Source organism: Arachis hypogaea, chromosome 5, assembly GCF_003086295.3.
Source record: "Arachis hypogaea cultivar Tifrunner chromosome 5, arahy.Tifrunner.gnm2.J5K5, whole genome shotgun sequence".
Lineage (NCBI taxonomy): Eukaryota > Viridiplantae > Streptophyta > Magnoliopsida > Fabales > Fabaceae > Arachis > Arachis hypogaea.
Window position 1 is genome coordinate 107856856 of NC_092040.1, and position 72089 is coordinate 107928944.

General features: G+C 33.0%; 4 protein-coding genes and 1 long non-coding RNA gene across 7 annotated transcripts; 3 read left to right on the forward strand and 2 right to left on the reverse strand.

Moving 5' to 3' along the window:
* Positions 1-5566: 5566 nt before the first annotated feature.
* Positions 5567-9415, forward strand: LOC112802587 (TORTIFOLIA1-like protein 3). Its single transcript, XM_025845853.3, has 4 exons — positions 5567-6578; positions 6752-6860; positions 7090-7667; positions 8555-9415. The coding sequence occupies exons 1-4, from the start codon at positions 5781-5783 to the stop codon at positions 8963-8965; spliced, it is 1896 nt and encodes a 631-aa protein (XP_025701638.1). The 5' UTR covers positions 5567-5780; the 3' UTR covers positions 8966-9415.
* Positions 9416-24440: 15025 nt separating this feature from the next.
* On the reverse strand, positions 24441-25734 carry LOC140184758 (uncharacterized). The gene is made up of 2 exons (XR_011882391.1): positions 24986-25734; positions 24441-24869 (listed from the first exon to the last, which is right to left on the reverse strand). It is a non-coding gene; the product is annotated as an uncharacterized lncRNA (long non-coding RNA).
* A 22-nt stretch (positions 25735-25756) lies between these two features.
* LOC112802588 (polynucleotide 5'-hydroxyl-kinase NOL9) lies at positions 25757-32795 on the forward strand. 2 transcript variants are annotated; one of them, XM_025845854.3, is made up of 9 exons: positions 25757-26349; positions 27698-28007; positions 28345-28378; positions 28629-28798; positions 28938-29121; positions 29252-29432; positions 29727-29826; positions 30581-30708; positions 32512-32795. In XM_025845854.3, the coding sequence occupies exons 2-9, from the start codon at positions 27725-27727 to the stop codon at positions 32563-32565; spliced, it is 1134 nt and encodes a 377-aa protein (XP_025701639.1). In that variant the 5' UTR covers positions 25757-26349; positions 27698-27724; the 3' UTR covers positions 32566-32795. The 2 variants fall into 2 exon arrangements, with proteins under 2 accessions (XP_025701639.1, XP_025701640.1); XM_025845855.3 differs by having other exon boundaries at positions 25927-26349; positions 27689-28007.
* A 2418-nt stretch (positions 32796-35213) lies between these two features.
* Positions 35214-44039, reverse strand: LOC112802589 (protein FLOWERING LOCUS D). Of its 2 annotated transcripts, XR_003202448.3 has the most exons (7): positions 41947-44039; positions 40609-41370; positions 40439-40484; positions 40233-40357; positions 38417-38474; positions 35875-36013; positions 35214-35639 (listed from the first exon to the last, which is right to left on the reverse strand). XR_003202448.3 is itself a non-coding variant. In XM_025845856.3 (6 exons), exons 1-5 carry the CDS (start codon positions 43730-43732, stop codon positions 38443-38445), a joined length of 2751 nt encoding a protein of 916 aa, XP_025701641.1. In that variant the 5' UTR covers positions 43733-44039; the 3' UTR covers positions 35214-35639; positions 38417-38442. The 2 variants fall into 2 exon arrangements, 1 of the variants encoding a protein (XP_025701641.1); XM_025845856.3 differs by lacking the exon at positions 35875-36013.
* A 7090-nt stretch (positions 44040-51129) lies between these two features.
* Positions 51130-52935, forward strand: LOC112803968 (uncharacterized). The gene is made up of 2 exons (XM_025847412.3): positions 51130-51935; positions 52701-52935. The coding sequence occupies exons 1-2, from the start codon at positions 51204-51206 to the stop codon at positions 52854-52856; spliced, it is 888 nt and encodes a 295-aa protein (XP_025703197.1). The 5' UTR covers positions 51130-51203; the 3' UTR covers positions 52857-52935.
* The last annotated feature ends 19154 nt before the right edge of the window (positions 52936-72089 follow it).

A 72089-nucleotide genomic window follows, 5' to 3' on the forward strand; every position in this document is an offset into this window, starting at 1 on the left:
TTAAAAATATTAAAAAATATTATAACGCTGTCTTATCTTCAAAAATTTAATATCAAGATTAGCTTAAAACTCATTCTTATAATTTTTTAAATTAACTAGGGATAGCTTTTGAAAGGTTGTACGACTTTAGATCAAAATTGTGCTTAATTTCTTTTTTTTTTAATTAATTGACTAAAGAATTTATAATTAAATAAAATAAAAAAATTAAATTGTCAAGGAATTGGAGTTTAATTATATTTATATATGTTTTATCGTGAAAATATCTTACATGAATCAAAGTAAATAAACATAAACATTTCTTTTCTGAAAATTAAACATCTCCGAAACCTTAACATCTCCCTTCATTATTTATTTCTCTAATCATTTATAAGTATCCATTCACTCTATACATTATTATTGTTATTATTTCAAGATCTCATCCACTACAAAAGTTTGTTGATCTAATTAGAGGTTTAATTAAAAGTTACTTACTCAATTTTTTAATTCTCATGGGAATAATATCTACTCACCGTGATATTATTTAGAACGATTTGATACATTTGTTAATTTAGTCCATCAAATTTTCGGCATATCACACCATAGCAGCAAAATAAAAGTAGATGTAGGCAATATGGTAGCAACACTGGAGAGGCTAAACCAAACATACTTTTCTAGTAAGTCTCTAGTTTTAGTTTTTAAATTAGTCCTTGAAGTTACACTCATGACTTTATTTAGCCCTCAAAATTTTAATTTGGTTGCCAATTTTATATCTGTGACTCACGTTAGTCCCTGATCTTTTTTCCATTAATAAAACGTAATGACGTACTGAGATAGACTGATAACTGCTACAATAAACTTCTTAATGACTATCTAACGTGGCAATTAAATTTTTTTACCACTATTTACTCCTTAAAAAACCTTTAAACCCTTTAAGTGAAATTAGTATTAGGGTTTAAATGCTTTAAGGAAACAAATTAAGGTAAAAAGTTTCAATTTTTACTTTAGATAGCCATTAGGAAGTCTAGCAAGATAGCCGTTAGTCTATCTTAGCACGTCATTAACGATTTTGTGATAAAAACAAGTATATGTTAAGAGATGGGTTGGGTTCACATCATTTGTTAGAATATTATTAGGATCAATTAGTATTATTTAGTACATCTGAATATTTATTATAGGAGATTACGTCCTTATTATTACGATTCTCTTAGTACCTATAAATATCCTTTCATATTGTATCATTCTAAACAATTTGAGTAGACAATTTGAGTAGACAACTTGAATACTCACAAACCTTTTTCCTATTGTTCCCTCTCCCCTTTCTAACATGGTATCAGAACCATGGTATCCTCCTTGAAGAGAATAGGTTGTTTTCCTTGCGATGAAATCATCGTAGTTTTTGTATTTTTTTTTCTATGCCATTCTTCTTTTTCTTTTGTCATTCTTTTGATACTTTATCACCTCATCGACTAGCCTATTCTCTCCGTCTTGTGTCTTTTCGAGTCGAATGATCAAACACCAATATCATCTGCTGTTTTCCTATTCTCATGAAGAAATCATATAGTTTTTGCTCTCTTTCCGGCAGTTCCGTGTGCGTTCTCTCGTGGCAGTTCCGTGTGCGTTCTCTCGCAGCAATTTCGTGTGCGTTCACTCGTAGCAGTTTCATTTGTGTTCTCTCGTGGCAGTTCCGTCCGCATTTTTTCATGGCAGTTTCATTTGCGGCAGTTCTGTCTGCGTTTCTTTCTGGCAGTTCCGTCTGCACTTTCTTTCGATTGCGGCAGTTCCATCTGCGCTTCCTTCAGACAAGCGACAGTTGCATCTGCACTTCCTTCAGACAAGCGGCAATTCCATCTGCGCTTCCTTCAGACTCGTGGCAATTCCGTCTGTGCTTTCTTCAAACAAGCGGCAGTTCCGTCTGCACCCGTTTTATCAGTTTATGCAGTTTTTTTCTCTTTATTTCGTTGTTTTAAATAAGTTTCAAACTCAAGTTGTCACTTGAGTTTGAGGGGGGATGTTAGAATATTATTAGGATCAATTAGTATTATTTAGTACATCTGAATATTTATTATAGGAGATTACGTCCTTATTATTACGATTCTCTTAGTACCTATAAATATCATTTCATATTGTATCATTCTAAACAACTTGAGTAGACAATTTGAATACACTCAATAATATACAAATCCTTTTTCCTATTTAGTCTCTTGTTTCTAACATCATTAATGCCAGTCTATCTTAGCCGGCAGGAATATGCTCCTATGATTGGGTTCTATGATGGGTTGGTCAAGCAAATTGGTGAGGAATAAGCAGCAAGGTTAGAGACGATGCCATCGCCTGAGGAAATACGACAGGCAATCTGGAACTGTGAATCCAGTAAGGCACCGGGTTGTGATGGATATAACATGAATTTCATAAAGAAATATTGAGGTGAGATTGGCCAGGAGTTTACAGAAGCGGTGATGGATTTTTTCCAAAATGCGAGGTCACCAACTGACGCTAATATAATAGCTAGCTCCAAAATTTGTGGGAGCTAAGGAAATAAAAGACCTTCGGCCGATTAGTATGGTTGGTTGTGTGTATAAGGTGATATCAAAAGTTTTGATGAGAAGAATGCGGGTAGTGATGCCAAGTTTAGTGGGAGAAACTCCGTCTGCGTTTGTACAAGGCTACAAAATACATGATGGTGCGCTTATTGCTTGTGAAACGGTCTAATGGCTGAAGTTGTGCAAGAAAAAAGTAGCAATTATTAAGTTAGACTTTCAGAAAGCGTCTGACAGGGTGAGATGGAGCTTTGTGGATATCGTGTTACAGAAGATGGGCTTTGGTTTTAGATGGAGGACATGGGTAAAGGAATGTGTAACTACAGCGTCTATGTCGGTGTTAATTAATGGGTCACCATCCAAGCTGTTTAGAATGGAGAGAGGTCTTAGACAAGGAGACCCTCTCTCACCCCTTTTTGTTTGTTATTGTCGTTGACGTCTTGTATAGGATGGTGGATAAGGTAGTGAGGAATGGATGCATCTCTCCATTGCTGGTTGGAAGGGACAACATAGAGTTGTCACATCTCCAGTTCGCAGATGATACAATTTTATTTTGCCCTCAGAAAACGAAGACAGTCATGAATTATAAGAGGCTTCTGCGTTGTTTTGAGTATTAACTTTGATAAGTCAAATTTGATTTCGGTTAACTGTAAGCAGGATTGGGTGACGGATATGTGTGGTTTGTTGATGTGCGAAAGTTACTTTACTTGTCAGGTACTTAGGTATTGCTCTAAGGACGAACCCTCAGTTGGCGAAGACTTGGAAACCAATCATAGATAAGGTGGAAGATAAGCTTAGCTTATGGAAAGCGAAGTCCCTCAACAAGGCTGGCAAGCTAGTTCTCATAAAATCTGTTCTTAATAACTTGCCAGTTTACTACCTTAGCTTGTATAAGATACCAAAGTCGGTAGCAGAAAAACTTATTAGGCTATAGAGGAAGTTCTTGTGGAGTAAAAAAGATGGAAACAGTGGTATACCACTAGTGAAATGGGAGATGGTGCAAGCTCCGAAAAAACTAGGGAGCTTAGGGGTGGGGGATGCGTTGATCAGAAATGCGTCGCTTCTGTTCAAGTGGTGGTGGCGCTTTTCGAAGAAGGTTGTATGTTCTTGTTATCAGTTGAACCCGAATGTAATGTTATCAAAACAGCCATTACCAACAAGAGGTGGTCCGTGAAAAGATATCTGCCAACTTAATATTCAGAATCAACAGGTGAGAGATGAGATCATCAGTGGTCTGTCTATAGAGGTGGAAAATGGTAGACTTGTTCGGTTCTGGGAGGATGATTGGTTACAAGGAGGCAGTTTGAAAGTAAGTTTTCCGAGGCTCTTCTCTGTTTCAAACTAACAAGGATTTGTTATAGGAGACTGTGGTTTCTGGGATGGGTTAGAGTGGGTATGGAACTTCCAGTGGAAGAGAGATTTATTCCAATAGGAGTTAGAGCTTCTCAATTAACTCCATGAACGGTTAAGACTAGTTAGATTATCGACTAGTCAAGAGGATACAGTTATATATGGAAATTTGACAGGACAGGTGTTTTTTCCACTAATAATTTTGTGTAGATATTGCAGAAAGAGACTATTTTGGAGGACATCACAAATTACAGCTTCACTAGCACTATATGGAAAGGGTTGCTTCCTCCAAGAGTAGAACTTTTTGCATGGTTTGTTTTAGTAGGAAGGGTTAACATGAAAGAAAGATTTAGTAGGCTAAGGATTATTCATTAGAATGATAATATTTGCGTGTTGTGCAAAAAGGATGTAGAATTCATGCGTCACCTTTTTTTTTGCTGTGAGTTTACGTAACAGGTGTAGTGCGCTTGGTTGAGGTATGCTAATAGAGCTTGGGTTATTTCGGAGACTGTTAAAGAGTTTTTTGAGGGTTGGTTTGGAGTATCTAGTCGTAGTTCTGAGCATAAGAAGTGGCTGGTAGGTTTCTTCGCGATTATTTAGAATATTTGGCTGGAAAGAAATAGCAGAACTTTCCAGAAATCAGAGACGGGTGTTGTTGGAATTATAAATAGGTCGTTTTTGACCTACAAAGAATGGTGTGGAGTTAATCCGTTTAGTTATTGATGGCTACGCCGGAGATGATAATAGATTATACCTTTTTATGTGATCATTGACTTGTGCTTTGAGTTGTGTTTTGTACATTTTTATGCTTCACATTATTGTATTGAGCTTTTTTTGTTAAAAAAAAATAAGTATAGAAGCTAATGTGAATTTTGATTGCTAAGTTAAGGGAATAAATTGAGTAAATCAAAATTTTAGGACCTAGTTTGAGGCGTAATTTCTAATATGAGAAAGTCTTTGGGACCAACAATTTTATTAAAATATAATCAACACTTAACTAGCAAAAAGAAAATAAGCAATCCTATACCATTAGATGTAATCTCACACCGTTAAAAATACTAATAATAGCTAATTGATGGCTACAAATTACAAAACTTGCTTGCTCTAACATCCATTTTCTAAAATTGTTTCTTTCAAAAAAATATTTTCTATAAGGATGTTTTAAAATACATTTTTTAATAGTATAAATTTATTGTCTTTTAATTTTTATATTTTTTTATTTTATTATTAAATTATTATTATTGTTAAAGACACATGATACAATTTTTTATTAATAAATACATAAAAACCTTGAATTTTGTTATTTTTATATAAGTTTTGTTCATTAATTCAACTATTATTTTAACAATTATGTTATATATAAAAAAATTAATTATTTATATAAAATTTTTATTAAATAAAATTTATATTAATTAAAAAATTATATTTATATTTTAATATATAATATTTAATTTAAGTATAAATTTATTTATAGAATAATATTACAGATTAATTTTTTTTTAATATCTAACTAAATTAATCTAATATAATAAAAATTAATTATTACTAATATTATTTTAAGTCATATTATTTATTTTAGTTGAATTTAATTAAAAAAAATTAAAATGTATAATATTATTTTTTTATGTACATTAATATTTAAAAAATAAAATAATTCTTAACGGTCAATATTGTGAATCAAAATCTCGCTTTGTTGTTACAAGAGTAAACGACATGTCCTTCTCTTTCCATGGCATTTCCCACCAATAACTTATAACCGCTACCTCATAATCATCATCATCAATCATCTCCCTCTGACCCTCCATCCAACAAGAAAAGAACCCAAACCACTCACCGGCAAGCAAATGTCGCCGGAAACCCCAACTACGCCGCCACAGCATCACTAAATCCCCACACCCGCCACCACTAGACACAATGCACCGCTCTAAACCAACCTCCAACCCCAACACCACACTGAAGCACAGGGTGCTGACATGCCTCACCAAGCTCTCCGACCGCGACACCCACTCCCTTGCCGTTACCGAGCTCCACGCCATCGTCCGTACGCTCGACCAACGCACCCTCCCTCTCTTCCTCTCCTGCATTCTTCACACAACCGACCCCACCGACACCACTCCACTCCGCAAGCAGTGCCTCCGACTCCTCACCACTCTCTCCGAATCCCACGGAAACGCCCTCTCCCCTTACCTCCCCAAGATTTTAACCAACCTCGTCCGCCGTTTCCGCGACCCGGACTCCTCCGTCCGAACTGCCTGTACGGATTCCGTTAGGTCCCTCTCCGTCCACGTCAGATGCCAATCGTTTTCCGTTTTCTTGAGACCGTTGTCGGAGGCGCTCTTCACCGAGCAGGAGCCCAACGCGCAGGCAGCTGCAGCGGCGTGTTTGTCGTCGGCAGTCGAGGCTTCGCCTGATCCGGACTCTGCCAGGCTCGCGAAGCTACTTCCGAGGCTCCAGAAGCTTCTCAAGTTGGACGGGTTTAAGGCAAAGGCCGCGGTGTTACAGCTTATCCGGAGCATTGTCGGTGCCGGGGGCGCTTCCGGCGCGGTGAGTGGGTTGGTGCCTTGCTTGTTGGAGGCGATCGGCAGTACGAACTGGGCAGCCAGGAAAGCCGCGGCGGAGGTGCTGGAGAAGCTGGCGGAGGTGGAGAGGAACTCTCTGTCTGAGTTTAAGGCGGGGTGCTTGAAAGTCATTGAGAATCGCCGGTTCGACAAGGTATCTTGTGTTTTGAAATTTTCTTTTTGTTACATGACGGCAAAGCAGAAACCTCATGAATGGTACCCAAACTCTTCGCCGCTAGATTTGAATTCTTGTTTTAACTGTTATGTTTGTTGTGCATTTGCAAATCATTTTATTTTATTATTGTTATTATTATTTTGCATTTTTAGGTGAAGTTAGTTAGGGAAGCTATGAATCGGACAATAGAGGCGTGGAAACAGGTTCCTGATGTCTCGGATGAATTCTCTCCCCCTCCTCACTCGCAGTATTCTTCAAAAGGTATTAGTTGATTTTTTCTTTTTCTTTTTCTTTTTACGTTTAAATTGTCGTTGGTTTTTTGCTTGATTGGTTCTGCTACCAGAATGAATCTGTGTTGGATCCTTTTTGCATGAATAGAAATTTATGCATTGCATTGGAATGTGAAGTTTGGGAAATGAAAGGTTGGAGGATACATTCAATTTTATGTTGCTTGAAGTTTCTTCTCATATTTATTTGGATTTGGTTTCAGAGAATGTGAGCAGTGAGTGTTATCCTCAGGTGTCTCAGAATTCGTGTAGTCCTGGTTCAGTGATGACTAGGTTCAGGAGGATATCAGCGTCTGTTAGTAGATCAACTCCTCCAGATCGATCTTCTGCTATAAATGCTAAGAAGACAAGCACTTTAAGTAGCACCAAAAGAATGAGTTCAAGTGTTTCGCGTAAACTGAACAATAAGAATTGGGACGTTCAAGTTGTTGTCTCAAGTGATCCCTTCAATTCCAGGGTTGATCAGGGTGATCTTCAGCAAAGGGATGAAGTTGTGTTGGAAAGAAGCAGAAAGGATGAAAAGGGTAGATTTTTTAAGTCAGAAATTAGACGGGGTCTGTTTGAGAACAATTCGGATGACAAGAAGATGCATAAATATAGTGGGTCTAAAGCTGGATCTCGTGTGGTTCCATTTTCTGAAGATAGTCAAGATTCGGAACCTGGTGGTAATGTGACTAAAGATCTCCATAAGAGTGACAAACAGAATGAGGATTTATCGTTGATCCGTAGCCAGTTACTTCAAATTGAGAAGCAACAGTCAAGCTTACTTGATCTTCTTCAGGTTTATTCCCATTTCCCAATGCTTAGAAAGTCTCTCCGAATTCTTTTTTAACTGTTTTTGTTTGCTCAATTTACGGTTGTAAATTTCTGGGAGGGAGAATTGCTTATGTTGATCTACCGCTATTTTAAGTTAATGGAGAATAAAGTGAATGAGGATATTAAATTAAAATTTAAAAATGTAAATGAGCTGTGACTGATATACTTGTCTGCTCATAAATTGTAGCAAAGTTACTTAGACTTATGACTGAATCAAAATACCAGCATCTTACTCAGGTTTACATTGGTCTCTGCCAGAGTAAATTTCAGCAACTTCCTTATATTTGTGTGCAAATCAAGATTGGGACAACATGCTGCGATCTATACTTGTTGTGATATGGGGAAAATTTAATTTTTGTGAAGCTTTTAAAATTTTGATAAGTTGTTGCATTTATATATAGATAAATCAACATATAAGTGTTAATGTTGCAAGTATGAGGAGTCTATGAAATTAGTCTCACATTGGAGAAAACAAAGAAGAGTGAAGAGTTTATAAGATGATAGACTCATTAATTTATTATTTTAAAGTTTTGAGTTAGATATGATGTCTTTTCATATTATATTTTTGTTTCTCTCCAAAATCTTTCAGGTAGTTGAGAGCTCTCTACGGTGGCCAAACAACAAGACCACTGCATAATTAGTTATTTTTTTTTTCAAACAAGATTTTAGGCTTGAATCTTGGGTAATGGCTGACTCGATTGGAACCAAATTAACGAGAGTCTTGTGCACTACAGATATTGGTTATTTAGTGTAAAGAAAAATATTTCTTATGTGCATGCTGGATGTCTACTAAAGCACTAATCCCTTTTATTTAAGCACATATTTGACGACATCTTGGGTATCATGATACAGAATTTCATTGGGAGATCCGAGAGTGGAATGCGTTCTCTGGAGACTCGTGTGCAAGGCCTCGAGTTTGCGTTGGATGAGATCTCTTATGATTTGGCCGTATCAAGTGGAAGAATGTCTAAACCTGGTGCTCCTAAGTATGCATGTTGCTTGCTACCAGGTTCTGAAATTTTAAGCGCTAAGTTCTGGAAGAGAACACAGAGCCGGTATTCGTCCTCCCAATTATCTAGATCTGACGGCACCCAATTGCTTGCCGCCGTCCCCCACCGAGATGACATGAATGCTGAAACTGAGTTGAGAAGCCATAGACTCAGGCTTCATAGCGATGGAGGAAGCTTCATAACCAATCCTCTAGCAGAGATTAATACTAATTCCAAGAAGATATCTGGTTTTGCAAGAGCAGAGCCAAATTAACAAAACAGGCTTACTGTCTACATATACGAGTCTATCAGAAATTCATAAGAAAAGTTGTTGCTTTATTTTATACAATGTTCAACATATTGGAGTGTTATATTTTCATTTTGCCATTAAGGGTCTTACTTAAAAATACTCTATATTATTTGGTCTTGTGCACTTGTCAGTTGTCACTCGAAGAAGCTGGCTATCACATTCTTCTTCATCACAGTGCAGAGCTTCATTTGTTGTGTTACGATATTTGTTGGACACTACGGTAGACTATGGATAGAAGTGAATTAAGCCTTAAATATTAAATATTACTACATTCAATTAGAGGGAGGGCGTTGTATATAAGAGTGACACTGGAGTCTACATTGAATGATTTTAAGTACTACATTGTTTTCTTTTTTTTCTTTTTTCTTTTTTTTTTGACATTATTTAAATACTATATTTTTAGTATTTTACCAAGTTATGCTGTAGCCTATAAGCTTTCATCATTGTTTGGATTGCTTGATTTGCTTCTATTCTACTCCTTCTATCCTCTTTTCATGTCTTCCTTTTTCAAAAGCTGTATTTTTACTTTCAGCAAGAAAGCCTAAGGTTGAGGCTTTATATAAAAAAAAGTACGGTTATCAGGATTCCAGCTCAAACGTAATGATTAACTAAAATGTGAAAGGAAGTAACTTAGCATAATGTTCTAGTTTGGATGTTTTATTTTTTAATTTTTTTTTTGTTTACATAATTAAAATTAAAAAAAAAAAATATATATATATATATATATATAGCATTCTAATTGTCCTAAGCAAGACTTCCTTACACTTGTATCCTCTATTAAAATTTAAACTTCTGTAAATCATAGTAGGTTGGATTATATGTTTTGACTAAAATCTGGTAACTTAAAAATTTATAAACAAATAGAAATTTCTAAAATTTGTACATAATTGTGGCGCTATTAGATTTTATGATGTTGCCAGTAGGCTACAACTATTAATGAATAGATAGATAATTACATAATAATAAAATGAGGTAGTATCCATTTTGGCCAGTAAAATTTATTTCATGAGTTAATTTAGTTCATGACATTTCAAAATGATCAACTAAGTCCACTTTTAAAAATAGGACTTCCATTGTTCTTTGGGCAAATTTTCTTCTCACAATTATTATCGAAGTAACACTATGGTAAAGAAGAAAATTTTGGTGAAAAATAAAAATTATTTTTTGTTAAATAAAAAGTTTACAAAAAAAATTACCGTGTGCAATGTATATTCTCTTTTTAAATGTAACTAGCAGCTCAATAAACACTAGATACCGTTTTTGTTTAGCAACTTCTTTATTGTTTTTAAGAAATTAATTTTTACAATTTATTTTACTTATAAATTTAATGATATAATTTAAAAGATAAGAATAAAAAATATTTAATAATAAATATAAAAATTTTATAAGTTTTTTAACTTTTAGAATGTATAAAATTTATAAATTTAAATTAAATAAGATATTAAAAAAATTTGTGTAACAAAATTAACGTAAATATTTACAAAGTTATAAATTAACTATTTATAAATATTATTAAATTTATTTATTTATTTATTTAATAACATTTAATTTGAAGTAGAGATAAAAATTTATATTTAAAATACTTTTTATCTTTATGCATTAGTTTAATAGATAAAAAATATCTAAGTCACAATTTAATAGAATACTATAAGACAGAAGGCTGATATTACTTTTCACATTAGATTGTTACTATATAAGTTTAGGTTTGTTTTATTGTGCATATTAATTAAATTATACTTTATTATTTCATTTTGTATGTTTTGAAATTATAAGATTATACGGTAACGATGACATTAGTTTTTATAATCTTCTTATAATTTATTTGTCATTTGAATATTCTCTATAAAAAAATAGTTAGTTAAAGTGAAACATTAAAATTTATTATTCTAATTTATTTTTTAATCTTCACTTTATATGATTCAAATTTAATAGTTGATAATAATGATTCTTTGTGATTAATTTAAACCACTCTCTCTTTCTCTCTGATATTAAATAAACTTAATTTTATTATTAAATTAATTTTTAAATTTAAATATTTTAACTTTTTCATAATAATATTTTTTAACTATCTAATACATAAAAGATCATATCTTTTTATTTATCCTAAAAATTAAAGTTAAATAATATTATTTCTTCTATAATAAGTATTTTTAAATTAGCTAATATATAAAAGATCACATTTGTTTATTTATCCTAAAAGTTAAAAAATAAATTTAAATGATATTCTTTTAACAAAATTAAAATAAAACACAATAAACATAAGGTTTAATTACTCTGTTGGTCCCTATAGTTTTGCGAATTTTTCAATTAGGTCCCTATACTTTTTTTTTAATTGGGTCCGTGCATCTATTTTTTTTCAATTAGGTCCCTACTGTGACCAAACAGTTAAATTTAACGGAATATTCTATTCCTAATTTAAAGATTCTGTAACTTTATGTGAAATTCCTAATTCTCTTTCACTCACATTTATCTGAAATACCATTTTACCCTCCCACACTTAGCAACTGTTCGTTCTCTCTCTTCTCCCAAACTTAGAGAAGAAACCCGTTCACATTCACTGCTTGCCAACTCGCTCTGCTGCCAAGTTCAACTCCACCGGAATATTGCTGGAGGGTTTCGTGTCTCCGGCAGTACTGCCGTCGTCGTAGGCGTTGCTTCTACCTCCAGGTAAGACAACGCTCAACCTTTGAGTCATTGAAGGGTTTTTGTTTTTTTCTCCTGAAAAAATTTGTCATATTGTTTATAAGAGCTTCCTTTTTCTTTCTGAAACTGTTTGAAGAGGGATTTATGGCATTATTTTTTTGGTATGCAGTTATGGGTGATTCGGATTTCAGTATCGAAATCCATCATGGTGGCAAATTTGTTGAAGTGGACAACGAGTAGAGTATTTAGGAGGAATGGTTGTGGAGGATTTATATTTTGAGGTTGATAAATGGTCATTGCAAGAGATTGTCAGTCAGCTAAAGCAACAAGGGTATAAGGGTTTCGCCAGGGTCTGGTACAAGGAACATGGAATGGATTTGAAGTCAGGTCTTAGAGAGATGGTCGGATGGGGATGCGATGAGAATGGCTAAGTCATTGGTGTCAAGTTCCTGCAAACATTGCGAGGTATATGTTGTCGATGGAGTCAGAGAAAGTAACGGGATTGAAATCACTTCAACTGATGCTGATTATGTGCCAGAGGGAGGTAAAGACAGTGCTGATGATGATGGGTTGCTAGAGGTTGAAGTGGATGCTGAGTCAGAGCCTTCTACTGAAGAAGAGGTATTTGATGACAGTGCTGATGATGGTGACCATGAGGATCACTTTGGGTTTGAGGTGGAGGATAATGATCCACCATCAAATGTATTTGGGGGATTTACTGGCCCACTAAATAATGAGGAAACTACAGCAGCTGGAACAGCTGAAGGTGATGAAGGTTTAAGGGAGGGTGATGAGCAGGTTGGGGGCATATCTGATAGATATGAGACTGATGACATAGACAGTTATGAAGGGGACTCGGATGATATGATAAAAAAAAAGAGGTTCCCTAAATACAATGAGGCAGAGATGAACAGAGAATATGAATTTCAGGTGGTGCTGGAATTTAAATCACTTAGTCAATTCAAAGAGGCTGTTAAGGAGCATGCCCTATTGAATGGTAGGGACATTAGGTTTCGAAAAAATGATAAGGTGAGGTGTAGAGTTGTTTGCAAAGAAAGAAAGGGAAAGTGCAAGTGGGTTTGTTTTGCGAGTAAGGTCGGGGGTTCTGACTGTTTCCGGATCAAGACTTTGAATGGAAAGCATACATGTGGAAGGATTTATAGTGGAAGACTTGCATCAAGTAGTTGGATCTCAAAGAAGATTGCAAACAACATCAGTATAGGGGAGAAGATGAAGCTTGCGACATTTATTCAGACTATCCAAGACAAATACATGGCCAATATCAGTGTTGGTAAGGCTTACTGGGCAAGGAGGAAGGCAAGAGAAGAGGTACATGGGCGGGCAATCCAACAGTATGCTAAACTAAGGGATTACTGTACAGAGATACTTAGGGCAAATCCAGGATCTAGTCTTAGCATATTGGTTGATAGGCCTTCTATTACGCACCAGCCCCGATTTATGAGAATGTACATGTGCCTTGATGCAGTCAAGAAAGGCTTCTTGGCGGGGTGTAGACCTATTATTGGCGTGGATGGATGTCACTTGAAGGGCGACCATGGACAGTAGCTGCTAGTTGCTGTTGGCAGAGATCCAAATGACAATTACTTTCCTATTGTCGTAGCTGTAGTAGAGGCAAAGACTAAGGACAGTTGGGGGTGGTTCTTAGAGCTGCTGTTAAATGACATTGGAGAATCAAGAAAGTGAATTTTTATGAGTGACCAACAAAAGGTATCACCTAATTTTTTTGCAACTTATTTGATTTGAATATAAATCTGCTATGTATATGATGTATATGATGATATATGAAACTGGAGACTTGTGAATATAAATCTGATTTGTAAATGTAAATCTGAAATGTATATGATCATATATGTAATGGCTAAGCTTGTGAACATAAATCTGCTATGTTTAGATGCAATGGCTAAGCTTTTGAACATAAATCTGAAATGTATATGATCATATATGTAATGGCTAAGCTTGTGAACATAAATCTGCTATGTTAGTGATGCTATGTTTAGATGCAATGGCTAAGCTTTTGAACATTAATCTTCAAAATTTGATATGTTAGTGAACATTAATCTGCTATGTTTAGATGCTATATTAATCTGTTACATGGGTATATTGTCTTCTGCACTGAAATAATAAATCAGGAGCTGATGCATATTTTTCAAGAGGCATTATCAACACTGGAGCATAGGCTTTGTTTGAGGCATTTAATGTCAACTGTAAAAAAGCATATGGGGGTGGTACTGTACTAAGGGACCTAATTCTGTCTATTGCCAAAGCTACCTATGTGAAAGAGTGGAAAAGAAGGATGAATCAATTAAAAGAGATCAACAGAGACTGTTATAACAAGTTGTTTGCTTTGGATCCAAAATTGTGGACAAAGAGTCACTTCACATTTCTGGCCAAGAGTGACATGCTGATTAATAACATCTTGAAAGAAGAATCCTAAAGGCAAGAGACAAGTCAATTATAACTATGTTTGAAAATTGTTCTTATGTATGAAAATATTACAATTTATTATATTGTATATTATCTTTGTACTACAGAACAAAAGGTATAATTCTATATCTTCTTTTTGTTTTTTATTTTTCTCTTTCAGTAGTTATTCATTAATAAATATTAAATTAACGATTTTATTTACTATATTTCAATATAAAATATTTATCCTCAATAAGTTATTTAAATTCAAACATATTCTCTTAAACTACTTCTTAATCAGATGGTTGAAATCATTTAAACTCAAAAATTTTAAATCCTAAAGTTTGCATGGTAAAAAAATATAATAAAATAAAATAGTTTAAAAAATAGAAGATATATAAAAAAATACTATTATATGGCCCATGAAGCAGAAGAAGAAAGATAAAAAGGTAATCATCAAGGTTGAAACAATATTAGGTTATAGACTATTTAAAAAATGTGAGTTCTATGGTGCCTTTTATTATGATACCTAAATTACCTAATTTACTTTTAAAGGTAAAAAAAATGTTTAAAACAAAAAATAAAATATTTAAAATTTATTAAATATTATCTATTTACCTTTTTTAGTAAATTAGGTATAATCTCAAAGGCACCATAGCATTTACCTTTAAAAAATCAATCAAACAAATATTCTTATCTTGTCACATTTTTGCTGTTAGATGTCAATCTAATAATTAGTAAAAATTAATATTATTCAATATAAAGAAATTAAAAATAACAAAATAACAAAATATTTTTTATTCCTTTTCACTTTATCTTTAGTAGATGCAGACTTTCTTACATCTTTTATATATCATATATCAAACGAATAATATTAAATTAATTAATTTTTTTAGTATAATTTATTTATTTTAATTTAGTTATAAACAAATTTTTATGTATTTAAATATCAAGTTTAGCACTTTATATTTTTAACAGATTATTAATAGGTGTAGATTTTCTTGCGTCTTTCATATGTCAATTAAATAATCGGTGCCATATACCCAATAAATGACATTAGAGAAGATAAAATAAATATTTTTTTTGTAATACAATTCATTTATTTTAGTTTGAATTAAAAATAAATATTCATGTACTCAAATTTTAAATACAATACTTTACTTAATTAATAATTTAAAAATAAAAAATAATATTATCCCTTATGAATTAGTTTAAAAAAGAACAAATGAATAACAAATATTGATGAGGTTTTTTCAGTTTATTATTAATAGGTATAAATATATTTAAAAAAATATAAAATATATAAAATAAGTTTTTTTATAAATTAAATTGATGAGAGAAAAAGATAGAGTGCTACCTTTGTACATGAAAAGTTAAAGACAAATTAAAAAAAGTAAAAGAATGATGAAAATATGATTGTGTAAGTAAATTAAAGAGAAAAAAAATATCGGTAAAAATTATACGTAAATGTAGTAACTACAACAAAACTAATAAAATTTATAACCATGGAGGCGATGCAATCGAAAGTGTTGAAGGTAAAAAAAGAATGGTAGCAAAAGAAATATAACAAGTGCGTCGAACGGTTAAAAGAAAAGTAGCGAGAATGTATGAAATTATAAAAAAAATAAAATAAAAAAGATATATTCTTTATGATTAAAAAAAATTCTAATTAGAATGAGGCTAAACTGCTAGTCAAGCCATCAGAGTATAGATATACTCAGAACAACACGATATATGATGTAATTTTTTAGGGTAATGGATATGGAATAGTTAAATTGGAGTATTTCAATAAAGAGAATAGAAAAAATTCAATTAATATATGCTAGATAGACATTATTGAATAGCACCCTTTGATGAGAGATATGAGCAAGAGGCTTCGAGAAAACTATTTTTTGAATTATATGAAGCCAGTAAACAAACATCGAAGCCCTCCGGTAAAATAAGAACAACCCTGACATTCAAAGTCCCTTTTTTATCATTAGTAAGAATTTGTTTGATTTGCATATCCCAGAATCGAAATCATCCCTCATATAATTTTTTATTTAGAATCGTCTTTAACGTTGTATTTTATTTTAAAATCGTCCTTTCTGATAAAATTTTTTATAAATGACAAAAATACACTTTTTTTTCTACCATTTCATTCTTCTTGTTCTTCTTCTTCTTCCAGGAGAACAAATTCTCTTGTTCTTCTTCTTTCAAAAAAACATTCTTCTTCCATTAATAAAACTCAAAATTTCAAAATTTAAAATACAATTAACAAAATTCAATTACAAGAGTTAAAAATACCCAAATTCATCTTCAATTATAAAAATAAAAAATCTATAAATTTAATTACAGAAGAAAGAAGGTAACCTCGTCCCCATCTCCGATGACAAGTATGCTCATGAATTGTAGTTACAAGAGGCTATCATGTCCTCCTTCATCGCTTCTCAAAGCACCATCGAAGACTCATCATCATCAAAAACCATTCTTTACTTTCCATCTTCATCAACACCTTCGTCATCACGACCAGTCTTTGTTGTCCCCAAAATCGAGTACATAGAACTTTTGTATGACGACAAAATGCTCATCGTATGTGAGATTTGTGCAGAAACCAAATATAAGAACAAGACCAAAAATTTAATTACCAAAAAATCAAATACAAGAACAACACCAAAAATTAGGAAGAAACAAGAAATCCAAAAACAAAAAAAAGCAACAGCAATCCAAAAATCAGAACAAGAACAAAACCAACAATAAAAATTAGGGAATTAGGGATTATGATGAACAAATCCATTATTTAAATCCAGATTCAACAAATCAACACATAACAACGATAAAATCAGAAAATAACAAATAAAAATCAGATTAGAAGTAGAAGCCGAAGTATACCCAAAAGATACAAAAGTAGAAGCACTCAAGCAGAAGCAGAAAGCAAAAGACGAAGCAGAAGATGCAGAAGCAGAAGCACTCAAGCAGACTCAGAAAAAGCAGAAGACGAAGCAGAAAATGAAGCAGAAATAGAGGCCAAAGTAAGAAGTAGAAGTGGCGAGGTGGTGAGGAGCAGCGGCGAGGAGCAGTGGCGAGAACACGACGGTGATGAGCAGTGGTGCAGAAGCAGAAGCTCTCTCCCTGGCACGCGACGACAACGGCAACTCCAAACTTCGCCGGCACCGTCCTCCCACCCCCTTCCTCTTTCCCTTTTTTCTTCCCCCTCCCCCGGTCCTTTCCCTTTTCCCTTTCTCCCCTCCCCTCCCCTCGTGTCTTTTCTTTTTTTTTTTATATTTTTTATTTAAAATAATGATTTATAAAAAAGGGTAGTTTCATCATTTATAAAAAAATTTATTAGAAATGACGATTTTAAAATGAAATATAACATTAAGGACAATTCTAAATAAAAAATTACATTAAGGACTGTTTCAATTCTAACCCTCAACGTTAGGGACCAAAACAATACTTATCGCTAAAGATTAACATAAAATTAAACAAAACATAATTTAAATGAATATTTCAAAATATAATAAGATCCATTAAATTTATTTATGACCACTAAGTAAACACTTATTAGCTTCTAATTATTCTTTTTTTCGTTGACCCCAAAAATCAACCTTTTGGTATAATCCTTATCTAATTTAAGAAGTCATAAAAATTTATTTAAATAATTATTTCATACAGAAAAGTATTAAGAAGATAAATAAGAAAAATCGGAAGGATAAAAAAAATAAAAAAAAATTGTGAAAATGAAGAATTAAACAGAGGTTATGCATGAAATTTTTGTAGCTATCAGTGAAATAAATACTAGCAATAAAATTTTACATTATGCTAGTAGAATTAAAATGAAAAATAAAAAATTGGATATCAAATTTCATGTATTAACAGTGTTATAGATATAAATTTTTACTATTCACCTAATCCTATTTTTTATCAAAGAAATTCTCTTATTATCATAGTATTGATGTAAGTAATAAATAACATCAATAATGGATAATTGACCTGAACACTGTAATTTTAATTGTATTCATATGATATATGAGATTTGGTTAGATGACTTAATTGGGGTCTATTAATTTTGATTATCTCTTAAAAAAATATGAGTGACAATTAAATTGGTCCATCAATTTTTAAATTGGTGAAGTTAGTTAAAATGGCTCAACTTTCAATACGTTATAATCATACTAAAAGTAAAGCATATTAATTTAATTTTTTTATTATTTATTTAATATTGAACATTTACACATTAATTTGTCGATAACTTTTTAAAAAAGTTAAAAGTTTTCTATTAAGAACAAATAATACATATTCACGCACTTAATATTAATAATACATTATAATTATAATATTATATATAAATTCAGTTACAAAACCTTTCCTTTTAAATAAAACTTCAACTAACAAGGAGAAAGAAAAATAAATTATAACAACTCAACTTGCAAACAAATTCTTTTATTCTTCTGCAGCTTTACAATAAGCCTTTGTAACTGTAGCTGAAAAGAATGGAAAGAATAGCTAAAAATTGGACAAATCAAAATATGTCATTCGATATTTTTTTATTATAATTAAAATAAATTTTTCTTCTAAAATTAACAAATTCTCACTCTTATTCTTCATCTTTATCTTTCTCTCCATTTTCTCTCATTCTCGATTTGTTTTACTTTTCTGTTCTACAAAAAATAGAATTAACAAAATAATATAATTCAAACAAAAAATATTATTATTATATACATATTTTTTTAAGTTTTTATTTTGTTTTAAATTTTTATTGTTTATTTTTTTAATTTATATTTTTATTTCTCTTATTTTAAATATTTATTATATATGATTTAGAGAGAATACTAATGTAATAATTAAAAGTTAGAACAAAAATTTAATTGTTAAAAAAATTAATTTTAAATTAATTTTATAACTATCAATATAATTTTTTTATACTAATATTTAATTATATTTTTATATATATAAAGATAAAAATATTATTTTTAAATAATAAGTATAAAAATTAATTATTTTTATTTATGCAAAAAAATAATACTTAATTAAATATAAAAGTATATACATTAAATTATTTTAAATTTTAGATAATAAATATTAAAATTAATTATTAATAAGAAATTAAATTTTTTTATGTAAGAAAATGGATATCACTTGCCACCCATTTTAGACTTTTTTTTTTTGGACCAACAAAAGTAGGAGTTTAGGCTAACACATTTTGAATTCTATAAAATTAACACATTTACCCAGTTTAATTAACACATTTACTTCAGTTTAATAGGGTCATAAGTACGGTCAATAAAACAACACTTCTCCAAATGTCAAACTCTCATAAAAATCATGCATTAGGTATCATAGTCACCACATTGAACTGGCCACAGCAGACAGCACCTCCATGTAAAGCCTTACAATAATTAGAAGTATCTAAATCTGAACCATCTATTATCAAGACTAACCACATCATATCAAGAGTAGTAATGTCTCACAATCAAAATAGATAGGTTGAAACTTGAGAAAATAAACTTAACCTGATATAAACTAAATTGAAGCTAGTTTTTATAAATATCCTTATCATGTTACTTTACAACACCAAATTAATAATTAATAGCTCATAACTAAAAACACTTACCAGTCCAATGTCTAATAAATTTCAAATTACATCAAAACCTAAATAAAGAACCTTCTTAGAGAGAAAATGAAGTTTCTGAAAAGAAATATCACTATTAAAATTTCAGTATGCTCAAAGAATGAAGAACAATTAAAATTTAGAAGGTAACATCAAATTATGGCATATGAAACAGATTTTAATTAAACAAAATATACAACAACAAAGCCTTGTCCTATTAGGTGGGGTCGGCTACATGAATCAAACAATGCCATTGTGCTCTATCATGTATCATGTCTACAGAGAGACCATTTACATATAGATCTCGTTTGACCACTTCATGGATGGTCTTCTTAGGTTTTCCTATGCCTTTCGCCATTTGTCCATCTTCCATCTCATCCACCCTCTTTATTGGGTGTTCTATCGGTCTTCTTCTCACATGTCCAAACCACCTGAGACGCGATTCAACAATCTTTTTCATAATGGGTACTACTCCAATTCTCTCCCTTATATCTTCGTTCCTTATTTTATCCAATCGCGTGTGACCACTCATCCATCTCAACATATTCATCTCTGCCACACTCAGCTTATGTTCGTGCTCCCTTTTGCCTGCCTAACACTCCGTACCATAAAGCATAGCCGGTCTTATACCGGTGCAATAGAATTTACCTTTAAATTTTAAAGGCACTTTTTTGTCGCATATAAAATCAGATGCACTCTGCCATTTTGACCAACCTGCTTGGATTCTATGATTTACATCCTGTTCAATCTCTCCATTATCCTGTATGATGCACCCAAAATACTTAAAATTTTTAACTTTTCGTAGGATGTTTTCTCCAATTTTCACCTCTATATTAGGGTGTTCCCTTCTCAGACTGAACTTATATTCCATATATTCTATCTTGCTACGGCTTATGCGCAAACCATACACTTCTAGAGCTTCTCTCCATAAGTCAAACTTCTTATTTAGGTCTTCATTTAACTCTCCTATAAGGACGAGATTATTGGCAAAAAGCATGCACCATGGCACAGGCTCTTGGATGTGCTCTGTGAGTACTTCCAAGACTAATGTGAAAAGATATGGACTTAAGGATGATCCTTAATGTAATCTTATACCAATAGAAAATTTATTTGTCACACCACCTTGAGTCTTCACACTAGTTGTGGCCCCATCATACATGTCTTTGATTGCACGAATATATGCGATCCCTACTCTCCTCTTTTCTAAAACCTTCCATAAGACCCCCTTGGCACCCTATCATACACTTTTTGCAAATCAATAAACACCATATGTAGATCCATTTTATTACTACGATACCTCTTCATCATCATTCTTAATAGGTATATCGCTTCAGTGATAGATCTGCCTGACATAAATTCAAATTGGTTCTTTGTTACTTGTGTCTCTTTTCTCAACCTCTGTTCTATCACCTTTTCCCATAACTTCATGGTATGACTCATGAGCTTGATCCCTCTATAGTTTCTGCAATTTTGTATATCCCCTTATTCTTATAGATAGGTACTAAAGTGCTATTTCTCCACTCATCAGGCATCTTCTTTGACCTTAAAATCTCATTAAAAAATTTGGTTAACCAGTTGATGTCTTTTTCTCTAAGGCCCTTCTAAACTTCAATTGGGATATTATCAGGTCCTACTGCCCTGCTATTTTTCATTTGCTTTAGAGCCTATTTTACCTCGAAGTCTCAAAACCTTTGATAGTAGTCAAAGTTTTGATCTTCTTCCCTTATGCAAAACCGACCAAGGCTCAAAAAAGTCTTATGTCCCTCATTAAATAACTCGTAGAAGTAACTCTTCCACCTTTCATTAATCTTCTCCTCTTGAGCCAACACTTCTCCATCCTTATCCTTTATGCACTTAACCTGATCCAAATCTCTCGTTCTTCTTTCACGGCTCTTTGTGATTCTATATATACCTTTTTCTCCTTCTTTCGTGCCCAAAGACTGGTATAGACCCTCATATGCTCTTGTTCTTGCTTCACTTACAGCCATTTTTGTCTCTTTCTTGGCCGCCTTAAATTTTTCCTAATTATCTATGTTGCGGCATAAAGACTACTATTTAAAGCACTCCCTTTTTATCTTTATCTTTTCTTGTATACTCGCATTCTACCACCAGGACTCCTTGTCTCTTGGTCCTATTCCTTTAGATTCACCAAAGCTTTCTTTTGCTGTTCTTCTAATAACTTCTGCCATCTCCCTCCACATCTCTTCCGCGCTTCCATTCTCATCCCACTTTGCCTCTTCTCATATCCGTCTTAGGAAGCTTCTTTGTTCCTCACTTTTCATTCGCCACCACCTCGTCCTTGGGTTCTTCGTATGATGTCTTTTCCTCAACTTTTGCTCAACGCAAAAATCCATGACGAGCACCCTATGTTGTGTTGTCAAACTCTCTCCTGAGATAATTTTATAATTAATGCAAAATTTCCAGTTGACTCTCCTCAATAAGAAGAAGTCGATTTGAGAGCTTGTCATGCCACTTTTATAGGTTATAAGATGTTCGTCTCTCTTTTTAAAACATGTATTTGCGAGGAGAAGATCAAAGGTTGAGGAAAAGTCCAAAATAGTTTTACCCTTGGCATTAATCACCTCGAAACCATGGCCTCCATGAATACTCCCATACGTAATCACTTATCTCTCAACATGGCCATTTAAATCTCCTCCTAAGAAAATCTTATCTCCCGAATGTATGTCTTGAACCAAACTCTTTAGATCCTCCCAAAACCTTATCTTGTGTTGTTCGTCCGAACCCACTTGCGGTACATAGGCGCTAATCACATGAAAAATACCTCCCTCCACCACAAGTTTGATAGAGATGATCCGATCTCCCACCCTCTTGACATCCACTACGTCCTTCTTCCACTGCTTATCCACAATAATTCTAACCCCATTCCTATTCTTCACCTTTCTTGTATACCAAAGTTTGAAACCAGAAGTATCCAACTCCTTAGCCTTCGCACCAACCCATTTTGTTTCTTGTAGGCACATAATGTTAATCTTCCTTCTAGTCATAGTGTCCACCACCTCCATGGACTTTTCTGTTAGAGTGCCTATGTTCTATGTTCCAAATCTCAACCTTCTGTTATTCCGACCTTTACCTTTTACTTTATGAACTAGCTTATTTACCCTCATCCGTTCACGAAAATGTGAGAACCCTTACTCATTTAACACTACATTTGAGCACTGATACAGCGGCTCTTGCTCATTTGACACTATACTCGAGCCATACTGCGCGTTACTTTTGGGCAACGACCTAGCTTTAGCGTAATAATGTCTTTGATTCGTGTCATGGAGATTCGACTATATTTTTATGTTGGTTGTCGAAGACCTAACACAACCCTCCTCCTTTATCCGGGTTTGGGACCGGTTATGTATCGCAAGTGTAATATGCTTAATGAAAATTGGAAAATCAAGTCTAACATAAAAATAAATAGAGAATTAGAGATATACAGGATCTAAGGTGATGAATTGAACATCAAGGGAGCTATCATAGAGAATTTTAAAATTCGTCTAAAAAGATTGTGGATTGGTTGTACACTTGTACGTGATATCTGCTTAGCTAAACTATGATACTTTAAGCTGTGGAGTGAAAGATTGATAATGAATCTTTGATAGAAATAGAATATAACATGCTCATCTATAAAGTTTATTTTTAGTGAAGTTTTTCTTCTTGATAAATTCATTTACAACTGGCTGAGACTATATAACTGAATTTTGTAGTGTGTAAAAACTTTCATGCACATCACCCTCCCTTAGTTAACTTTTTTTTTTTGATTGAATAAAACGAAAATGAAGGTTGGAGAAGCAATAAAACAGTACAAATGAAAATTTTTAATTATATATATCTATAGAGAGAGAGTTTCAAGGTTTAAGAATTTAATCATTAATGCATGGTTATATTCCTTTTGACTTGTAATGATCAACAGCAGTAGAACGTGGTGATCACTATGAAGCTAAAATTATATTGTGCTTTAGTCATTGATTAATTATTTCTAACACTATGGATGCTAAATTGTGTACAGTTGAAGTTAATGGTGCAAGGACCTCTAGAAGGACATAGAGCAAATGCTGAGACCCAAGAAACTTTCTATGTTAAAACCACTAATAACATTTAAGATCTATCCTTATATGAAAGTCATGCAACAAACACTATAAAAAAATTCAACAACAATACAACAAATAGAACATTACCTAACGATGCCAAATCACAAAGTAAAAAGGTAGAACGGGTGGTGCAGGATGAACCAGGCGTATAGTTGTTATTTGTTGTCGGTAGGTAAACTTAACTCCTTTCAATTTATTCTGATTAAATTCACCTTGAACGAAAACAACAATAGATATAGTTTAGTTTCTATCATGTCAAACACTGCTAGTTGATTAAATTATAATGTATTTACGCTAAATTCTTCTCGGTCCAATTTTAATAAAAAATTTTCCATAGTAAAAGATTGTTTATGTAGGGAGAAGAAGGATATAATATATTAGCTACAATGCAATATTAATTCAAACCAAGATAAAATGCATGCAATATTAAGCATAGAAAGAAGAATAGAATTATGTAGCGGAGTTAACATAAACATGGAAGATACAAAGTTTCATTTGAAAGCAACAAAGCGAAAATGGGTAGTGAAAAAAAATTTTGACCTAATTTTACAAGACAAAAGACCCAAATATCGAAAATTGAAACTCACTACCTCGAAGAGTGATGAATATAGTAGATATAGTTTAAGGAATTGAACAAAAAAATTAACAGAAACATAATAGAGTGGATACAAACCTATACAGTAGCTGCAGAAAGATCTTCTTTTACCTTAGTTGCTAAATTATTTTAAAATTACAGAAGTCAGGACATCAAAAACCAAAGAAAAAACGAACAATTCATGCTGCATCACTTAGAAATATCACTTGCTCTTATTGGATGCAAAATTAAAGATAAGAAGAAATCAGGTTAAGACCTTTTGGGGAAGGGCAATTAGAATCCTGGCAACAATATTACGGTTTTGGATTTTTTGCATCAACGGTGAATTTTCTGCATCAACGGAAAAAGACGCCTCGCAACAACAATAACAACCTTTACATGATCAAATAGTAAAGGACACACACAACTCATCATCGCAAATAATTACAAATCTTTCATTGGAAAAAGAAAAAAGAAATACCCTTAAGTGGGAGCACGTTTCTTGAGAGTGATTTAGTGCTGCTGCTTGCTATGAAGACACTGTTTAAATAAACAAAAATACTATTAAAAAAATAAAAAGAAGTATGAGTAGGAATATTAAAATCTTATACTTTTATTTTTTCATAGAACTTGTTGGGCAGTCTGTTGTAAAATACCTATAAATGCTTATAGTTGTAGCAACTTCTGTCGGCACAAACGCCGTCGAACTTGTCTCTGCATCCGTTTCTTTCCTGGTTGCAATTCTTGACCCATTCTACTATGGCTGTAGCATGCACGATAGTGGACCCATGCTGCCTTAGGCTCCTCCACCATCATAGCTGCCGTCGCCACCGCATCTACCTTCGTAATATCTAATCTCTACCACCATCGCTGTTGTCTTTTTTACCACGGCGACTTTTTTAAAGATTGAAGCTATTAGATACAGTGACATCAATTGTCTTGAAACTCTATAATTTCCATTTTTAAATTGGATTAGGAAAAAAAACTGAAGAAAAAAAGAAATAGAAAAATAGTATGAGAATAGAGAAATAAATTGAAGAGAAGGAAGAGGAACTAAAAATGATGAAAAAGAAAAAAGAAAAATAAAAAGTGAGAATAGAGAGAAAACGTAAATGATTATAATAAATCTTTTTTCAATTTTAATTTTGAATTCAAAATTTTAAATTTTAAATTTCATGCTCAATTGTTGTATTTGTGACAAGTAACAACAATGACACGAGATGAGAGAGATGAACTCGATGTAAGAAGAAGAAATTGTTGATAATGAATCTAGAGCATGCTATGTTAGATTTCTACTGGGAATAAATCTTCTTTTAAAGGATAGTTATAGGATAATGGATATAGGATTAGGACCGGACTTGCATCAAAATCGGTGAGAATCGATTTGACCCGTATATATTACTAGATTTCCTGGAAACTGGGGAACTAGTCAGTTTTTGAAATTCGGACCGGTCTATTTTTAAGAAAAAAAAAAAAAACCTTCCAATACTACGTCGTTTTAGTTTAAAAAAAAAAAACAAAACCCTAATTTCCCAACGGCAACCCAAGGCCCCAACCATCCCCAACCTAAAGTCCTAAAGTCTCAGCTCACTCTCTCATCACAGATTCACTCACTCTCACCTCTCTACCTCACTCACCGCAGTTCCGAACGTTCACCGCCGAACACAACGGCAGCCAACGGAGGACGTCACTCGTCACTCCCCTCGCTTGCTCCTCTGCGTCGTCTCGGCGCCGCGGTGTCTGCTCGCCTCTGCCTTCTTCGTCTTTGTTGTCCTGGCCGCCTTGGCTCCGTCATTCCTCGCCTGCCTCCGCCTCGTGCCTCTTCTGCCTCTGCTTCCTCCGTCGTCATCGTGTTGGCTCCTCTGCTGGCTCTGCTCTGCTCTGCTCTGCTCCTCTTCGAAGCTCTGCTCTCTCTCTCGCCGGTGGCCTGCTCTGCAACGGGGCAACACTGCAGCGGCCTCAAGTTGGAAAACCGTCCCTGATTCTGTTTCTGACTTTCTGCTTCTGCACTGTAGTGTAGGTGAGTCTGGTTTTTAGTTATTCTTATTAATTTTTTTATACTGGATTTTTGCTATTTTAATGTATTGATGGTAATTGTATTAGTATGTAAAACTGATTGATATAATTTGTAATAGGTTTAGATGAATTGTATTTGTATGTAAAACTAATTGATTTAGTTTGTTGTTCTCTTTGTTCTTTTTCCTTTCTTGAGGCTTGTATACTAAAGTTGGAGAAACAGATAATAGAGCAAAAGACATTTTCATTAACACTACAAAATTTGTTTCCTAGCTTGATAATCAAATGGTGAAGATTCAATAAAAAGGTCTTCTTCTGGTGTTGTGTAGCACTGTTTAATTTCCTCGGTGGATTAATCACTTTGCAATGGTTTGATTTGGAGCTCAGTGGTAATAAATAAGAGTTTGTTTTTAAAAGAGAGAAAATGGGAAGGTTCTAGCAGTTTTAAGTTTCAACATGGAATTTTCATTTGAGTTGAAGTTTTCTTGTTATATTTGTCTTGGTTTTCATTCAGGAAGGGTCTTCCATGTTCTGTTCTTTGGCCCTTTTGTTTTCCTTTTCATCTTTAAAACAAAGATGCTAAAAAGTGCAAAACAAGAGAGTGACTGTATGGAAAACTAGAAACAAGAAAATATTCAACAATGAATCTGTGAATGTACAGGCGATGAAAAGGTTGATTTCATTTTATAAGGAGTCATGGAAACGAGGCACGAAAGACAGGATAATTGATCATTGAAGCTGTTTTGTTTCGTGCCAGTAGCTAGTGGATTTTTTTGTGTTAGGAGTGATTACTAGTTACTTTGTTTTGTGTTGATTGATCTGCGTTTTGTATTCTTGCTTTGGTTGTATCTTTTCGTCCTGTTGCTGCTGGTTGTTGTAGTTGTTTTGCTCCTCACCACCCTCTTTGGATTTATGGATGTGACTTAGGCTTTTCTAGGGGAATGTTCATCTCCACAAAAAAATATTGGAATGCTGCTATATTAGTTTATTTTCTAATGGAATATTTCCTGTAAAACAAAAAAGTCATAATTTCAGCCTTCATATTAATATATTATAACTTTAATATTCAAGATTTCTCTTTTTCTTGATTAATCTCTGGACATTTGATTATTTAAGTGACACCGGGTTAACTGGTTCAACCAATGACCTAGTAGTCTGACTGGTTCGGTTATGATAACTATGGTAGTTTGTCCTTTTAATCTTTCAGTGATATTTTTGTTGGTGCCTAAATCTTGAGGAAATTTTTGGTGGTTTACTGGTTTACCCAATTTTCTCAAACATTATTTTTCCAAGATTGATATTTTTAGTACCGTATCCCAATGGACATAGTCTAAACTTGGCAGTGTGAACAGTTTCATCCACACTCCAGAAACTTGAAGATGAGATCAAATGAGAGCCCTTTGACGGAGATATACATACCAGGAGAATGGTCGGATGCGGTGGAGTTTATCGTGTCAAAGTGGAGCCCTCCTCCTATTGTTTTGATTTGCGGTGCCAAGAATTGTGGGAAGACAACATTTTCCCGCCATCTCATGAATGTGATGTTGCAGAATGGCATGTGTTCCTACGCCAAGGTTGCTTACCTTGACACCGATGTCGGCCAGCCTGAGTTCACTCCTCCTGGTTTTCTCTCTCTCACCATTGTTGACAAAGTCACTTCAGGTATGATCAAAGATATTTCCTCATCCGTCCTTCCATTTTTATTATTATTATAATATTATTGAGTTACTGAGGTTACACAAAGTAACATTTGGCTGAAAGTTATCTATGGAAGAATAAAAAACCAAAAGTACATGAAGGATCATGTTTTTGCTAATAAAAATACCTATATTTTGAATACATTGTCAAATGAATCAAGCGTATAGTGGCAAATTTCTCTCTTTTTCATGGATAGTTTTGTCAGCCACAATCTTTGATTGTTCCTGCGTAATTTAATTGTTATTAGTATTGATTCATAATAGCTTATGTCTTGCTCTTCTTTTCCTACCTGTTATTTTAGATTTGACAACTCCATGCCTGAAAACACCGGAGAGGTACGAAGTGTTTTATTTTCTTTATCTTAATATTTTGGGAACTTAATATCTCTTTTTTGTTTTGTAGTTTTGTTTTATTTATTTGTTTGTTTTGCATGTTGTAATGTTTCTTTGGATTTGAAAAATTCAAATATTTGACCAAGATGCTCCTTGTCATACATGTTCTTCATGTATTAGTTATTCTTGCCTTTGGTTGATATGAAGCAATTAATTGGACTTCTTGACTTACTACCTGCCATTTATTTTGTAGGTGCCTTTATTTTGGTGATGTGTCTTCTAAAAGAGATCCATCAACATACTTAAATTATGTATTTTCCATATTTGATTACTACCGGAGGGAGTATTACATGTTTGATGAAGAAGACAATTCTCCTGGGACTCTGGTGCCTCTTATCGTGAACACTCCTGGCTGGGTGAAAGGTAAACCCGTTTAATTTTAAGTTATTAATCTGACTTTTTCTTAGGGCTGCATAATCTGACTTTTTCTTAGGGCTGCATACCTGTTAGAATAATATTTTTGTGACACTTAGTTGGGTTTTGCATTTATCTTGAATTCCAGGCATTGGTTATGACATATTGGTGGATATGCTGAAACATATTTGCCCCACACAAGTTGTTAAGATAGGCATATCCTCCACAAATAAGAATTTGCCTGCTGGAGAATTCTGGTTAGATAGGGAACATGATGGAACAATTGACTTAATCGAGATAAAGTCAGCTCGGCAAGACTCATTCAATAGATCGTAAGTCTCAGTCTGATTAGAAATTTATTGATTGTTTTCGATGCTGATGCTGCTAGTTTGGCCTTTTATTTTGATCTCTTAGTCTCTTATGCATCAAGTTTGATAGTATATCCTGTGTTTGTTTCCACAGGGTGCTTGTTCAAAAGGATGCACATCTCTTGCGTGATTTACGAATAATGGCTTATTTTAGACAGTGCTTCCCTGGTGATTCAGATATTTCTACTATCAAAGAACTTGCAAATTCCTTGGCCTCTCACTGCCCTTATGAAGTTCCCATTGCAAGCATAAAGATTCGACATCTTCATTGTGAGGTTGGATCCAGTTTGATTCCTTGTATGTTCTAATTCTAATTTAGGTTCATGGTTTCTTGCAATAGGAATGTTGCTGCCTTTTGACTTGAATGTTCATGGGTTGTAGTTTCACTAACAACCTCTTTGCTCTCAAGATAAGGCTGTTTTCATCCAACATTTCCTAAACCTGACAATGGCAGGGTCTCATTACTAGCCAGCCACCATTCTTGTGTTCTGAACTTTCTTCTGTGTATTTGATTCATTTCATTTCCAGACCCAAAGGCTGTTTCTTATTGTTTTACTATTTTTTTGCAGGTCCGAAGCTCTGAAATATTCTACAGTTTGAATGCTAGTATTGTTGGCTTAGCAGTTGATTCTGAAGAACCTGAAGGTTTACCTTGGTGTCTTGGTCTTGGTAGGTTATTTTAGACTTGTCTCCAAATTCCAAAATGTTCCTCATTATGGAGGGTCATTTACTGAAAAACTACTAATATGAAATTTATGATTTAGATGTTGGTAGTAGGAAACAAGTGGAAAGCCCCTGATTCTGCATGTTTACTATCTATACAACTGGAAAACTTCTGATGCCTTGTAAATGAAAAGAAAAACTCCGATACATGAATCTTGATTAAAAGATGAAATGGATTATTGAACTCGATATCAGTTTCAAACTTTTGGTGGGTCTGTGGCACACAAAAATATCGTGATAGGAGTTCTGGGGTATTTCCATTATATCTCATTCTGTTGTTTCATTTTTAAGATCATGTGTTAACGAATCTCTCACATGTGACTATCATACTAAAACAAATGCATAAGATAAGAGAATAACAAGTGATATTCCTCTCAAAGTGTTTCTTTCAACCAGTGCTATTTATTACACACTATTATAGACCATTAGTGGTTATGCATTGGGTAAATAAGTATTTTTCCTAGTTAATATAATTTGAGATAATATTAAAGGCTTGTTTTTTTTTTCAATGTTTTTGTTTTGAATATTTTGCAAATAAAAATGTGAAAATAGAAAATAGATTTTATTGTATTCATTCTTTTTTTTCCTCTGCTAAATCTTGAAAACAAAAGAACATTAAAAATAAAAAACAGAACAAAATTCCAGACCAAACAGACCCTAAATTTCTTCACTATTAAACACCTGCTTGATTTCCATCCAGGGATTGTGAGGGGAATTGACACAGTCAGAGGTGTGCTCTATGTGATTACACCTGTGCCGCATAGTTCTCTAGAAAGGGTCAACCTCCTCCTACAGGGTTATATACAAATTCCTACCTGTTTATTGCAAGTAAGACACTCTTTTATATCCTTTTGTTTTCTTAACATTAAATAATATTCATGTGGCGACATTTGGCTCAGATAGCCAACTTTGCTTAGAATAAGTAAGGCTTGATTGTTATCATATTCTTTCTTAACTTATAGAAATGTAAGGCACATTCTCAAACGTGTAATCAAACTCGCGTTCTTTCCTTTTGTTCTCTTATAGGAAAAGAAGTAATTAGTTGTTAAAATGTGATGTGCTAAATATTAGAAAAGGAAGCTACGCTAGAATGGTTTCCTATTTCTTGTCATGAGGTTGTGGGTGGGACTGGAAATGATGGGTGATGTCCATCTCTTAATGATTATAGAGTATTTTTAATACCACATTATTTTTCAGGTGTTAAAAGGGATTTGAATACTTTCATGTTCAAAATGAATATGACAACCTTGTTTACTCCCTCTAGTCCCAAATTGTCCATTTATAAAGTTTGATTTTGGTACCAAATAACTGTCCATTTAGGAAAACTAGACAGCAATAGTTCATTTTTCTAAATGAAAGCAAGAGAATTAAGTAGCAAAAGAGAGCAAGTATAAGAAAAACAAAATTAAGAAGGATAATTTTGTCACAATTAGTTTATTTTATCTAAAATCAAGATTTTTTTCATTTCTTTAATTCACATGCGTAATTATAACTTTGACAACTCTTTGGGACCAAAAGAGTATCATTTTAACACTTTCTTCTAAATAACAAAAATTAGTGGACATGTGAATATTATTAACAGGTGATATTCATTTTGAACATGATAAAATCCAAATTCCAAAACTTACATGTTATTTCTGACCATTGGTTTCTATTCATTCAGACACAACTAGGATACAGTCATCACTTATCACTAATCACCTATGGTTCTTTGTGATTAGAAGCACGGGTTTTGCTTAAGATAGTGCTCTTATTTTGGGTTTCGCTTAGCGTTACGACGTGTAGAAATTTTAATAAAAAAGGGCAAAGTTTACTTTTTTTTTTCTCAAATGTTTTCGAAAAGTTTCGAAAATATTCTTAACGTCTAATTTGTTTCAATTTTGTTCCTAACATTTTCGATAAGTGTCAATTCTATCCTAAAATTAGGCAACTCTTTTCCAGTTTTACCCATAAAATCCTTTCATCATCCTCCCTCTATTAACCCTTGCATCCTCTCTTCCCCACCATCCTCTTTCCAAACCCCACACCCACACACACCACCATCATCTCCCCTGCCCCTTTCATCCACCATGCACTGCCATTGCATCTGCCTCCTCCACCATTGTCCATTGCGGCAACCATCTCGGCCGCTTCCACCACTCGCCACAACCATTATCTTCTCTTTCACCATGTGCCACCGTCGCATCTGCCTCCTCCCCCATTTGTTGCTGCCGCAACCATCTCTGCCTCCTCCATCACGTGTTGGTGGGGGGTGGTGATGATGATAGAGAGAAAAAGTAATGATGATGATGATGGTGATAAGGAATTGATTATGAGAATTAGGGTTAGAATTGGAAAAAAAAGTTGAATAACTGTTAACCGTCAAAAAATTAACGGTAGAGGTAGACTTGAAATTCGTTGAAAATGTTAGGGACAAAATTAAAACAAATTACACGTTAAGGTTATTTTGAATTTTTTTTCAAAATGTTTGGAGCAAAGAATTTATTTTATTATTTTTAGAGTTTTTCATGCATTGAGTGTATCAGAATATTTTTATTTTTATTTTTTCCTATTATTTTTTCTGTTTCACTTTTACGGTTTTACCACTCTTAACCGAGTTGCATCGTCTGAACAATTATGGTTCCTTTTCAGGTTTATGGATGCATATCACCTTACATGACAGCGAATGCTTTGACCACAAGCTAGTTAATAGTTATCGTCTTGAGTTGGTAAAGACGACCATTGCAGTAACATAGCAGTACTAGGCTTCTTGGTTACTGTAGATGCTTCCTTTTCCATGGAGCAATCTCCCAGGATAATAATTATATGTGTTCGATTGAGAGTTTGTTTCCTAGGTGGAAAAATATAACAACTTTGGGAATTGGGATGCTAATTCGTTTCTGTGAAATATAGTAATAGAAATTTGGATTGGCTTACTAGTGTTCTGAATTCCGTTTAGCAATAATTGTCTTGCATAAAGCTTGCAAGCTATCATTTACTTTACCAATGATAAGAACCGGAAACTTTAGTAGCTAAATTGATGAGTTGAATTAGAGATGAATATGTTTGGGGAACTATGACGTTGATAACGATTCATATTTGTAAGTTTTGTGGAGTTAGGTAACTAAGATTTTTCTTTTCCTAGGGTTTTAAAGCCAAGGAGTTGTGTTATTCATGGTTGAAGATTGAGAGTGGAGTTGCGTAACCTAAACACCTAATCTCATTATATTGATCATGTGTAAACTTCAATTGCAAATTAGAACACAACATCTTGCATATAGATTGCTGAGTAGTTCCCATAACACCCCACACATTTGATTTATATAATTATAATTATAAAGATAATTTGTTTTATAAATGTCTACATCAAAATTACTCCTAGATTTGGTTGGTTTTCATTGGTATTTTATATTTATAGCCAAACGGGATATCAGGTTTGCATTTTATTAACTGTATACATATGTTTGTCATCGGTTACAAACATCATAGTTGGTAGTTACAAGTTCTGCAACCTGTTATAGGATTTTGACTTTTTGAGGCTTGATGATGCTGATTTTGTTTTCCTTAGTTTATCAACCATTAGAATTATGAAATCAACATCAAGTAAACCAACAACACTCTTCCAAACTAGTTTAATTATATTTGGATTTCCTTAACTGCATATAAGCATTTTCCGCTAGTTTTGTTTTTGGTATTAGTATTTTCCACTAGTTATAAATACAATAAATGGTCGTTACAAGTTATGCAAATAGGTTACAAACTACGAGGCTTGTTGATGTTTCAAAATCCTAAATGGCATGGCCCATGCAAGGTGCCATGGGGAGGGTAGTGCTTTCAACCTTGTATAATGCATGGACATCAAATGTCCATGGGAGGCCGTGGCCAGTGGCCACTCTAGGAAGAAGCTAAACAAATCCAAAATAAAATCAAATTCTTGTTTGCCACAAAATAACTCCTACAAAAATATCCAACACCAGCAACCAAAATTCTCAGAATAAATATCCAACTTTTATACGCACAATGAAATTCTAAACTCCTACAAATTTACAACACAATATCATGCCCGCATTTAACTTATTTATTACCTCTTTGTGTGCTAGAAAACTATCAATATATATTTTTTCACAAATTTAGTTATACAAGAAATTAAACTAGTTACAAACCTCAATAATGTTTTCCAGATTAATCATACCCGCGGGCAATGGGATTCGCCATCAGAGCCGACCTTTCAATTCTTCGGACGCCACATGAACCATGTACCCTCTAACAGTAGCAACTAAAATTCCCAGAATCAATATCCAACTCTTTTTTTTTTGTACAATGAAATTCTAAATTCCAACAAATTCACAACACAAATGTCAACAACCTTATAATTTTTTGGTTAGAACATAGGCCGTGTACTAAACCATAGGAGTCATGTACCCAACATACCAATGAAAATTTCCAGAGTCAATACTATTTGCACAATGAAATAGTAAAGGGTAAAAAGAGGTTACTTTATGGGTGTGCAAGAGTGAGAAGATACAGTGGGCACGAAAGGAATTATAGGTTATGGATGCGTAAGAAAATAAAAGGGGGTCATTGTCTTATTGATTGTCAACTTTTGGGTGTAGAATTTCAATAAAATAGTCAAACGTTTCTAAATTATTGGTTCTCAACTTCATTCTCCCTTGTTGAATTAGCAAAACTCTTTTAAATTCAAGTGTTTTAAACTTTTGAGGTGTAGAATTTCAGACGCATATGCCAGAGCGCATCTTATCGGGTAAGTTCACGAGTTGAAGATAAGCAAACTCGAACCGCTGACATTCGTCACAGGTTAAGCTACAGCCTCTCGGTCCCCAAGTGTCTACCATGAAGGCCAACCATAGACAATTACTTTCCCTCGAATACAGCTTACAACTTTCATCATATTATGCTCTCTTAGGTTGTCCTATAGTTTTGGTTCTATGTTGCTCAACTTTCATCATATTATGCTCTCTTAGGTTGTCCTATAGTTTTGGTTCTATGTTGCTGAACGTGATGGCGATATAGTTTTATTAAAGAAAAAAAAGACACTCTAATATTGAGGATGCAATGTGTTTTAGCGACGATGTAGAAGCAAAATTAGGTTGAACAGATTGATGCAGGTCCAGATTGATCCATTAATATGCCCTTTTCTTTGACAAGTTGATCAAGCTCATCCATGCCTACTTTTACTTTCCAATTGTTTGTAAAGGAGACGCCATGATTTTATTGTATTAGCAAGGCTGCAAAAAGTTCAGGCAACAAAAGTAGAAGAGATTGTGAAAAGTATGACAGTGAAAAAGTAACTATTACTCCGGCCAAAGAAAAATATTATACAGAATTAATCATAATTTAATTGCAATCAAGTTTTTATCGATTAAAAATTAATCAAATCCTTACATACAGGAAAAAAAATGATTGAATCCCTACTATGGAAATGGAGCACACACTACTTTAATCCTAACATTTTCTATGGAATAAATACCAATGACTAAATTATCATTGAACTTGACTTAAACGGTGAGTGATGTATTCTAGAAGAACCACTATTCCCACCTTCATTTGTCCAAGTATCTCATACACATCTCCGAAACACCCCAGCACCAGTTGCACACTTAAAAAAGAAAAACAAACTGGCTTCATCGCCCACCTGCCTTTACTTCCTCCGTTTTATTTGTTGACGCCCACTATGATGTAAGCTTGTGGTTCTCATCAAGGGCGACTCCTTTTGTTTTGTTTTGGTATTTTTTCCACCCTCAAAGTAGGATGCTAGTTAGCTGCATATATTTTGTGGGATGCGAGTTAGCAGCATTAAAACACCAAAGGTATTATTAGCAAGAGGCCATCTTCAATTTTATCAATTAGATTACACAAAATCAGATAAAAAAAAAATATTATGCGCACATAAAAAATCAGCCACCATATATTTGTATATATGTGTTCGAACAGGAATTAGTTAAATGGTGACTTAATTTTGGTATATGCATAGCATAGTTGGATCTAGAAAGCTACCTCAAGGTTGATGAATGAAATTTGACATACTACTGGTGCCTGTCTTGGCAAAACAATGTCCCGTAGAAAGATACCCTTTTTTCATTTGAAAGCCAACACGCTCTGACATTGTCATCAAGATCTCTAATGAAATTGCACCCTGAAGATTTAAACAAACACTTACTATATAATTGATTATGTGAAAATCAATTTACGTATTAATGTTTTAACTTAAGGGATTTCGAGATAATTTGTTTTGTTTGGATTGTACGGAAAAAAACTCTTTTCGTGTGATAAAAAAAGTTTTGGTGAATATAGAGGAATAGGACCAAGAGACAAGAAGTCATGGTGGTAGAATGCGAGTGTACAAAAAAAGATAAAGACAAAAAAAAAAGTGCTTTAAAGAGTGGTGTTTGTGCCGCAATGCAAATAACAGAAAAAAATATAAAGCGGCTAAGAAAGACAAAAATAATTGTAAGTGAAGTAAGAACAAGAGCATATGAGAGTCTCTACCAGCCTTTAGGCACGAAGGAAAGATAAGAAAACATATATAGAATCGCAAAGAGCCGTGAAAGAAGAACAAGAAACTTAGATCAGGTCAGTGCATAAAGGATAAAGATAGAGAGGTTTTGGCTCAAGATGAGAAGATCAATGAAAAGTGGAAGAGCTACTTCCACGAGTTATTTAATGAAGGACAGAAGACTCTTCTAAGCCTTGGTCGGTTATGCATGAGGGAAGAAAATCAAAACTTCGACTACTATTGACTATCGAAGGATTCGAGACTTCAAGGTAAAAGAGACTCTAAAGCGGATGAAAAATTGCAAGGCAGTAGAACCCAATAACATTCTGATTGAAGTTTGCAAAGGCCTTGGAGAGAAAGACATCAGTTGGTTAATCAAGCTTTTACATGAGATTTTAATGTCAAAGAAGATGTCAAATGAATGAAGAAATAATACCTTGGTAATCTACAAGAATAAGGAAGATATACAAAATTGCGAAAATTATAAAAGGATCAAACTCATGAGTCATACCATGAAATTATGAAAAAAAGTGATAGAATGAAGGCTGATACAACAGACACAAGTAACAGAAAATCAATTTAGGTTTATACCAGGCAAATCCACCACCGAACCTACATACTTGTTAAGAAAGATGATGGAGAAGTATCGTAATAATAAAAAAGATCTACATATAATATTTATTGATATGGAAAACGCGTACGATAGGGTGCCAAAGGAAGGTCTTATAAAAAGTTTTGGAAATGAAGAGAGTAAGGATCGCATATATTCAAGCAATTAAAGACATGTACGATAGAGCTACAACTAGCGTGAAAACTCAAGGTGGTATGACAGAGGAATTTCTTATTGATATTGAGTTACACCTATGCCGATGATATTGTCTTTATGAGAAATTCAATAAAAGACCTAAATAAAAAAGTGAATTTATGGAGAGAAGCTCTAGAAGTGTATGGTCTGCGCATAAGCCGTAGCAAGATAGAATATAAGAAATGTAAGTTCGACAGCCGAAGGTAAAACCCTAATACAGAGATGAAGCTTGGAGAACACATCCTATGAAAAGTTAAGTTTTAAGTATCTTGGATACACCATACAGAATAACAGAAAGATTGAACAGGATGTAAATTATAGAATCCAAACAGGTTGATCAAAATGGCAAAGTGCGTCTAATTTTATATGTGACAAAAAAGTGTCTTTAAAACTTAAAAGACAAATTCTATTACACTGCTATCAGACTGGCTATACTTTATGGTACAAAATGTTGGGCGGCTAAAGGGGAGCACGAACATAAGTTAAGTGTAACAGAGATAAAGATGTTGAGATTGATGAGTATTCATACACGTTTGGATAGAATACGAAACGAAGATATAAAAGAGAGAGTTAGAATAGCATCTATTATGAAAAAGATAGTAGAATCGAGTCTCAAGTAGTTTGGACATGTGAGAAGAAGACCAACAAAACACCCAGTTAGGAAGGTGAATGAAATGGAAGATGAATAAGGAGTGAAAGGCAGAGAAAGATCTAAAAAGACTATCTATAAAATGGTCAAACGATATCTACATGTAAACGATCTCTCCGTAGACATAATTCATGATAAAACTCAATTACATCATTTGATCCATGTAGCCGACCACATCTAATAGGACAAGACTTTGTTTTTGTTGTTATGTGATAAAACTACTAAAAAAAGACAGTTATTATTTATATTATTGACTTATCAAGCAAAAACACAATAATGTGTGCATCGAACAAAAAACCTTTTCAAAAAAAATAAAAATAAAAAGGAGAGGAAAAGAAACTTAAAATTTGGACAGCCATAATCACTTACATAACAATTACCCAAACATGATAAAAAAATTCAAAACGATGAAAAAGAAGTCTTCTTTTGGAGTTCAACAAACATACTCTCTATTCTCTATGGTCTTTTTCATTATAGTTTAAAATGAAATTCATTGAACTCCTCCCCCTTAACGTGACAAGTTAATCCTTTAAAAATGGAAATCATATACAAGAAAAACTATAAGAATTGGTGATGTTTGGTGTCTTACCTCCTGGATGAATATAGGTGCTCGCTTCACGGATTTGACAAGCCACTTTGGGAGTTACCTAGAAATACCTTTAGTTAGTTTTGTAATTCATACTAACAAAAACCATAGCTACAAAAGACATACATAAATATAATGCATGTACACTTGACAGTTTTAGTTATACAATAAGAAAAAGGCTTTAATTACTCTGTAGGTCTTTATAGTTTATCAAAATTTAATTAAGTCCTTATAGTTTAAAAGTATGTACTTAAGTCCTCATATTAGATAAAAAAATTCCAATTAGGCCTTTTCTAACTATTTTCTTTTGTTAAAAATACAACTATTTTTTGGAATATTCATTTTTGTGTTTGATGTAGGATGAATTATGGAATATTCTAAAAGAAAATATTCTAGGATTATTGCATTTTTTTCTGAAAAATAATTAGTAAGAATCTAATTACAAATTTTTATCTAGTACAGGAATCTAATTACAAACTTTTAAACTGTAAGTCCTAATTAAAAATTTGGTAAAACTATAAAAACTAACAGAACAATTAAACCTAAAGAAATTTGCTAAAGATAATTATTTAAAGTGAGGTGCAACAAGGGGAGGATACCATATAATCCAAAGCATCAAGCAACAAAAACAAGGAAACTACTAGAACAACAAAGCTTTGCCCCACCATTAGGTGGGATCAACTACATGAATTAACAAAACTCTACTGTCTTATCATATACCATGTCTAAATTACCCCATTTATGCTTAAAAGTTGGGGGCACCCTAAAAGACCAATAAAAGGAAATAATTACATTATTTGTTTGAAAAAAGTGATTAGTAAGAAAAAGAAGCTGGCTGGGTTTTACATGAGCTTTAACAGCAACACACGTGCGGCTTCATCCATATGTTTGCCCCTACCAACTAGATATTTCTAGAAATTACCAATATGTTCTCGCATTTTTTTCCAAATCTCAGAAGGATGGGGTGGAAGGAATATGGTACCCTGACCATTTAAATTTGAACCTGATCAGTTTAGCCTTATGACCCCTTATCTTTCCATGGTATAGCAAAATGGTAGAGTAAAAAGGAAGGGCAACAAGTATCAAGTTTGATTTCAAAGCCTAAGCATACATACAGGATTACAGGCCTTAACTCTAGCAAACAGAATGAGTCTCATATCTCATGAGAACATACGCAAAGATTGTACAGCAGTCTATTTATTCTTGTAACTTCACCTCCCCCTCCTTTTAAAATCAAAAGAATATGGAGCTCAGAAAATTAGTTATTCTTTTGGGTGCTTTTAATTCAAATCCATTGTTTTTACCCAAATAATAGGTTTTGATCTTTAGATCAATCTGAAATGTTTTCTTGCAGATCACACCTTCAGTTCCTAAATCATTCCTTGAACAGAACCTCATTCAGTGCTTCCACCTTAATAGACCTATTTGGAAGCCCAAAGCTCCCCTTGAGGTTCAGTTCAATCCTTTTTATGGATCCGTTTGTAAAACAGTCCTTAATAGAATTACTACAATAATTATGTTGCATGTCTCAATGTAACATAGGGCTAACTATCTTTAAATGTGTGTCATTTGTTGACTGTTTTGCTGAGCTCTGACTCTGTTCCATATCTATTTTTGCATTGTTCTGATGATGCTGATGAATGTCAGGTTTGTCAGGTTTGCCATAGAACTTTGATCCAGTTGGTTCACTAGTTTTGATGGCTTTAGGGAATGAGAAAGACGCCAAATCATTTTGACAATGCACATTCTATGTGCCAGCACTTAACGTAATGCAATGTAATTATCATAATTTAATCAAGAATTTTGGACAAACAATTACCTAAAACAGGCACACCAGGAAGTGCTTGATCTGTCCTATTCTCTTCCGTTACTTTAGTGGTATTCACCACATTTGTGCTAGTGTGCAGTAAGGATCCATGGGTTTTCTTCACCACTTTCGCCTTCCTGTGAGAATCAACTAGAGTTATCATCATGTCCAACAGAACATGAATAATATAAATAAACATCAACAATTTAGGCACAAACCTGATTAGCTTTCGCTTAATAATGCCGGCTTTTAGTTTCGATACCCCTTTATAGACAACGAGAAGTATTATTTACATTGAAGAAGAATCCACACATAAACAGAAATGGAAACAAAAAGAAAAGGAAAATAAGCAAAGAATCTTGGACAACTAATGTGTACTATCACCCACCTGGTTTAATAATCGCAGATGTTGAAAGAGGTTTCCGATTGCCCCTTTCAGCTTTAATGGAAGCAATGACAGAATCACCACTAGGCCCCAAGCCTTTTCTTCCCACCAACTTCACTCCTATCTTTTCACAAAGGTAATTCAATCTCATTTCATCACCTCCTCTTACTTCTCTTAGGTCAAGAATCTGTTGCCTTGATAGTAGAGTGTAAACATGAAGCTGCTGCTGCTGATTAAAATGTGACTGAAGCTGCTGAAAAAGCAATTTGTTTGAGTGCTGTTGTTGGTCTTGTTTTGCAACTTCATGACTCTTCTTTCTATGCTCACTAAATGTTACCCGCAAGATTGCTGGTGACTTGGAGTCTGCATTCTTCCGAGCAAAAATGGCAGAAAAGCTTCCAAATTCTATATCAGGTTCTCTAAATAAGTCGGCAAGAAGGGAAGCACAAGAATAAGCATTTGAAGGAGCCCTATCAACCTTCAATCTTCGGGATCGAATATCAGCATAGTGAGCCATATTTGCTGCTTCTCTAAGACCACTAAGAAAAGCCCCATGCATGGTAGCAGGATAGCGCCTAGTGGTTGCCTCCCCAGCAAAGAAAAGTCTACCATCCCCAACAGTTTCTGCTAAAATATCATAATCATCCCCGGAAGCTCCAACTGCAACATTAGAATAAGAACCAAAGCAGAAAGGATCGTTTCCCCATCTAGTACAGACAGTTTGGATGGGTTCAGGAACACTAAGTCCTTTTGGTTCATAGATACCTGCACACAGACAAAGCATGTGTCATAAATTTATCCTAAACAGAACAGTAATGAAAATTGAGTAACGTTTGACTCATTTTCATAAAATACTTGATTAGGAATAGTTTTAAGCCAAACTTCACAACGGTTACTGTGGAAAACATTCAAAAAGGTCTGATATACTAACTGATATTGATACAAGAATTGGATGTTATATATAGCCTACACAAATACGACAATCTTTTTTTCCCCCCTAAAAAAAAGGATATGTGGGTTCGTCAATATATACTAAAGAAAATGCTATAATTACATAAATAGCAAATAAAGTTTAACAATATAATTAGTGGTGGAGTTTCCATGCTATAACAATGATCCAGTTTAGGTTTTATACATTTTGCATAAAATAAATAGACCAAGCAAAGCACACAGGGAACTCAGGAAATCATGCCAGCTGCTTGAAATATTTCGAAGACAGACTTGCAACTTCTTATCTTGTGGTTCATTTTCCCCTTTGTTTAGGTACCATTGGTATCCAGAAAATCTACTATCTAATTATGAGGGGAATGGAAATCTAGGTTACAGTTTTCATGGAGTTACCCTTGAGAATTTGAAGAACACGTGTGACTGCATCTGTTGGGGGCATGCTCTCGAACTTATGTGCAGCTTCCCCTGCCACTAAAGCAATCAACAGTGGACCACCAGCAACTGGGGCATAACTGTAGAACAGAAAAAACTCCCCACGGCGACTTGGATCATCAGTAAGGTGTCCAAAAGTGTCAAGATCCGTCTCCCAGAATACATGAGGAAAAAGCATAGCAACCTTATTCAGTAGACCAAAACCCAATCTTTTTATTCCATCAAGTTTTCTTTGAGGCAACTCAGGTATAAATTTGATGGACCCCTTCTTTAACACTCCTAGTGGAACAGTGCACAATGCCATATCACCCTCAAAGACCTGATTTCCTGCAATAACCTGCACTCCATCACCACTGTATCTAACAGTATGTACAGTTTTCTCATATAGAATAGACACGTTCTCGGCCAAAGCTTGAACTAACTTCCCATTTCCTCCAGGCAAAAAGCAATGATCCCCTCCCATATCATATGGATCATCTTGATCCCAAAACGCTAGCGAAAGATGGGACAACAAACCGGCATTCGCATACTCCAAATTGGCTAGATGCCAATTAAACAAGTTCATCTCCTCATCATTCACCGCATCCTTGTACACTTGCCTAAACGTTTCCAATGCCGCACCAAGGGACACATCCATAGATACCTCCCCCATCAACTGTCTAAGCCTGCTTGCCTTGTCAAGCAAACGGTTGAACGCATTTTCCACCTTTACGTCCATATCAGGGTCAACTGGCTTTCCATCGAGACTATAAAGTGGACACTTATCCCTTACCTTATGAAGCACATCACCTAACTGCCTTGCTACAATGCCAAGAGGATTCCCTAAGGTACCAGTTAAAACACTCCCGCCCAAATCCGCAGCTGCACACACCCTATTCCCTCCCTCCATCTTCTTCGTATAAACTCGTCCGCCGGCGCGCTTCCTCCCTTCCAAGACCGTTACTTTAAAGCCAAACCGCATCAGCTGCCTAGCAGCCGCCAATCCGGCCAGGCCAGCGCCGATGATGATCACGCTCGGTTTACTCATTTCCAATGGAATTTTTTCCTTAATCAAGGGTGCAACTCCAAAATTGATGTATCCATGCGAGACGAGGTAGTTATAAGCGGAGTCAAGAAGAGCGTGGTAATGCTGAGGTATGTAGTCAACAAACATCTCCTTCGAGACCCACTGGGACACATTCTCGCGCCATTTGGCAATTATATGGTTCCTAATGAGAGTGTAGTTCACCTGCTCTATCCCTCCGATGACCGGGAGAACCCCCGCTTCGATCTCCTCCTCGGTTAGCGAATCGGCTGGAAACCCGGCGCTGAGGGCAATCAAGGCTTCAGTCTTCGGCTCCTTGTTGATCACAATAATCTCATCGGAATTGTCAGGCACCGAGTACTGCATCGTCATCGACAGCGGCGGCGGCGGGTTTCCGATGACGACTTTCGACAAAGGAGCCGAAACGGGGACTGCCGCAGCGGAAGACGAAAAACCGTTGTTGTTGTTGTTGTTAGAATTGGAAGCGTCATTGGGGTCGAGAGGGATGCGAAACGACGCCGGGTTGCGTTGGGACCTGCCGCGCCTCCTCTTCTTGGGGACGGTGAAGGAAAGATAGTTCTGCAAGTTAGGGTTAGGGTTTTCAGCCCAGTTTGGGAAGGAATCGGAGTTGGGATCCAAGAAAACGATAGGGTTAGGGTTTTGTTGAGGAGGCAACTGGGTCTGGGATGGAGGGAAGGAAGAAAATTCGGATGGGGAATCCATCTCGCAGTGCTATAATTTTAATTTAACGTTTTTATTTTTTTTATTTTTTTTCTTCCTCTTACAAAGATGGACGAATTTCACAGATGATGGAAATAAAAGTGGTGTTTCATATTTGTGACCGAAATTCCAGTATGCACATGGCTCAATAGCTCATCCGTATGCCGTCACCATTGTTCAATGTCTGACGGACCAACGGCGGCTCACACACTGGAAACGCCACTGGGCACGGAGATGGATTTTTAACGAGTAAATAATCATTGGAACCGAAAGACTAGCAGAAAACTTTTAATAATATAAAATTAAATTGAATTCCATTCAAAATTGAGTTTCAGCCTTTAAAATAAATTAATAAAATTATAAAATTAAATTAAATTTTAATATTTAAAATATTTTATTAAATAAATTAAAATTTATAATTGATATTTTTATTTTTATTAATATAAAATTATATTTAAATAATAAATATATTTATTCATTAAATTATACAAAATAATTAAAAGAGTTATATTTTTTAATTAAATTTTTTTCAATTAAAAAAATATTTTTTTGGAATAATAAAAAAATTCTTTTATATTCTTATAAAGTGAAAAGCCGAAACCAAAGTCTACAATTAATACATCATGGACACAAAAATAAAATAAATGATCTACTAATAACTAAAAATTTAGCAAAAAATAAATTTATACAATTTAAATATTTATTTGTCAAAATAAGAAACACAATATATAATTGAATAAACATAAGCAATACATATATATATATATATATATATATATATATATATATATATATATATATATATAATATGTTGCAATATGAATGATCATTAAATATTTCTCCCGTCAAAATCATTTGAGTCATTCGCACCTTTAATAATGAACCCGTGTAATTTTTTCAAGTCTTAGAAAAAATTAACCCTACACATATATAAATAAAAACTAAAAAGCATAATCTTAGACTAAATACACAGTCACTAGGGAAAAAAAAAACACAAAACTAATAAAATATCCTCTTTTTCTCTTTCTTAGCTAATACTAGTATTAGAGATCTCTATTTATATTTTTTATTTTATATTTATTTTTTTAATTTATTTATTTTACAACGCGTTATTAGTACGAAACTCTGATAAAAATTTAGGAAGACTCAAGTAATAAATTTTCATTATGTTAAAGCTCTCTTATTTTGAATTCAATACTCTTAATATATCTAGAAACAATTACTTATCACGGATATCAAATGTCAAAATTTATCTTGATTCAACTACTTATATTTAAGAATTTAAAAATTACTAAATGTGTTAAGTTCTATAATAATAATAATAATAATAATAATAATAATAATAATAATAATAAATTTTTAGTATATGATACTATGTACAGTGTCTTTTAGAAAAAAATTTCAATCGGAAATATAATATTATTGTGCATGTATTTTTACTCATTTTATTATTATTATTATTATTATTATTATTATTATTATTATTATTATTATTATTATTATTGAAGAAAATAGCAACATATAATGAAGATATTTGCCTTATGCATAGTGCAAATTTGCATACCATTCTTAAAAGTAATATATTTTACCCGTCATCTACTAAAAGAATAATATGTTAATACCATTATTAGCTCAAGCAATGTGATAGAAGGCTCTAGAAGAGCTATAATTTTGTTTTCAAGAGGAACAAAATTCATAATAAATAATGCACTATTGTCTACTAAGTCTTTAAAAAACTTGTTGAGTTTTAAAAACATTCGCCGAAATGGATATCATATTGAAATAATGAATGAGAAAAATTATGAGTACTTATATATCACAACTTATGATTTAAATAAAAAGATTATATTAAAAAGTTACTTTCACTATCATCTGCATTATATTATATTAAAATTAGTGCAATTGAATCGCATGCCATTGTAAACTAGAAGTATATTAGCCCAAATAAATTTTTAATTTGACATGATCGATTGAATCATCCTGGAACAACCATGATATGGAGAATTATTAAAAATTTTCATGAACATTCACTAAAGAACCAAGAGATTTTTAAATATGGTGAATCTTGTTGTGCTGCATGTTCTCAGGGAAAGCTAATTTTAATGCCATCACCAGTAAATATTGGATTTGAGTCTCCTAAATTCCTAGAAAGGATTCAAGAATATGTGTGTGTGTGTGTGGACCTATTCATCCACCATGTGGATCTTTTAGATATTTTATGGTCATATTAGACACATTTTTGAGATTGTCACATGTGTGCTTATTGTCTTCTCGCAACCTAGCGTTTGCGAGGTTACTTACTCAAATTATTCGATTAAAAGCGTAGTTCTTGAAAATTCAATTAAAACAATTCGTTTTGATAATGCTAATGAATTCACCTCTCAAGCTTTCAATGCTTATTGTATGGCCAATAGTATAAGTGTTGAACATCCAGTAGCTCATGTTCATACACAAAATAGACTAGCAGAGTCACTTATTAAACGGCTCCAATTGATTGCTATACTCTTATTTTTTAGAACAATTCTCCCAACCTCTGTTTGGGGCATGCCATTTTATATGCTACAGCACTTATTTGCCTAAAGCCAACAAGTTACCACAAATTCTCTCATCTACAATTAGCTTTTGGCCAGCAGCCAAATATTTCTCATTTGAGAATATTTGGGTGTGCGATATATATTCCAATTGTCCCACCTTTTCACACCAAATTGGGATCCCAAAGAAAATTGAGAGTTTTATGTGGGATATGATTTTTCCTCTATAGTGATGTATCTTGAGATACAAATAGGAGATGTGTTTAAACCTCGATTTGCAGATTATCATTTTAATGAATCAATATTTTCAACATTAGAGGAAAAGAATAAACCACTTAAGAAAGAACTTAATTGGAGTGCATCATCGTTAATGCATCTTGAGAATAACCCATGTAATATTTTGCAGTTTGTCTGGCGGCCATACCTCGACATCATCATCCGGCTGAACTACATCATCACTTTGATGGGTGTGACACGGTAAGGCTGTTGCTTTCATTCGAGTTTGTCGAATGGCATCCTGCAGATCGAGTAGTTTGCCAGTACGGGTATGCACAGTCCCTCCTCTAGCATCATAGGCCATCCCTCTTTACCAGCATTGTTACACTTTTCGGAGAGTACGGTGCCATGATTGGATCACCAAACTCGACATATGGATTCAGCAATGGGGTAACCACCACAACAGTCGGTTGCAAGATAGGAATCTGCAACTAATCGCCGACTTTATCTTGTCTACTGATTACCGTAGTTGGTACCTTAGATTATTCTGGATGTACCTGAAGTTGTCAGAGTTCATTTCATAACAACCACCCCAGCGGCCAGCACAACCTTATGTAGTGTTTCAGCCATTTTCTTATCATCGCTCGCAACTACCTCAACCATCACAGACAACGCCACAGCTTGCATCATGGCTAATCAAGCTATCACAGCTCATATCATAGCCAGCAATTGCATTACACCATGATGGCTAATCGTCGCATCACAGCTTGCATCACAGCCAACACCACAGCGAGCACCACAACTTGCTTCACAACGAGCATAGCCATCTAGGATTCGAGTTTGTAGACTTCCCTCCAATGTAACCACCGGCAGATACGTTTGCGAATGATGCGTTAATCCATCGTTTTCTTGCTAGTGGTGATCCTCTTGAGGAGGATATCATTCCAGCAATGCCATCATAGCAGTCATTGCAGTCACACCGGGTATCGATGGATGGTTTGGCTCGTCGAAGCCATCGTACCCCCACACTCAATAGTCAAGCGAGTGGTTGCATCGATCCACATCTTGAAATTGATCGAGGTCATCTGAATGTGCCAACAGAGGCTCCGAGCGGTCTTGACTTGAATTCGCCGACAAAGGAGGTTGTTGAAGAGTATATCCTTGGTCATTCTGCTTCGACAGAAGCAGGTGGGTTAGGTCCAATAGAGGGACATGCAGTTGGTCATCAGTACAACCTACGGACAGATATCCGTCTACCGAATAGGTTTACTCCGTCGAGTGTGAACAAGATAGCGAACAAGGGGATGTGACTTTTTAAGAAGAAGCCATGAGTTGATTAGTTGAACTTAGTCTATTTACTCTTTGTATTAGTATCACTCATTTTCAGTTTAGTCGAACTTACTTTATTTAATCTTTGTATTAGTTGTATGCGTCTTTAGCTGAGTCAAACTCAATATTATTTAATCTTTGTATTATTTGCACTCATCTTCAGTTTAGTCAAACTTACTTTATTTAATCTTTGTATTAGTTGTATGTGTCTTCAGTTGAGTCGAACTCATTATTATTTTAATCTTTGTATTAGTTGTAATTAATCTTCAGTCGAGTCGAATTTAGTTTATTTAATCTATAAAATCATGAGCTTCAAAATCGAGAATCAAATCCATCAACTTAAAAATACATAAAATTAAAAATTCTGAATCCAACTACAACGAACAATGAACCTCTACAACTGAAAATAACCATATGAACCACCATTGCCATCAATCCCACTCGGTTCAACACATTGCGAACATCTACTACGACTATGACCTTGTCTCCTGCAAAGACAGCATACCCGGGGACCACGCATTTCCCATGAATCCATTTCATTCAGAAAGCGAGTCGATTTGGGACGACCTTTTGACGTTCGTCTCAAGGCAGGATTCGTGACCATCATCGATCACAAGTAATCAGACTATATCTCTGTGTAGCCCAACAGGATGAATTCAATTCTGTAGACCTTGTGAATCTTCGACATCTTGTATATATCACCGACATACATCTGCCAATCAAGGTACTGGTTAGCACAACACGCAATAACATGGCGATATGGAAGTTGCTCCACCTAAAAATTCCCATAGTCGCTTCACACAAGATCAACTACTAACACTCTTCTGTTTGACATTTTGCGCACCTTAAACACCTCATTTCTTCTATCAAATCGGTGCACGACTATGTTCCTTGCACGCTGCATATTTGTTTCTATTTGCTGAGTAGTAAACTCAGAGTAAGTAAATCTAGCACGTTTGCGCTGGTGAGCCTCAGTATTCTTCCACGTAAATAGATCGTACAGTCGTTAATATGTTACTCAGATGAGCGCCAAGACAGACAGATTTCGGGTAACCTTCAACACTGAATTAATGCACAGGGTTTGTCATCATGTGACCCCATGATGTCCCTCCTCAAATGCTAATACCCACTGAGGTAGTTCGATGTTGTCGTACCAACGGGCATATGCCTCTCCTCATTCTTGCAACCTTTTGTAGTTGACGTTGTATTCATCCACCGTCCTTGAATACTTAATATTGACCACAAGCTTTTACAAATACTGGACCTTGAATTCCTTTAAGAAGTTGCTACTAATGTGCCGAATATAAAACATCCACCATGCTCTCAAAGGTTTTCAATAACCTCTGCTACTATTTACTGTTGTCTGGATTGACTCATGACGATCAGAGATTGTACTGACGACGTCTGTTCTTACAACATGCCTTCGTAAATTACTAAGAAAAAAGTGCCACGCATCAGCGATTTTATCCTCTATGATGGCAAAAGCAATCGGCACAATGTTTTGATTCCCATCTTGTGCAACTACAACAAAAAAGGCAACCTTTATATTTTTTGTATAGGTGGGTGCCGTCAACTTGAACCAGCGACTTGCATTATTTAAAGGCTCTTATACATGGATTGAAACTCAAGAATACCCGATGAAATATCCTAACACTGTCACATCTTCACTCCCATTATACAGGGGTCATGTTTCTATTTGGACTTATGAGCCAAGCATCTTCTGAACTATTGCAGAGAACCACAAAGGCAAAACTTGGTAAGATTTTTTTCATCTACCGAAAACTTTGGCTATTGACTTTTGCTTTGCCAACCAAGCATTTTGGTAACTAATAATGTAGTTGAATATTGCCTAAAATTTCGCAATTATAGATTTCACCTTTATGGATGGATTGGATTCAACCAATGGCTTCATAGCCTCAGCAATTGTGTTCGAGTCCAACTTGGAGTGATCCTGTAAGATCGTTCCTATAGAACACGTGTGCCTCCCATTGTATCCCTAAATCTTCCAACAAACTTTCTTCTATATCAAGCTAGCTCGGATAAGCCAATCGCATACATTCCCATCATTCTTGCATTTTGCATAGAACGTCTGTGACTCGAATTCATAAACAACGTAATCGACTCCTCTAAAGATAGTGTAACTCCGAATTGCCGCAATGACTGATTTTCTAGAACCGTATTTCATTTCGATTATGAACTCTCCATCCTCAATATCAGCAACACCTATAAAAAGAATAAATTGTCGCTCATCGATCCGTCAAAACAAAATTAAGGAAACATACTACCCATTGCTCACGTACCTATATTCGCATATTCAGGAAATTTCGGTGCATGCATCGTGTAAAGATCCAAGCTACACATAGAAGATGGAATATCCATCGGTTGACTGATTGCGGGTGAAACCACTAAAGTTTTCACAACTGCCTCACCTCCCCATCGCCGTCCTTGTCCTCGTCACCGACTTCGTACATAGCTTCGAACTCCTCGTCGCTATCATTGTTCATTCCTTTGTACGCTTCAGTTCTATCATCTTGCACATCTGGGTCATGTTGAACCTCATCCGCAGTTATATGTTCAAACTCAACATACAACTCAATCCTTGGATGTTGCACCTGAGTTTGTTGGTGAATATGAAACATCCGTTGAATACTAGTTTCGTCAACGATTGGCATAACCTTAAACTGTATCAAGCCGCCAAATACGACAATAGGACTCTGATAGAAAATGTTGCTCACTCTCTTTAAAATATCATTCTCTATGCTTTGACAAAACCCATACTGTAGTTCCACAAATGTTATAGTGCACAGAACCACAAACAAAAATGTACTCACAAGCAAAGCTCACGCCCTCGTATGTATTTCGTATAACTTCACTATTGTGGTAAATCACTATATTTGCAATGCCCTGCATGACACCAACAGTAAAAGAAAATACTTCTCTCATAATACAGGAAAATAATAACAAGTTCCGGTTTTATAGGCAGAAGACTCACCTCGCAGGCTCTGTGTTGCAAATCTATCCAACCAGCGTTTACCACTTGTCCAACACGCAGAATACGTATTTGCTTGCATGTTTGACACATGCTCAGCACGTATAAGAATTTGAGGTAACAATTTTTTTAAAATTTGAAGTAAAGTTCAAATTTGCTTTAAATAAAAAAATCATATTTAAAAAAACTAAAGTTGAAAAAATATAATTTTAAAAAAAATTAATTTTTTTATTTTATTTTAGAAAAAATCGGAGGTAATTATTCTAAAAAAAAATTGAAAATATAGTAGTTTACGTCATTCAAAACTTATTGTTTCCCTTTTCAATGGCAACAGACAGAAACAAAAGTTACACAACCCACCCCTCTCTTCTCCCATTCCCAAATAGACACACACTCCCACTCTTTCACCATGCCGCACCGCTCCACTTCCCAACAACAACAACTCAACTTGCTTGCACCACCACTACCACTACCACTACCACTACCACCGCCACCACCGCAACCCCATCCCACTTCTCACCACCCAACGCCGAACCCAGATCTCACTCTTCCTTATTATAAGCCTTCTTTCATTCTCAAGCACTTGTCGAACATAGCCATAGCCCACAAACCACCTTCCCCTCACAAGCACTCTCTTCCACCGACACCGCCACCGCCACCGCCACCATCGCCACCTCACTTGAAGTCCAAGGCCTTGCTATCCTCTTCCATATGTGATTTCTCCAAGGACAGCATTGCTGTCATGAGGCCACCAAGGAATGAGAAAGAGAGGAACATGCCTTCAAAGAGAGCACCCTCCAAAGAGAAGCTCAAGAAACGCCAGGGAGAACAGGAAAGGAGGAAGCTTGATGACAGTAATGGAGGGGTTCAGTTTGAGGATGTCAAGGTAGTTGAGAGGCACTCTGTTTCACTGGCTCCTCCTCCTCCTTCTAACAATGGTTGTGGTGGTGGGAGGAGGAGATCCTTCTGTGGTGGATCATCGAAGGTGGATTTGGGTGATGTGTTTGCAGTGAATGGGGTAAAAGTTGTTTCAGCGGATATGCCGCCTTTTATGCAGATCCATGCTGTGGATTCTGCCAGAAAAGCTTTTGATAGCATGGAAAAGTTCACATCTAAGACCCTTGCCTGCACCCTCAAGAAGGTTAGATTACACTACCTCTTCTTCTTGCATTATTATTATGGTACTTTAAACTTCTTGGGTTTTCATTTTTTTTATTATTACTATTATTATTTTGGGTTGAGTCTATTTGTTCGTATTTTTAGCATGAAAAAATACTTTATTGATTGAAAGAATATTTTTTCTTTACTATAATTATGCTTAACAAATATCTCAAGAAGTTTTTTTCTTAATAAAAGGAATATAACAAAATTTTAATTTTTGAGCAATAATATTGGACCAGCACATTTATTTTTCTGGCCTGCAATTAGCGAGTAATATCTAAAAATATTAGCTATGTAATGCTGAAACGCAGAGATAAAAGTGTTTGATTATTAACTAAAAATGCTTACTAATATAAATTAAAATTATTATCCTTTAATTTTTTTTAAAATATTATTCTTCAATTAAAAGTTAAGATTAAATAATATTTTGTAACTTTAAGCAAATATCTAATTTTAATTAATGTCTTTATAATATTATTATTTAGTAAATTTCAAAAAAGAGAAATAACTCAAAAAAGGTGTAAAGCTCACTTGCTTGTCCCTCTTACTACGAATTGAAAAACTGAGTTATGGCACCTGTTCTTGCGGTTGTTAAGTTCAAGACTTGGGACTTCGCCTTTCAATTTCCATCCCCTCCCCTGCGTGTGCAACTATGCAAGTTTAAACGTTAAGTGTCTGTTTCTTGTGATTGATTGGTAGATGGATTTGTTTGGTGGTTTTATTTTCGTCTTTTTTCCTTTTCCAGGAATTTGATGGGGTTTATGGACCGGCATGGCACTGCATTGTGGGGACTAATTTTGGGTCTTTTGTGACGCATTCAGTTGGAGGATTTCTTTATTTCTCTATGGATCAGAAGTTTTACATCCTCTTGTTTAAGACTACTGTACAAAAAACTGGTTGAAGGCAGTGAGTGTGACTTTTGTAACAATAACAACAAATTTTATAGAATATTAATTAATTAATCTTAGAAATTACTAGTACTTAACTACTTACTTGTAGCTGCACAATCCGTTGTACATTATTACACCGAATCTTGATAATGTTTGAGAAAAAAAAAAAAAGACCAAAACAACTTAAATTTATCTTATTTAATTATAATTAATAAATATTAAATAAAGTAAGTTTGAGTTATTTTTTTTCTCTATCATTACTACTAAACATTGGATCATCAACAATCATATATTTCCTTACTAATTAAGTAGTAATTATTATCTCCCAGGACTTCTATAAAGTGGACCTCAAGGCATTAAGGCATTGTGAACAATGGAGTCAATAAAAGAAGGGTTTTAGCTAATAGATATTATGTTTACTAAAATTATATTATAAGATTATTATTAATAAAAAATTGTAAATATTTTTTTAATAAATTCAAAATAAAGTTATTAAAATTTAAAAATTTAAATGTTTTGTATTTTTAATAAAAAAATTTCAATGTGTACTTTTAACTTATGTTCTTAAGATAAATTAGTTAAATTCATAAAAAAAACAATGTTTGGTCTACATCCCCCAATTATTGTGGTATATTTGACCTATTTGTTTTATTGGACTTATGGTTCTCACTTCTAAGTAACTTTCTTTTTATTTTAACTTAATTTTTGTAGGTATCACGTCATTTTATTTTTGTTCATTGTCGGAGAATCTCGAGTACTCGTCGAGTCGGGTGATGATGAAAAGGTGAATGGGTGAGACTCTGAACTAACGTAGAGTGAAGACCAAGGTGTGAGCTGGAGACGCCGGAGGTGGTGTGACGAGGGGGTGACCACCTGCAAGGACACTCCGACGATCAAGTCAGTGTTCGTACGAGTTGACAGTCAAATTAGATAAGAGGATGTGTACTTTGGGAGGAGTGCTGACCTCTCCTCTTATATACTGTGCTGGGCGGGTCCAAAGATGACCTAGCCCACTGGCCAGAGTGCTTGTGAGCTGCCCCCATCCACGTGGGAGGATCAGGTCGTCTCGGACATCGAGTCGGGGTTTCGGGCATTGTCCCAAGGAGGTCGACCCGACCGGTTTGCTAGTCATGGTGCGTTGGGTTGTGTAGGTGGCAGAAGTCGGACGTCGATCGAGTCGGGTGCTAGGAACCGACCCGTTGAATTTTCCTTGTGAGGGATAATTTGAGGCCTGGGTCAGGAGTGGTGTCCCGACCCGTCGGCTAGATAGGCTAGACTTGTGATGCTCCGTAACAATTTTCTTTCAACGCGATTTGACATATTTGAAACGTCTTGATAAAAATAGCAAAAATTTACCTTATTAACTTGATTTTAACATTGGTAAAAAAATTTGCTAAACAACTAGTCAACTAGCAACATTAGGTGCTGGTACAAGATAATGTAGCAATAATAAAGATATATAAGATAGTAATGGTTAGAGTTCTAATTTCTAAATACAATTTATAGATGGTGAATTATAGTGTACCGAGCAAAAAGCTATACAGATTTAAAGATATGCTTATGTGGCAAAATTCAGACCACACATTCTAAAGCCACACTTTTCACTTAAAACCGTAACTCTTCACAAAGAAAAGCGTCACCTAATAGAAAAAAGTAAATTAGAAGATTTAAGAGAAGAAATAATTAAATTATCAAAATTAATAGATAAAAAATTAATGTCAACTGTAATGACACCGAATTCTTAAAATCAATACAAAATGATTTTTCTCAAAATCTTTATTTTACTATAAGTTTTATTGAAGGACTTCAAAAACCTGAAAAAACTTATTTTTCACACGGAATTTCTAAAAAATGTTACCATGAAAATGATTCCCCACATCTTTATCATACTTTTAACCCACAATTAAATTCTATAGTAGATATGCTTGAAGAAATATTAGTATCCATAAAATTTCAAAGAAATAAGGAAAAAGAGAATCCCAAAGAAGAAAAATTTCAAAATATAATCAACATAACAGATTTAAAAGTAAAACCACCACTAAAATTATGAATATTGAAGAAAAATTAGAAGAAGTTACAATGCTTTTTAAACAATTAAAAATGGCTCAAGAAAATAATATTATGGAACAGGGATTTCAAATAGAAGAAGAATTAGTAAATTCTGAAAATATAGAAAATGAAGAACACATTCTAGATTATTCAAGCGACGAAGAACCAGCAATTCCAATACAAGTAAAAAATGAAGCTGGAACATCTAAGGATAATCAATCTCAATTTAAATGGGAAACAGGTTTTGATAATTATGCTTTTAAAAAAGAGTTTATAAATAAAGATTCAAAGTATACAAAAATACCATCAAAATACGTCCCTAAAATCCAGGAAATGGAAGGAGAAAGAATGTTCGACTTAGACCGTAAAAAGAATGAAAAAAGAAATTTTCAAAAACTGGTTGAATTCCTTCTTATTAGAAGCCTTTACTAATCCAAAACTTAGTGAATTGTCTGGAAGAGACATTTGGAATTACATAGGGTTTCATACTAAAGGAACTATAAGAGATTATATGACATCAATAGAAAACCAAATAATAGAAGAATTAGCAACAAAAACAACAGCTTATGATAAGATATTATATATAATGATGATTCTATATAAAGAATTTTTTGGAAAAAATATTATAGATCATAGACAAGAAGTCTATAATAAAGAATATCAAGAAGCAAAAAACCATTTAGCTAATATTCAGATATATGATTTATGTAATGTGAAGTCTTATATATGTGAATATAGAATACATTATTACAAATTAAAAGAAGAAGATAAAAATCATTATCTTAGTATGTATATAACAAAACTTCCATATCCTGCTAATGAATTTATAATGGGAAGATTTATAAGAGAAATAAATAGAGGGACAATTGAAAATAATTTTGGTGGAGCAACATCTGTAATAAGAGAGGAAATAAAAGAACGTTGTATGCAAGAAGCGACTCAAAAAAGATTTGCAAATATAATTAGAATTTGCTGTCAGGATAATGAAGAGATACCTCAAAAATATGGTCTTAATAAAAATTTTCAAAGAAAAAGAAAATATCAATTTATAAAAAGAAAATACTATCCAAACTGGAGAAAAAAGAGGTATTTTAGAAAGAATAATAACAATAAAAACAAAAGACAAAAAATGACTATTGCCCGAATAAAAAAGAAAATTGCAAGTGTTGGTATTGCCAAGAAGAAGGACACTATGCAAATGAATGTCCGAAAAAGAAGGATAAAAAGGATCTTACTAAACAAATAGAAATTGCTAAGTCTTGTTTCATGGAACCATTAGAGGAATCTGATGATAACTTAAATTATATTTTTGAATATGTCTCAGAAACAGACTCAGAGATTGAGTAATAATGCCACATTTATTACTATAAAAATAACAGAAAAGTTTATAAATGCTTTCATAGATTCTGGAGCAACACAATGCTTTGCTAGTTCAAATATAAAACTTGATTGGAAAAAATTAAAGAAACCATTAAGAGTTAGAATAGCTGACAAATCAATACATAAAATTGACCAAAAAGCAGAGATGGCTGAAATTTTTATTCAAAATTATAGGTTCATTGTTCCATCTATATATATGTTAGATTCTGGAATGGATTTTATAATAGGAAATAACTTTTTAAAGCTATATCATCCATTCATTCAAGAATTGACATATATAGTTTTAAAAGCTCCACATGATTCTTCAATCAATCAAAAATCAAAACGTATAAAAGTACCAACTACTACTATAGATAAGATTCTAAAATTTAAAATATTTTCTATATTAGAGACATGTTATTTAAATTTATACTTTCAGATAAATATTCCAAAAAATAATCTTGAAATAAAGATAGAAGAACTTTTGGATGAAATTTGTGTTGAAAATCCTTTAGATATTAAAAATACAAATAACGAATTAGTAAGTATTAAATTAAAAGATCCTACAAAAGAGATAAATGTTCCAAATAAAATTTCTTATTCCGCAAGAGATAGAGAAGAGTTCTCATTAGAATGTAGAGATCTTTTGGAAAAAGGAATTATAAGATTAAGTAAAAGTCCTCATGCGGCTCCAGCCTTTTATGTCGAAAACACTAATGAAATTAAAAGGGGAAAACGAAGAATGGTTATTAACTATAAGAAGATGAATGAAGCAACTATTGGTGATGCTCATAAACTTCCAAGAAAAGATTCTATTTTGGAAAAAATCAAAGGAGCAACTTGGTTTTCATCTCTTGATGCAAAATCAGGATATTGGCAACTTCGTTTAGACGAAAAAACAAAAAATTAACTGCTTTTACTTGCCCAACAAAAGAATCAACAAGTGTGTTGCTCTATGAATGGAATGTATTACCATTCGGATTAAAACAAGCCCCAGGTATTTATCAAAGATTTATGAAAGAAAATCTAAAAGAGTTAAATGAATTTGTTTTAGTGTACATTGATGATATACTAATTTTTACAAAACAGGATAAAGAAGATCATCTTCAAAAATTATTAATAGTTTTAGAAAGATGTAAAGAAAAAGGATTAGTTCTTAGTAAAAAGAAAGCAAGAATAGCAAAACAAGAAATATAGTTTTTTGGATTAATTCTATCCACCCAAGGAAAGCTAAAACTTAAACCAAATATTCTAGAAAAGGTAAATTTATTTCCTAATAAAATAGAAGATAGAAAACAATTACAAAGATTTTTAGGATGTATAAATTATATTTCTGATCAAGGATTTTTAAAGAATATAACAGAATACAATAAAAGCTTATTTCCAAAAATAAGTACTAAAAAAGAATGGAAATGAGATGAAAAAGATAGTATGCAAATTCAAAGAATTAAAGAATTATGCGAAAAACTTTCAGAACTTTATATTCCAGAAGAAAATGACTATTTAATAGTAGAAACAGATGCTTCAGACATAACCTGGTCAGGTTGTCTAAAAGCTAAGAAAGCTATAACAAGTTTGGAACAAGAATCACTAGATTCTAAATATTCCCCAAAGGAATTACTTTTGTAGGTATATTTCAGGGACTTTTACTCCAACAGAACAGAGATATACCACTCATGAAAAGGAAACTCTAGCAGCAATTAAATCTCTTAAGAAATGGAAAATTAATTTACTATCCAGAAAATTTACATTAAGGACAGATTCAAGTTACCTAACAGATTTCATACGATATAATTTAAAAGTTGATTATAATCATGGACGATTGGTAAGATGGCAATTATTTTTGTTACAATATCCAATAAAAATTGAATATATTAAGGGTGACAAAAATGTTATTGCAGATACATTAACAAGAGAATGGAGTTCGTCTACAACGCATTAGATCAAGAAATTCAAAAATATGAGCAAGAACTCGAAAAATGCAGGCATTGCCAGCAAATAAGGACACAGATCCAATCTCTCAAGAAGGCCATTAAGGCAATGAAATCAACACAACAAGCAAAACCATCAGAGTTCAGCCAGCTAAGCATGGTGGACAAATCAGGTGAAGAAAAAATTTCAGAAAATAAAATAATTGATGAAATTATTAAAAAATCTACCCAAGATAAAAAATATTATGTAATTTATAATGGCCCCATGAAAGGAGTATATGATGCCTGGGAAAAAGTAGCACCATTCACACATCAATCAAGGATAATTCATAAAGGAGAGTTTTTAACACTGGAAGAGGCAAAGGAATCCTTCAGGGAATATGAAGCTCTCCATCTAGAGCAAACCCTAAAAAGAGCAGATAAAGCTCCAATTCAAACCCAGAGAACAGGGATAATAAGAAACATTCCTACAAGGGCAGAAATCAAGGAAAAGAAAAGGGTCTGTAGAACAAATCTCAGAGAAACCCTTAACATAGTCCTGAATTGGACTGAAGAAAAAAGGGCAATTTTGGGATATTATCCTATTGCCAAAGAACAGCTAACAAAGCTAGTTATATTTCCAGATGCTTTCCCGTCTGACACCTATCAGTTTTTTCAGTATGGATTAATTGATACAATTTTAATTTTTAATGATCTAAAAATTATTAGTGAGTTTTCTGCAGGATTCGTTGATGCAGTAAAGAGATTTAAAAATATGATTGACAATGTAAATCCAAGGGATATATCCCTAAAATTTACAAACAGTCAACCTATTTTTAATGAAGAAGAAGAATGCTTGGTTCCAGCACACCAAGTAATATTCATGTCCGTCTTCCCAGGAAATTTTCAACCAATTGATCAGATTCAAGATTTAACAATTTACAGTCATGAAGGAAGGCTAGCCAGCACATTAGCAAGGGTCTTTGAAAGAACTCAAAAAATAACGAAGGAATCTCACACAAGGATTAATTATAAAAGTAGAAATACTCTGCTTGTGTCCAGTAAAAGAAATGAAATTGAAGAAAGAGAGATGAGACTCTTGGTGGAATTTGAATCAGCATTCTACAACTTATCTGGACTTTTAGAAAAGCTTCCTGAAGGGATAAAGAGGAATCTCTGCTATTTGATAAAAGACAGAGAAGACCACAAGTGCCAGCTATGTGCCTCAGAGATATCTGAAGAAAGCAATAATGAAACGGAATCAACTCACATGATGAAGGAAGAAGACAATGCATCTGAGGGTCACATGATAAAAGAGGAGGACAGTGCATCTGAAGCATCTCTTAACATTATTACATAGTGACGTAAGCACTTAGGTCATAGAGCACCAACGATGTAGCTGGTGCAAGAAAACAAACAATGACGTAAGCAATGACGTCATAAGAAGGGTAAGGATGGGAATTGTCCATCAAACCCAACTATTATAAATAGGATGCTTAGGCAATTGTAGAAATCATCAAACAATAGAAAGCAGGAGGCTAAGAGTACTCATATGCTAGGAGAGCAAGGAGGAAGCTGCCGAGGCGATTCTATAGTTTGAAGAAGAATTCCCTTAGGAAAAACCAATTCTAAACTCCCCTCTGGAGTTAGTATCTACAATCTCCCCTCTGGAGATAAAAACATTTTATGTAAAATATACTAAATAAAGGAAGTTTTTCTCCAGAAAGGTACGCCTTTATCCTAATCTCTTAGTTATGAATTATTTAGAAAGCTTAGAATTAACAGAAGAATCTGATTATTATAGATTAACTGCTTTATTAGATAATGAAAAATAGGCTGTTCTAAAAACAGAATTAAATCTCAAATCAAATGAAAATTTTAATAAACAAAATCTTTTAAAAGAAGTTTTTAATAGAAAAAATATAATATACTATGGAAAAATTCAACTTGAAGCCCCTATAAAGATAAAATCCGCCAATGGAGAACTTAAAATAGCTTTGATAAATGATGAAGAATTGAGTAAACAAATTGAGAAAATTAAGGATCAACAAAAAAGATCTAAAATTGGATGGATTCATATCAGTACTATACAAGTCTTAATCAAATCTACATATATGAAAGGAATTAATTCACCAATAAGCTTAGCAATCTGTGACAAAAGAATTACTGATGACCCAATAGATCAAATAATTGGAATTGTTCATGGAAACTTGGCAAACGTAAATGTTAAATTCAATGCCCATCTTGGATATGCTATACCTTTATCAATTGAAAACCTTGGAAGATCTATAAGTTTAGCTTATAAATTTCATAGAAAGAATCTAATGGAACAAGACGATGAACCTTTTTCAATTACATATGCAATAAATTATGCTTTAACAAATAGCCATCATAGTATAATATTTAAAACAGAGAAAGAATTTCTGTTGATGATTTATTTTAGAAAATTGTAAAAACAGAAATACCAAAATATAAAGCTATTGAAAACCCAGTTCTATTATTAAAAGAACCATCAGGAAAATTAGTTTCATCGAATTTTCAAATAAGAGAATCTAAAATTAATAGCCCTTTAAGTTTATCCAAGTTAAAGATTAAAGAAGAAAATTCTGAAATAAAAGAATTAACAAAAAAGGTCGAAAAATTAAATGAAACCCTAAACATTAAATTATGACAATAAATAAAGAAAAAATATATGTAACTTATCAAGACAAGAAACAAGAGCTCTTTGAAAGAGAAAATCGGTTGAATTATTTACAGTTTTCTGAATTAAATCAAAGAGCATTTGAAGCTCTAAAAATAATCTATGACAAGTTAAGAAGAGAAGTCGAAGAGCTAGAAAAATTAATAGAATCTCTAGAAAATAGTGATGAATCGATGATAGAATTTGCAGAAATTCTAAGATAAATAATGAAGCATACAAAGATTGAAAGACCAGAAAATAAAATAAAAAGGAAAAGGACGAAAAAATTAAAAAATAAAATAAAGGAGTATAAAAGGGAATTAAATAATCTTCAGATCGAAATTGATGACCTTATAATAAAAAGGATAGAAATAAGAATAAATATAAACAAGTTGGAGTTAAACTTAAAAAATTTATAAATGCCTGGAAAACCATATTATGACTTAAAAGAATTAAAGCTGTTAAAAGAAAAAATGGAAAATGAAGTTGAAAAATTAAAAAGATATTTAGAAACAACAGAAAGTGTAGAAATAAAAGAAGTTTTTGAGGATTTAAGAAATTATATTAAAGAAAAAGACAAACAGATAAAAGATTTTATATACAATAATCCATGCAAAAAAAAATATTATAAACTAAAACAAGATTGAAAAACTATAAAAATCAGAATTATAAATACTAATAATACGGTCAATACTTTTTATTGGCAAATTATTCGAAGAGTTAATAGAAATTTTGAAAAAAAAATTAAAAGAAAAGACGACTTTAAAAATTGGTATCAGAGCCAAGTTAACGATTAAAGGTAACACATTTTTTTTAAGCAACACTTTTAGTAATACGCTTTTAAATCAAAATCTGTAAATTTGTACAAAAATGTATCTGTATAGTAAATGGACCTTCATAGATTTAAAGATGGTTAGGCAACTTCAAAATGAGTACATATTTTTCAGAGACTATTATAAGGTCGTTTGACTATCAAAAGTTGAATTTGTCTATTAAGCAAAATGTCGAATGTGAGTTTATCAAGGAGCTTCCTTTATTCCCAACTCCCAAGCAATACGGGTGAAATCGTTCAGCAAGGTGCCCCACTCTTATGAAAGCTAAAGTCACATAGATTATTTTAGCTAAGGTTAAGAAGTTTTGTCTGCGGTGATGATATAAAATCATAAAAACCTTTTTCCCTTGAGTTGATAGTTGGTAATAAGATTACTGACAGATGAATTGGTGTTTCGTTCGTTGACAGGAAAGGTCATAGCCAGAAGAGAAAAAGCGTGCTTGTTTTGCTTAGTTAATATTTTCACGTCTCTCTCATGTGTCCATCACAGCATCACTATTTTAGTCTATTTACTTTCAAAAATTAAAAAATTGTTATAAATATATTTATTACGAATATTTTAGACTCTAGATTGTTTTTTTTTATATAAAAATTATTGTTATATTATAAAAAAGTTGTGTGTTTTAATTTAGCATGATCATAATCATAAATCAAAAGATTAGATTTGTATATTTAAAAAAAATCTATTAAAATACAAATTAGAGAGTTAGATGTGTGTAAGTTCACAAATCAAAAGGTAGGTTTTATGTTTTAAAAATTTTACAAAATTAAAGTTCACAAAATCATAGAGTAAATCTTGTATTTTAAAAATAAAAAAAAAATTAAAGTTCACAAATCAGAGAGGCATATATATATATATATATATATATATATATATATATATATATATATATAAAATACCAAATTTCACACCTTATTGAAAAATACTTCTATAAATCCAATATCAAAATTAAAAACTCTTCTGTAACTATAATTTAAATTCTAAGTAGATAGAGTTCGTTATAAATGTAATCTAGTTGAGTCAGTTAGGAGCTAGATCTTTGGCTATAAATAGTCTTGTGTAATATTCTGTCGGGCACGCTACATATCCATGTAACCATGTAACCAAGTTGGCCAAAGTTCAAATAGAGTCACGCGCATTAATGACGAGTGAAAACACGCGCTCGAGAACTCTTCATTATTTCGCGCTCATTATGAAAAAACGTTACTTCTTCCTCAATATGAAACCGCTCATTCTCTTCGAATCTCTCTCAAAATCACTCAAAATTCAGTCACGTTTTCTGCGAAAAACCACTATTGGAGAAGAATCGCAAGAAGATTTAGCAAGGAACAACTAGAAACGAATGAAAACAGCAACAGAAATTCGCCTTCCTCCTCCTCCTCATTCTCCTCCTTCTTTTTCGTGTTCCTTCTTCTTCACGTGTTTTCTCCTTATCTTCATTCTTTTGTTGTTATTGCTGCTGTATTTTTTTGTCTTTTCCTCTTTCTCTCCCTTCTGAAGAAGCAGTATAAGGTGAGGAGGAAGAGTTTTAAATTGTGCAGAACAGAAGTGAACCAAAATGGCCAACTCTACTGAACCGAATATCATTCATGTGCTGAATAAAACGTCATAAGCATTTAATCATCAAAGAAAAATATACCATGATAGTAAATTCACTGCCCTCTCCATCCCTTATTGTAAATTCACATATGAGGAATTTAGATAGTAAATAGCATATACTATGATTGGCTATTTGTAATTAACAATATTTTGTTTAACTTATTTAAAAAGCAAAATATGCTTACTTCAAATGTATATATGTGAATATTAATCTAAATGTTAATGTTAATATTTATATTTGATTCAGGATGGATTACTCATCTAAGATGTTAATTTATATATCTGTTGGAACTGTCTAGCTGCTGTTTTATTCCAGGTTCTTAGTAATTGCAATCAGTGTATTTACCAATACATTACGAACTCCAAAAGAACACAGTGAACCGAAATTAATACACTGGACGAACCAAAATTTAGAAACACACTGAACCCCTGAACCTTGAACCCTAAACCCTAAACCCTAAACACTAAAACCAGAATCCTGTACACTAAACCCTGAACCCATAAACCCTATACCCTTAAAATCCTAAAACCCTAAAATCCTAAACCCCTAAACCCCTAAAACCCTGAACCCTAAACCATGAACCATTAAAACCCTAAAACAATAACCCCTAAAACCTGAACCCTGAATCCGTAAACCCTAAACCCTTAACCCTAAACTCTAAACCCTCAACCCTGAATTCTGAACACGGTGAATCGAAATTAATACACTGGGCAAACCAAAAGTTGGAAACACACTGAACCCCTAAACCCTAAACTCTAAACCCTGAACTTGAACCACTAAACCCTAAACCCTAAACCCTAAACACTAAACCCAGAACCCTAAACACTGAACCTTGAAACCATAAACCCTAAACCCCTAAAACCCTAAAATCCTAACCCTAAACCCTAAACCCCAAACCCCTAAACCTTTAAACCCTAAACCCTGAACCCCTAAACCCCAAACCATAAACCCTAAACCCTAAACCCCAAACCCCTAAACCTTTAAACCCTAAACCCTGAACCCCTAAACCCCTAACCCCTAAACCCTAAACCCTAAACCCTAAACCCTAAACCTAAACTCTAAACACTATATTTGTCTAATTATTTTTAGACTCCTTTCTGCATATCGAACTGAACACATGCACATGGTGAATCAACTCTTTAGTAATTACCGAACTGAAAAGTTACTCACATTTACTCACAGTTACTCACAATTACATATTATCAATTCAATTCAATTCAATTCAGATATGGATCACCTCAGTCCATTCAATTCACTTCAAATAAAATTAGCAATTTCATTCTATTGAATTCGATTAAAAATTCAATAATCCAAACCTCATCAAATTGATGCGTTTCGAAAGAATTATCCAAATCGCACTCGTTCAAAAGATTTAAAGTTGATTCATTCATTGTTTCAATTCAGAAGTGCAGATCGAAGAAGAAAACGAAGAAGAAGATGGATGACGAAGCTAATTACGTTGAAGTCAATCCATATCCATAATGTAGAGAAGAAAAACGCGAATAGAGGAGAACAACGAATTTAATTAGATTGAAGAAGAAGAAGAAGAAGAAGAAGAAGAAGAAGAAGAAGAAGAAGTTTTACGTTATATGAAAAGGTTTACGTTGAGAAAGGTTGATCACGCAAAATAAGAATTACATTTATACATTATATGAGGCGCATGTAAAACAAACGAGTGTATAGATAGGAGAAAACGCGTGGAGTGAAAGATACTTACATACCATTCATATAATTTTTACATGAATGTAGAGCTTTTCCAATATTCTGTAAACAACACCAATCATTAATAAAGTCATTTTTTATTCTTATTATTCTCTTTCATCTTCCTTCTCTTCTCAAAACTTAATCTTTATTTTTATAGCAAGTTATGAATATGAAATTCTATTTTTTAAGACTAAATAATTATCTTCCTTTTATCTCTTTTACTCTTCTCGTTTTTTTCTACACCGCAATTACTATGTTCCTCTTCCTTATTTTTAAACTTCATTCTTAATTTTTTTTTTATATTTTCACGTTTCTTTTGTACATGCCACACGTAAACTATTTTATATCCATAGCATTGAATCAATTTTTTTTATGATGCTTGATATGCTTTCCTCTACTATATGCATATCATGTACGTACTTGTTATATGAAGTATATATCCTGTACATATTAATTTATGCACTTTTTATAGTAATTTTTACTTCTTAATCTATAACATGTACGCCATGTTTTTTTCTTTTTTTTTCTTCGATCGTCTTTTAATTTTTTTTATCGTCTTTAATTTTTTTCTTTTAGTTTGTTATTTCTCTTTCCTTCCTATTTTTTTTTCTCTTATTTGTTACATTATTATTGTTATTTAATTTTTTTATAATATTTTATTTAATATTAATATTATTCTCTAAGATAAACGATAATTAATTATATAGATAATTATTTCATAAAATGAATAATAATTAATTATAAACATAATTATTTCTTGAAGTAAATGATAATTAACCATTTTCTGAAGTGAATGATAAATAATTTTTTAAAAAATATATATATTAAAAATATTATTCTTTTAAATAAAGATATAACGCTCATAGTACTAGTATCATAATTTTATTTACAATCTCAGCAATGAATATATAACTTTAATTATTTATTTTTAATATCTTAAAAGAAATAATATATTTTATCAATTTTTTGAAGTAAATTGATTTATTTTTGGGTAAAATATACTTTTTGTCCTTGGAGTTTGACAAAAGTTTCAAAAATACCTCTAAGTTTTATTTTGTTTCAATTTTATCCCAGAAGTTTTCGATTTGCATCAAATATACCATTGACGGCTAATTTTTCAAAAAATTTAAGATCGATTCAACAATAATTTCATAAGAACAACCCTAAACACAAGCAAATCAAGCATAATTTTCATGCATTATTGTTAGATTGGTTTTAAATTTTTTGAAAATTTAACCGTCAAGGATATACTTGATGCAAATTGAAAACTTTCGAGATAAAATTGAAACAAAATAAAACTTAGGAGTATTTTTAAAATTTTTGTCAAATTTCGAAGACAAAAAATATACTTTACCCTTTATTTTTTTTCTTTTACGTATCTTTCTTTCTTTTTATATGAATTATTATTATTATTATTATTAGCTATTTACTTGCTTTTGTTTGTTTTTGTTAAGATCTATCATTTCAAATTTGCAAAAGCTTGAATTTGTTGTTCTTGATTTAACGAGCAAAAATGATTTAGAATGAACACTTAATGCTGAAATTCATTCGATATCCAAAAAATTTGGAGATACCATAAAAAAAGAACTAGAATCCTCGAGCGAAGATAAGACTAAGGCACTTATTTTTCTACGTCATCACCTTCATGAAGGGTTGAAAATACATTACTTGACTATTAAAGATTTACAAGAATTGTGGACAAATTTAAAAGAAAGGTACAAACACTAAAAGACTATATTATTGCCTAAAGCTCGTATGAGTAGATACATTTAAGGCTGCAAGATTTTAAAAACAGTCTGTGAATACAATTTTTCACTTTTTAAAATAAGTTCTCAACTAAAATTGTGTGGCCAAGAAGTCACTAACGAGAACTTAATGGAATTTTTTTTTTCACATTCCACGCTTCTAACGTACTGTTACAACAACAGTATCGTGAAAAGGTTTCAAAAGGTATTCTGACCTAATAGGTTGTCTTCTATTGGCAGAACAAAATAATGAATTATTAATGAAAAATTACAAAATCCGTCCAACTGGCTCAACCAATTTTTCTGAAGTGAATGCGATATTCTGTGAACATAAAAGAAATCATGGTCAGAATAACGGTCGAAACTATGGTTGTGGCTGTGGACGTGGTAAATGGAACAATAGAGTTCCTACTCATAACCAAAAGTAGAATAAACATGAGAAGCGTGCTTCGACTCATAATGTGAAAAATTTGTGCTATCAATATGGATTAAAAAGTCATTGGTCGCGTATATGCTATATCCGTGAACATTTTGTCAAGCTATATAAAAAATCTATCAAAAATAAAGGACAAAAATAAGAGGCCAATTTGATTATACAAAGAAATGAAGTTAAAATTAATGGTATTGAAAATGAACTAAAATTCATTGATGATATCTTTAACCTTGATGACATCCTTGACAGTAGCAACCCATGCAAATCTAAACCAACTTATTTTGGTGACCAAGTGATGTTACTCATTTAGATGAATCAAATTTCTTTTAAAAAAAAATTAATTAGAAATATATCATTTTTTTAGATGTTTTCTTTTTTCATAGTTAGTTTTTTTCTTTTAGTTGTAGTCTCTATTTGTTTTTGAAATTTTTGCATTTTTTTATTAATAGTAATTTATTTTTTTATTTTCATAACAAAGATATGGATATTTTTCACGTTTCATTCAAATTTAACAATGAAGTATGTCTTACTGACAATGTTTCAACACATATAATACTTAGAGATAAAAAACATTTTGTCTCTTTTGTTACAAAGAAAATAAATATAAGTATGATTGTTAGTAGTACAAAAATGATTGAAAACTCCAAAAGGACTACTATTGTATTACCTAAAGGAATCAAGTTTTTTATAAATAATCCATTACTATCAAGTAAATCTCATAGAAATTTACTATGTTTTAAAGATATCTGCCAAAATAGATATCACGTAAAAATCGTAAGAGAAGAAAATAATAAATATCTCTATATTACAACTATGATATCAGGAGAAAAATGTGTATTAGAGAAACTATGCGCCCTCTCTTCTGATTTATACTACACTACTATTAGCAATGTGGAATCACATGCTATAATAAATCAGAAGTTTACAAATACAAATGTATTTACAATTTGACTTAATCGATTAGGACATCCAGGTTCAATCATGATGAGAAGAATCATCGAGAATTTATCTGATCATCATCTAAAAGAACATAAAATTCTTCAATTTAATGAATTCTCACGTGCTACTTGTTCTAAAAAAAAAATTAATTACAAGACCATCACAAGAAAAAATTGGGATTGAGTTACCATCTTCTCTGGAATGTATTCAGAGTGATATATGTGGGTCCATTTACCTCCATGTTAACCGTTTAAATATTTTATGGTTTTAAAAGATGCATCTTCATGATGGTCCCATGTTTGTTTACTATCAACTCGCAATATGGCGTTTACAAGATTGCTAGCTCAAATAATTAAATTAAAAACTCATTTTTTAAACTATGTTATAAAGGCAATATGTATTGATAATGCTGGTGAATTTAGGTGTCAAATATTTAATAATTATTGTGTATCAACTGGAATTACGATAGAAGAACTTGTTGCTCATGTACACACTCAAAATGGTCTAGCCGAGTTATTGATTAAACACCTCTAATTAATAGTTAGACCATTACTTATGAGAACTAAACTGGTTGTTTCAACATGGGGGCATGCTATTATGCTACAGCACTTATACGCATCAGACCAACAAATTACCTTAAATTCTTTCCATTACAACTGGTTTGCAGTCAGGAGTCAAATATTTCTCATCTTATGATATTTGAATGTGCGATTTATGTCCCAATTACTCCACCACAATGCACAAAGATAGGACCCCAGAGAAGATTGGGGACATATGTTGGTTATGAATTCTTGTCAATTATAAAATACCTTGAACGCACAATGGGTGATTTATTTAAGATAATTTTTCTGCTTGTCACTTTGATGAAATAATTTTTTCAAAATTAGGAGGAGAAAATAAGCAGTTAAAAAAAGAGATTACTTAAAATACATTGCCACTATCCCATTTAGATCCTCGCACTAGATAATGTGAACTAGAAGTACAAAAGTTAATTCATATGTAAAATATTACAAATTAATTGCCATACGCATTTACGGACCTAAAGAGAGTAACCAAATCTCACATTCTAACTGCAAATGCACCAATAAAAACAAATGTCTCAGAAGGATAAGTTGTTAGTGCAAATGAAAGCAATCCACACCAAAAATATAGAAGATCAATCGGTTTTAAGGATAACAATTCCCAAAAAAAGAGAGATAATTAATCATAATAGTTATAATATGAAAGCAAGAACTTAAAGGGGATCCGAAGATATAAATATTGATAAAACCTCTATAGAGGTTCAAGTACCTGAAAATGAAAAGATCTCAATAAGTTATGTTACTATTGAAAAAATATGAAACTGAAAGCATACTTTTGTTGACAACATTTTTTCTTATAATATTGTTGTTGAACTAGTAAAGCAAGATGAGGATCAGGAACCAAAATCTATCAAAGAATGCAGACAGAAAAATATTTGGCCAAAATAAAAAGATGCAATTCAAGCTGAATTAACTTCTCTTAGAAAACGTAAAATTTTTTATCCTATAGTCAAAACTCCTGAAGATATAAAACCAATGGGATACAAATGGATTTTTGTGCACAAACAGAATGAGAAAAATGAAATTGAAATATATAAAGCACGATTAGTACATGAAAAGCACGACCGGTGGTGGACTCAATTACGTTAAGATATCTTATTAGTCAGGCAGTACATGAAAAATTTGACATGTGTCTAATAGGTGTTGTTACATACTATTTATACGGCTCAATTGATAAAGAAATTTATATGAAAATCTTTGAAAAATTCAAAATGCCTTAAGCATATAATAATTCTCTAGAAATTTGTTTAATAAGACTTCAAAAATCTTTGTATGGATTAAAACAATTTGGACTTATGTGATATAAACGACTTAATAAATACTTATTGAAAGATGGCTACAAAAATGATTTTGTATGTCTATGTGTGTTCATAAAAATATTTAAATCTAAATTTGTTATTATTGTAATATATGTTGATGATTTAAATATTATTGGATTACTCGAAAAAATTTCAAAAAACTGTAGATTATTTAGAATGAGAATTTGAAATAAAAGATCTTGGCAAGATAAAATTTTGTCTTGGTTACAGATTGAACATTTAAAGAATGGTATATTCATCCATCAATCAACTTATACTGAAAAATCCTTGAAAAAATTTTTACATAGACAAGGCACATCCATTGAGTACTCTATTAGTGCTCCATTCATGAAACAACTTTAGAATATATTTGGCTTAGGTCAATCACCCAACATATTCAAGATATATGTGGTTTACCTTTGAAGAAAATACCAAGACATCTCTGTTTGCATACATTAACTAAAAGAGGAATACATCAAAGGAGATAGAACAAAGCATGTTTCAGTAAAACTCTTCTACTCTCATGATTTTCAATGAAGTGTTGATATAGACGTTCAACAAATTCGTTCCAATGACAATTTAGTAGATTTGTTTACTAAAACACTACATACTTCAATAGTTGAGAAGCTAGTATATAAGATTAGGATGCGCTGGCTAAGAGATATCAAGTGATGTAATCATCATGGAGAGTAATACTGGCTGTACTCTTTTCCTAACCATGATTTTTATCCTACTCCGAGTTTTTTCTACCTTCCTAATTAGGTTTTTAACAAGGCAGCTATCTACCGTATTATACTAAAGACATCCAAGAAAGAGTGTTATAAATATATTTATTATGGATGCACTAAACTATAACTATAATTTAAATTTCAAGTAGATAGACTTAATTATAAATTATAAACGTAACCTAGTTGAGTCACTAGAAGTTGAGCTCTTAGCTATAAATAGCTAACTTGTGATATTCTGTGTACAACATCAATTATAAATAAAATCATCTCTTATTTTCTTTATTCTCTTTTATCTTCCTTCTCTTTTCAAATCCTAATTTTTATTTTTGTAACAAAAACCATTTTATTAATGACACTATTAAAATTAGTTTTTAAAATATATTTAATTAGATATTTTGATTCTTAATAAATTATAATTATTTCATTAATCTTAAATTTTTATTTCGTCAGAAAAATTAATTTTTATATTCAATTTTTTTTATTATAGACTAATATGTTTAGTAAAAAATATATAGTAACTGAAAGGTGTTGGTCACCCCTAAGAAGTTTGGAAATTATAGAATGCAAACTCATAAATCTTGATTTGATGTTCTCATTAGCCATAAAATAAGATAAAATAAATAATAAATAAGAAAAAAATAGTAACATTGGCATAGATAAGTCAAAATAGAATGGATCTGAATAAAATAAAGATATTAAACAATATCATAAATCAAACAAAAAGGAACTTTAGATCAAAGAAGAAGAAATAATAAATATAATCGTAAATCGAACAAAAAGGATAAAAGAAGAATAATTATAATCACACTTTTCATTGTACTTTTCGTTACTTTTTCTCATCTCTTTTATGGAAGGTATTGAGTTCAAACCGGTATAAAAAGTGGGAGTTCTCTTCCCTTAGCAAAGGTTCTTATCCCAAATATTGTGGCGATCACCTTCCCCTATCGAAGGATCATCTCGATTGATCACATTCTCTTACCGAATGATCATATCGATATCTTGTCTTTGGGGGTCACCTTCTTTTTTCGAAGGATCATTCCCTCAATTTAATTTACAATCAAGGTTATTTAGACATACGCAAGAAAGGAGTTGTGTCAACAAAGAGATATTATTATATAAAATTGATGGAAGTTTTCTTCCCTTACTGAAGGTTCTTATCCCAAAAGTTTTTCAATTACCTTCCCTTATCGAAGAATCATTTCGATTATGTTGTTTTTGGGGGTCACCTTTCCTTACCGAAGGATCATATCCTCAATTTTTTAATGCACATAAAATAGTTATTATAATGGATATGAAATAAAGAGATGTTATATCATGACATGCAATACTAACATCTATATAAAAATAAAACATTTAAGATATGACATATAAACAAGTAGTATAAA

Coding starts and splice junctions, on each gene's coding strand:
- LOC112802587 (XM_025845853.3), top strand. CDS start 5,781: ATGCACCGCTCTAAACCAACCTCCAACCCCAACACCACACTGAAGCAC. Junction 6,861..7,089: donor CTCGCAGTATTCTTCAAAAG/GTATTAGTTGAT, acceptor ATTTGGTTTCAG/AGAATGTGAGCAGTGAGTGT. Junction 7,668..8,554: donor GCTTACTTGATCTTCTTCAG/GTTTATTCCCAT, acceptor ATCATGATACAG/AATTTCATTGGGAGATCCGA.
- LOC112802588 (XM_025845854.3), top strand. CDS start 27,725: ATGAGATCAAATGAGAGCCCTTTGACGGAGATATACATACCAGGAGAA. Junction 28,379..28,628: donor TGCCTGAAAACACCGGAGAG/GTACGAAGTGTT, acceptor TTTATTTTGTAG/GTGCCTTTATTTTGGTGATG. Junction 29,122..29,251: donor CAAGACTCATTCAATAGATC/GTAAGTCTCAGT, acceptor TTGTTTCCACAG/GGTGCTTGTTCAAAAGGATG.
- LOC112802589 (XM_025845856.3), bottom strand. CDS start 43,732: ATGGATTCCCCATCCGAATTTTCTTCCTTCCCTCCATCCCAGACCCAG. Junction 40,358..40,438: donor ATTAAGCGAAAGCTAATCAG/GTTTGTGCCTAA, acceptor TGATTCTCACAG/GAAGGCGAAAGTGGTGAAGA. Junction 38,475..40,232: donor TCCTGGTGTGCCTGTTTTAG/GTAATTGTTTGT, acceptor AGGTATTTCTAG/GTAACTCCCAAAGTGGCTTG.
- LOC112803968 (XM_025847412.3), top strand. CDS start 51,204: ATGCCGCACCGCTCCACTTCCCAACAACAACAACTCAACTTGCTTGCA. Junction 51,936..52,700: donor TTGCCTGCACCCTCAAGAAG/GTTAGATTACAC, acceptor TTCCTTTTCCAG/GAATTTGATGGGGTTTATGG.